This window comes from Andrographis paniculata, unplaced genomic scaffold (assembly GCF_009805555.1).
Source record: "Andrographis paniculata isolate CXL003 unplaced genomic scaffold, ASM980555v1 Contig21END, whole genome shotgun sequence".
NCBI classification, from domain to species: domain Eukaryota; kingdom Viridiplantae; phylum Streptophyta; class Magnoliopsida; order Lamiales; family Acanthaceae; genus Andrographis; species Andrographis paniculata.
In genome coordinates, this window is record NW_026137502.1 from 4,411,071 (window position 1) to 4,479,493 (window position 68,423).

The 68,423-nt window shown below is 35.5% G+C and overlaps 12 protein-coding genes, 1 long non-coding RNA gene and 1 pseudogene across 19 annotated transcripts in view; 7 read left to right on the forward strand and 7 right to left on the reverse strand.

The window, feature by feature from the left end:
* The first annotated feature begins 3,563 nt into the window (after positions 1-3,563).
* On the forward strand, positions 3,564-6,759 carry LOC127244880 (transcription factor RF2b-like). Its single transcript, XM_051265459.1, has 4 exons — positions 3,564-4,257; positions 4,823-4,955; positions 5,724-5,808; positions 5,899-6,759. Exons 1-4 carry the CDS (start codon positions 3,815-3,817, stop codon positions 6,264-6,266), a joined length of 1,029 nt encoding a protein of 342 aa, XP_051121416.1. The 5' UTR covers positions 3,564-3,814; the 3' UTR covers positions 6,267-6,759.
* Positions 6,760-7,768: 1,009 nt separating this feature from the next.
* On the reverse strand, positions 7,769-12,171 carry LOC127244881 (reticulon-like protein B16). 3 transcript variants are annotated; one of them, XM_051265460.1, is made up of 6 exons: positions 12,011-12,171; positions 11,738-11,881; positions 10,458-10,638; positions 10,227-10,368; positions 8,765-8,834; positions 7,769-8,315 (listed from the first exon to the last, which is right to left on the reverse strand). In XM_051265460.1, the coding sequence occupies exons 2-6, from the start codon at positions 11,877-11,879 to the stop codon at positions 8,149-8,151; spliced, it is 702 nt and encodes a 233-aa protein (XP_051121417.1). In that variant the 5' UTR covers positions 11,880-11,881; positions 12,011-12,171; the 3' UTR covers positions 7,769-8,148. The 3 variants fall into 3 exon arrangements, with proteins under 3 accessions (XP_051121417.1, XP_051121418.1, XP_051121419.1); XM_051265461.1 differs by having other exon boundaries at positions 11,996-12,171; XM_051265462.1 differs by having other exon boundaries at positions 11,961-12,171.
* A 1,877-nt stretch (positions 12,172-14,048) lies between these two features.
* Positions 14,049-17,176, forward strand: LOC127245064 (UDP-xylose transporter 2-like; annotated as a pseudogene).
* On the reverse strand, positions 17,177-19,286 carry LOC127244879 (protein DETOXIFICATION 53-like). Its single transcript, XM_051265458.1, has 2 exons — positions 18,974-19,286; positions 17,177-18,868 (listed from the first exon to the last, which is right to left on the reverse strand). The coding sequence occupies exons 1-2, from the start codon at positions 18,986-18,988 to the stop codon at positions 17,480-17,482; spliced, it is 1,404 nt and encodes a 467-aa protein (XP_051121415.1). The 5' UTR covers positions 18,989-19,286; the 3' UTR covers positions 17,177-17,479.
* Positions 19,287-23,140: 3,854 nt separating this feature from the next.
* Positions 23,141-25,286, forward strand: LOC127244872 (superoxide dismutase [Mn], mitochondrial-like). Its single transcript, XM_051265434.1, has 6 exons — positions 23,141-23,483; positions 23,946-23,992; positions 24,090-24,215; positions 24,335-24,391; positions 24,789-24,866; positions 24,981-25,286. The coding sequence occupies exons 1-6, from the start codon at positions 23,207-23,209 to the stop codon at positions 25,071-25,073; spliced, it is 678 nt and encodes a 225-aa protein (XP_051121391.1). The 5' UTR covers positions 23,141-23,206; the 3' UTR covers positions 25,074-25,286.
* Positions 25,287-25,675: 389 nt separating this feature from the next.
* LOC127244873 (60S ribosomal protein L21-1-like) lies at positions 25,676-27,437 on the reverse strand. Its single transcript, XM_051265435.1, has 2 exons — positions 27,145-27,437; positions 25,676-26,122 (listed from the first exon to the last, which is right to left on the reverse strand). The coding sequence occupies exons 1-2, from the start codon at positions 27,379-27,381 to the stop codon at positions 25,865-25,867; spliced, it is 495 nt and encodes a 164-aa protein (XP_051121392.1). The 5' UTR covers positions 27,382-27,437; the 3' UTR covers positions 25,676-25,864.
* Positions 27,438-29,258: 1,821 nt separating this feature from the next.
* Positions 29,259-31,415, forward strand: LOC127244803 (uncharacterized). Of its 3 annotated transcripts, none has more exons than XR_007837332.1 (3): positions 29,287-29,408; positions 29,486-30,001; positions 30,991-31,415. It is a non-coding gene; the product is annotated as an uncharacterized LOC127244803 (long non-coding RNA). The 3 variants fall into 3 exon arrangements; XR_007837333.1 differs by having other exon boundaries at positions 29,297-29,723; positions 29,950-30,001; XR_007837331.1 differs by having other exon boundaries at positions 29,259-30,001.
* An 83-nt stretch (positions 31,416-31,498) lies between these two features.
* LOC127244802 (WEB family protein At2g40480-like) lies at positions 31,499-36,898 on the reverse strand. 2 transcript variants are annotated; one of them, XM_051265306.1, is made up of 11 exons: positions 36,106-36,898; positions 35,567-35,799; positions 34,123-35,438; positions 33,604-33,633; positions 33,429-33,509; positions 33,163-33,321; positions 32,815-32,902; positions 32,632-32,718; positions 32,180-32,224; positions 31,971-32,079; positions 31,499-31,876 (listed from the first exon to the last, which is right to left on the reverse strand). In XM_051265306.1, the coding sequence occupies exons 2-10, from the start codon at positions 35,732-35,734 to the stop codon at positions 31,981-31,983; spliced, it is 2,073 nt and encodes a 690-aa protein (XP_051121263.1). In that variant the 5' UTR covers positions 35,735-35,799; positions 36,106-36,898; the 3' UTR covers positions 31,499-31,876; positions 31,971-31,980. The 2 variants fall into 2 exon arrangements, with proteins under 2 accessions (XP_051121263.1, XP_051121264.1); XM_051265307.1 differs by lacking the exons at positions 33,429-33,509; positions 33,604-33,633 and having other exon boundaries at positions 31,500-31,876.
* Positions 36,899-37,025: 127 nt separating this feature from the next.
* Positions 37,026-41,213, reverse strand: LOC127244801 (uncharacterized). Its single transcript, XM_051265305.1, has 4 exons — positions 40,684-41,213; positions 38,646-40,236; positions 37,932-37,995; positions 37,026-37,472 (listed from the first exon to the last, which is right to left on the reverse strand). The coding sequence occupies exons 1-4, from the start codon at positions 40,994-40,996 to the stop codon at positions 37,341-37,343; spliced, it is 2,100 nt and encodes a 699-aa protein (XP_051121262.1). The 5' UTR covers positions 40,997-41,213; the 3' UTR covers positions 37,026-37,340.
* A 6,079-nt stretch (positions 41,214-47,292) lies between these two features.
* LOC127245176 (alpha-soluble NSF attachment protein 2) lies at positions 47,293-51,728 on the forward strand. Its single transcript, XM_051265923.1, has 10 exons — positions 47,293-47,405; positions 47,482-47,648; positions 48,381-48,430; positions 48,535-48,607; positions 48,928-49,007; positions 49,437-49,588; positions 50,905-51,064; positions 51,160-51,207; positions 51,340-51,420; positions 51,508-51,728. Exons 2-10 carry the CDS (start codon positions 47,504-47,506, stop codon positions 51,586-51,588), a joined length of 870 nt encoding a protein of 289 aa, XP_051121880.1. The 5' UTR covers positions 47,293-47,405; positions 47,482-47,503; the 3' UTR covers positions 51,589-51,728.
* A 2,086-nt stretch (positions 51,729-53,814) lies between these two features.
* LOC127245109 (senescence associated gene 20-like) lies at positions 53,815-54,785 on the forward strand. The gene has a single exon (XM_051265763.1). The coding sequence runs from the start codon at positions 53,830-53,832 to the stop codon at positions 54,475-54,477; it is 648 nt and encodes a 215-aa protein (XP_051121720.1). The 5' UTR covers positions 53,815-53,829; the 3' UTR covers positions 54,478-54,785.
* A 4,125-nt stretch (positions 54,786-58,910) lies between these two features.
* Positions 58,911-61,685, forward strand: LOC127245066 (cation/H(+) antiporter 15-like). Its single transcript, XM_051265707.1, has 3 exons — positions 58,911-59,135; positions 59,247-60,242; positions 60,397-61,685. The coding sequence occupies exons 1-3, from the start codon at positions 58,911-58,913 to the stop codon at positions 61,582-61,584; spliced, it is 2,409 nt and encodes an 802-aa protein (XP_051121664.1). The 3' UTR covers positions 61,585-61,685.
* A 548-nt stretch (positions 61,686-62,233) lies between these two features.
* Positions 62,234-63,886, reverse strand: LOC127244727 (uncharacterized). The gene is made up of 2 exons (XM_051265206.1): positions 63,558-63,886; positions 62,234-63,446 (listed from the first exon to the last, which is right to left on the reverse strand). Exons 1-2 carry the CDS (start codon positions 63,580-63,582, stop codon positions 62,590-62,592), a joined length of 882 nt encoding a protein of 293 aa, XP_051121163.1. The 5' UTR covers positions 63,583-63,886; the 3' UTR covers positions 62,234-62,589.
* Positions 63,887-65,753: 1,867 nt separating this feature from the next.
* Positions 65,754-68,423, reverse strand: part of LOC127245179 (uncharacterized) — a 4,303-nt gene continuing 1,633 nt past the window's right edge. The window contains exons 4-10 of one of the 2 annotated variants that reach the window (XM_051265928.1): positions 68,311-68,364; positions 67,351-67,611; positions 67,202-67,264; positions 66,504-66,572; positions 66,356-66,401; positions 66,027-66,110; positions 65,754-65,911 (exon numbers count right to left, since the gene is read on the reverse strand). In XM_051265928.1, the coding sequence (XP_051121885.1) occupies positions 66,046-66,110; positions 66,356-66,401; positions 66,504-66,572; positions 67,202-67,264; positions 67,351-67,611; positions 68,311-68,364 (558 nt within the window). In that variant the 3' untranslated portion in view covers positions 65,754-65,911; positions 66,027-66,045. Of the gene's footprint in view, positions 66,111-66,355; positions 66,402-66,503; positions 66,573-67,201; positions 67,265-67,350; positions 67,612-68,310; positions 68,365-68,423 lie in introns of both variants that reach the window. The other variant, XM_051265927.1, reaches the window with a different exon arrangement.

The window sequence follows — 68,423 nt, forward strand, 5'->3', positions numbered from 1 at the left end:
AAAAATATTTAAAATTGATATTAGTACATATGCATAGGAAACAAAAAAATAATATTAAAATCACTTACCTTGGTTTGAAATCGAGTTCGAAAGATCTTTGCGGATCCTCTCGTCTCCCAAAAACTTTACCTACAAAATAAATACAATTAAAAAACAAGTTAGTATAAAATCTACACATAATTAATGCATGCATGTCCCGGAACGTAAACATTATTCTATTACTATATGCAATATGCTTAAATAAATGAAAAGCGTAAATGTAAAAGAAAAAGGACGAGATACTCCATATTATGAGTTCAATCGTCCGATCTTCCGGCTACTCTCTCTCGTATGCATCTAAAAATATTTAAAATTGATATTAGTATATATGCATAGAAAATAACAAAATAATATTAAAAAGCTTGATATTGCATAATTTGTTTATAAATTGTTAAATATACAATATTTCAATATTAAAATATCAGTGATCAAATATGGTAGTAGGCTAATTCTTGTGCCATGAAAGAGTACATCTAAATTAACTATGAATTGTTATCCAAGTAAAAACAAACGATGAAGTAGTATAAATTCAATTAACAAGAAAAGAAAATGACCCCGTGAAGGAAAGAACACATCCAACAATCGAAATTAATCACATTCATTGTTTATGTAGTATTTTCTAGTTCCAATTATTGATCGTGGACCTCAGCATGCATCATTTTAAATAAACTATCTAATACGTTATATTGTCCGAAAAGTTAGATAGCCAACACCAACCATATCAAAACAATCGACTGTTCTGTACACCATATTACAAAACGGCTAAAATTCAATTTCTGATATATTATTATACACGCATATACAAAGTCAAATAAAAAAAAGATATTCTTCAAGACGCAATTAACCAATTTCATAACCAAACCAGTCAATCAAATTCATTAGCCAACGACAAGTATGTATTATAATAATAATAATAATAATAGAGCTTCAATATCAAGTTGTCCACTTTTACTTAATTCAGAAATTTGTTGTCGGCTAATGAATTTGATTGACTGGTTTAGTTATGAAATTGGTTAATTGTCGTCTTGGGGAATATCTTTTCTTAATTTGACTTTGTATATGCGTGTGTAATAATATGTTAGAAATTGGATTTTAGTCGTTTTGTAATATAGTGTACAGAACAGTCAATTGTTTTGATATGGTTGGTGTTGGTTATCTAACTTTTCGGGCAATATAACGTATTAGATAGTTTATTTAAAATGATGCATGCTGAGGTCCACGATCAATAATTGGAACTAGAAAATACTACGGGTGTGTTTGTTTGAAGGATTTTGGTGGATTTCCATTATTCATCCAATTTTTTCCCCCCAAAAACATCAAATCAAACATCTATTTTTCATTTTTTATATTACACTAAAAATCAATTTTACATTCAAAACATCACATCAAACCCTATTTATATCACATCATACAACTATTCAAATTCAAAATTTTTACTATTCAAATCCCAACTCAAAATCCAAACCCCCAAACAAACACACCCTACATAGATTTTGTGTCAAATTCATTCTGAACAATGAATGTGATTAATTTCGATTGTTGAATGTATTCTTTCCTTTATGGGGTCATTTTCTCTGTTCGTTAATTAAATTTCTACTACTTCATCGTTTGTTTTTTACTTGGATAACAATTCATAGTCAATTTAGATATGCTCTTTCATGGCACAAGAATTCGCTTGCTACCATATTTGATCATTGATTTTTTAATATTGAAATATAATATATTTAACAATTTACAAATAAATTATGCAAGATCCAGCTTTCAATCTTATCTTTTTATTTTCTATGTATATATACTAATATCAATTTTAAATCTTTTTAGATGCATACGAGAGAGATCAGAAGATCGTATCTGATTCTTTTTCTTTTACATTTATGCTTTCCATTTATTTAAACATATTGCATAAAGTAATAAAATCATGTTTACGTCCCTATCAACTGGTTGTTATATTTGATAGGAAAGGACATTCACATAAGATACTTTTAAAACCAAAAATCTTATTTACAAAAAATACATATGAATATGTAACAAGTGTGGATAAGCTCCAAAGGAGGAGAGTGTGAATATAATATATATATGTAGAAACAAGAAATTGGCACAGAGAGGTACTGAAATAGAAGCAGAGCAAGAAACATGGAGATACTCTTCGATGTGTACTGAAATAGAATCATATTTTACCTGTATTAGTGCGGTCTTTGAATAAATATGCTCTCAATGCTCAATTATTTCATTTTGAAATTATTGTGATGATTAAATTTATTTTTTTCTTTTAAATATAGCATTGAATATATATATATATATATAATATATATATATATATATTCTCATTCACTAAATATTAACTCAAATATTTAATTTTTTATTATTTATTCTAAAACTCCAAAATGAAGGTTTGGATCAATAAGAGGGAATATTGAAACATCCAGGCCTATCCAAACACTGCCCTACCCTACAAACATCACATAACCAAATTATGTTCATTTGCAGCATTTAATGTATGTGTCGTGTCTCATTGATAATAATAATAATAATACTCCATACGTTCCAATACAATAGTCTCGTTTTGATAAATAACTATATCATCATAAAATTATTTTTATTTTTTTATTATTATTACACAATTGCCACTATTTTTTATACTAATATACTCACAAGAGCAAAAAAGTTATTTATTCGTACTTTTTACCAACTACCAATATAATATTAATATTCCTTAAATCTCGTGTTCAATATAATAAAACTATACTTTTGAGACGAAAGGAGTAATAGGTTCGGCAAAAGATTCATCCAAAAACATATTTGTCGAGTAACACTGCGAATTCTCATATTATATAAAATAATAATAATAATAATAATAATAATAATAATAATAATAATGTGACTAATTTTATATTCCTAAGTTGATAATACTATATAATCATATTTCCATTAAAATACAAAATCAAATTCAATGTATTTAACTCCGAAAAGATTCCTAAAATAATACTTCTCCAGTAGTAACTTATTTGTCCACTATTATTAGTTTGGTTTGTTCCACTTTATTTATTATTTTATCACTTAAAATTTAGTGTCCAATGCAACAAGACTATATTTTTTTAGACGGAGGAAATATATTTATTACAATTAATTTCAACACATGAAATATATTCATTAAATATACTTTATAATATGAAAAAACAATATATATTTTCAAATAATACAACATATTGTCTCCCGAAATAAATAATCAGATAGTGTAGAGTCGAATGTGACAATAAGGTTACTACTTCAAACTTTCACAAAATTTCATTTCCACCCTTTTTAAAAAAAAAAAAAATTATAAATAAAAGTTACAACCAACAGGAAAACATTATAATAATAGTCAAAGATTTATCAAGGGTCAGTAGTTTTATACTTCCATCCATCCAAATTCCCCTCACAAAACTCCCGGGATCTCGACTCCAGAACAAATCCAGACCGTCCATCAACAACCAAAAGCCGGGAGTCAATACAAAACCCTCACCTCCCGACATAATTACGCCCCCAAAAAGTAAAAAAGCAAAAAAAAAAGGCATCCGCCATAACCGCAGGACCTCGAAATCTTCAACCCTCACCACCGCTCCCTTCTCACTCACTGTAAGAAAAATCCACAATTCCTCGTCAACCCCGAAAGCCTAAAAGGAAGAAAAAACAGTTAGCAGCCAGCCCCCATTTCCAAATTCCAATCCCATTCTGCAATAACAGTAACCGCCGTAGCCAAAACTCCATTAAAATTAAAAATTAAAAATAAATAAATATGCAGCAGCAGCAAGATCCGAACGCGAAGCAGCAGCAGGCGTTCAATTCGGCAATGCGGCCGGCTCACCACCGGCGGGCGCATTCGGAGGTGAACTTCCGGCTGCCGGAGGATCTAGATCTGGTCGGAGACCCGTTCGATGCGCCGGCGGGGAGCTTCGAGGAGATGGGATCGGAGGACGATCTGTTCTCCACTTACATGGACATCGAGAAGCTCAGCGGCGCCGCTGCCGGATCTGGAATCGCCGACGCCGCCGCCGCCGCCGCCGTTTTTGACAACGGCTCAGCCGACGTCGAGGCCACGCCGCGGCCGAGGCACAGGCACAGCAATTCCGTCGACGGCTCCAGCCTCGCCATGAATGAGCGGAGCATTGAAGCTAAGAAAGCCATGGCGCCGGATAAGTTAGCCGAGCTCTGGACCATTGATCCCAAGCGCGCCAAAAGGTTTTTACTACTCTATTATTTTTATTTTATTAATTAATTAATTTACTACTATAATTCTATCCATTCATTACATTTTTGCTTTTTTGGGGTTGTGATTTAACGTTGTCGATTTGCTAATTTTAGCTGATTTTAATTTTTTTGTTTGGATGGATCTTGAGATGGATCTTTGTGCAATTTAGAGTGGGTTGACTTGTGGTTTTTACCTTATTTGTGTGTTTGTTTGTTGACGGCATGAAAATTTGGGATGAACAATGGATTGAATTTTGACATGAATTTGTACAATTTTGTGGAATTCGGACAATGTGGTATGTTTTCTGGATCTTGGTTTTGATTTTCAGATCGGGACTGTAATTTACGGCTGGATTCGATTGTTAGTTATGGCAACTAGAATAGAATGATCGTCGTTTCAAGCTACTGCATCCGTTGTTGTTCGATTTTGTGGTTGTGCGAAGATTATTACACTAATGTTGTCGGTAGTTGGAGTGTGTTTCCATGTCTGAATATCGTTGTTTTGGGGTGTTTGAGCGATGCATTTATGGTATTTTTGTCGTATGTTGTCGTGCAGAATTTTGGCGAACCGACAATCAGCTGCTCGATCAAAGGAGAGAAAGGCTCGGTATATATCCGAGTTAGAAAGAAAAGTTCAGACCCTTCAAACTGAGGCGACGACTCTCTCCGCACAACTCACACTCTTTCAGGTATTCGGCCTTGGAAATTTGCTCGTTTTCATTGACATAGTTTTGCTTGTCTCGACTAGGATTTTCAATCAGTTGTTTTAAGTCCGTTGTTTTGAAATATTCTGACTTGAGATCAATTTATGATGATTCGCTCGGTGAAGTTCCCCGGCAATTTCAAATTATGTAATTAGCCAACGCCGAGGGATATAAAAATGTGGAATTAGACTTGTTATAAGTTTGCCTTCGATGCTTGTATATATCTTTGAAAAATGAAAACTTCGATTACCGTGGATGCTCGTTTGCATTTACGGAGAAATAATAATTGATTTTGGATGGATGCTTGTTTGTATCTTCGGAAAAAGTTTGATTTTGACGAATGCTCGTTTATAGCCTCAGAGAAAATTTCAATCATGGCTACTATATGTGATTATAGCGTACTAGAGTTTTGACCTATACTTCTATATATGTTTTTGATGTATTCTTTATGTAATTCACACCTGAAATTACTAGTGAAAATACATGGGTTAGCTGCTCCAGGACGTAGATCATCATGATCGAATTGTATCAACAAATCTTTGTATTCTTGTTTGTTTTCCTCGATTTCCTAATTTCCAGTCTAATTGAGTTTGAAAGTACGTGATTTTTATTTAAATAATATTTAATGTGATGTTCTGAGAGAAAAAATCATATATTTTCCGGTGAAGGTAAAGTCTAAATAGTAAAAAATTGTGCGAAAATTGATATAAACTCAGCAGATGAAATTTTGACGGAATCCGTTTTTTGTTGCAGAGAGATACGACGGGACTGAGCAACGAGAACACAGAGCTCAAGCTTCGGTTACAAGCCATGGAGCAGCAAGCCCAGCTTCGCGACGGTAAGCTGAACCCCTCGATCCAATTTACATAAATTTCATATCCATCGAAAAATCCATCGAGCCTTACAAGTTCACCGTAAAAATGTGCAGCGCTGAACGAAGCCCTAAAGCAAGAAGTTGAGCGGCTGAGGCTCGCCACCGGAGAAATGTCGACGAACTCCGATACGTTCAACTTGGCCATGCAGCACATTCCCTACAGCCAGTCCGCCGCCTTCTTCGCCCCTCCCCAACCGACTCAAAACGATAACATGCAGATGCCGCAATTCCACCCAATTTCAAGCCACCAGATGCTCTCGCCTGCCGCCGCCGCTGGTAGCGGCGGTGGTGGCCATGTCCGGGTTCCTTCCGACCAGCTTCAGCATGGATTCCAAGGGCTTGACATCGGAAGCCGGAACTCGCATCCGGTGAAATCTGAGGGCCCGTCGATCTCGGCGAGTGAAAGCAGCAGCACCTTCTGATTTCAGGTTCTTTTTTTTTTTTAGTTTTTTCTTTTCTTTGTAATTTTTTGTCGATTCCTTCGATTCGATTTGTTTTTAACTGTCTATAGACTGACACCGTGCGCGCGTCGTCGTGTTGATTAACATCCGGGGATTCGTTACAGTTCGTCATTTTTTCATTTTTTTTCTGTTTTTGTTGTCGTTGTCGTCGTGCTGCTAAGGTCCTTAGGTCACTGTCGCCGGCCTTGTTCGTGTTCTTGATTGAATTATTTAATTATTCCATTTCTATGTGACTATCTTTCATTCGTGCCGCCGGTGTTCTTGGTATGGTATTGACTGGTGCTTCACTGGTTCCTCTGTGAAGCTCTTTGACATATTTTCTTGTTTGTTAAACTTCAAATCTTCATTTTTATTTTCATGGCTGCTGATTAACTTTTGGTCTGGTTTGGTCTTCTGTTGTGTGTATTCATTGTAGTATGATGTTATGTAATTGTAATTGTAATTTTAATTTTAACTGTAACTGTAATTGTAATGTATTGCGCATCTATCTTGTCTTAACTTTTATTATTTTTAGTCTGCAGGTAAAAAAAGAAACTTTTATTTCTGAACTTTAACTCTCCTACATCGTTGAGTTTGTTTGTTTGTTTTTTTTTTAACAGTAAAAAAATTAATATATAATGCAAAAAATAAAAATTGGAAATACAAATTAGAGACATGTAGGTAGTTGTCCAAATCTTAACAGCAATATGTCTGATTATGATTTGTATGTTCTTTTGGTGATCCAAATTCTTATTACTTTGAGGAATGATATACACGCGATTTATATATATATATATATATATTATTTAAAAAAAATTAAGATAATTGCATAATAAATAACAAATTGAAGACATGAGAGCTACTTTTGTCCCAAGCTATATTAACACAACATTTGTTGGATTTGGGCATCAAAGAATGGACCATTCGATAGACAAAACATTAGGCTATATTATTATTATTATTATTATTATTCAATAGATTTGAAAAGATAAGCATATTATTAAGAGGGAGTGGGAGTTGCATTGCATGTGGCCCTAACATGGGTAGGCCCTTTATTCAACATTCTTCTTTTCATACTAAATTATTTCTCTAATTCATATCATCACCATTGCTTGCTTACTAATAACAACTGAAAAACATACTCCAGGGAAATTGATTAATTAAATTTTATAAAATTAACTTAATGTTAAATTGGAATAAATGCATCTTTAGATATCTATATATAACTTAACTAAATGCTACTCATCACCCATCAAATAAAGTATAATCCATGAAATGCAACACAAAGTATATGTTACAACAAAAATTCTTGCTTTTAGAAGTTTAAACACTATTCATTATATCGAATAATAATTTTGTCCTACTTTCAATTTTTTCTTTAAACTTCAAAAACCTCTATATCTATACTGAGTTTTGTAGGTCAATCAACAAACCTAACACAATAAAAATGAAAAACTTTGCACTTCTCATTTAGAATTGCATGGCTCACTAAATGTTTGGGTATTTATCGAACTTCGACTTGTTTAATATAATTACTTGCCTAAGCTTAAGCCTCAACAAATCAAACCTTATCGAGCTCACGAATATCTAGAATCGATTAACAGTATTAGCATATACAAACAGGGTTAAGAAGAGGCTTTAAATTTTGCATCATCAACATCCATGTGCTTTATTTGTCCTAAAACAAATTGGAAATGATTAAGTTGTTTCGACACTCTTCTTCAGCTGCCTATGACTATATAATAGAATCAAGAGACAATTGGTCAGTCAAATTGCAGAGAAAGGGAAAGGAACCTGGCATTGGCATTTGTGATTTCTACACAGTCGGAAGAAGGATGTTGTAGTGCTTGAAAGCTAATTCCGATTAAGAATCTTTGTCTCTTGATAATGTCCTAGGTAGTCTGCTTTGCAAAGTTTCATCCACAATCTTGTAGTGCTTGGAAAACTTGCGATGAATCATCCCAGCACAGCTATCCACTTGGTCTTTGAATTTGTCGTAGAGAACTGGGATTGTTATTGAAATGATGATGCCTGCAGTCAATTGATTTTAGATCCAGAAAATGTAAACTAATGAAGATCATAATCAATTGACACAATTAGAATATATATATATATAATTTGGAAAATACACACATGTTTACACATACATACATAATTTGTTTGATATATCCATAATAGTTTGATAGCAGTACTAACAATCAAGATTTGTTGGTGATTCTTAAACTAATTTTACAATAATTTATTTTGAAAAATAATAACTAAATATTTATCATATGCTAATAACACAAGCATTCTAAGAGATGCTCCTACATCTACATATTACTAATTCAGTATGTTCAAGTAAGTCCACTCTTCGTGTCGGGAAGATAATGTAAATATTGATTTCTATGCATTTAAATCCAAGGGAACAAACTCGAAGGATTTAATGAATAGAATAGTAGTGGTTAGCACAGATAAAGGCCAAAGAGTAATCACCGTACCTGTATATGCAAGAGTGAAGAAAGATATAAGGCCACCAATCACAGACAAAATCCACAAAGATATCACAACCTGCAAATTTTACAGCTGCAAAGCTAATTCCTTTCTATGGAATAATTAAACAATAATGCAACAATATAAAATGATGCATGTGCATTTACTTGTTCGTTAACGTTAGATGCAGTTTAAACTAAAGCCTGTCTCCATAAGAAACTTATACTTTCATTCCTACACATTACATAATAAACAAGTTTGAAGAAAAAGTATATTGACTTAGATGTGCAGCAAAAATCCGTCATGAATGATAACAGGAGTTACATAAAATTTCAGAGAACTTAATAAAGAAGGAAAACGTATAAACGGATAGCAGAAGAAAGGCAATGCAAAATGTTTTCCATAAATGGAGTGTCGCTTGTTAAGGAAGCTTCAGCCTACTGAAAATAGAAACAATAACAACAATGTAATGGATGTTTACTAAAAGCTGTCGGAAAGACGATCCTAAAACTGAATGTACATTGACCGACCATAGGGACTCTCTCTCTCAAGCTCTAGAGCTTGCAACGAATTATCTCTCCAATAACCACATTTCTTCGCCAGTAACTTTGAGCTGCAGAATATAATCAAGTTCTGCCGACTATACTTGCATTTAGTGTGCCATTGAGCATTTTCTCTATACCACCCTTTTGAAAATGTTGGTAATGAAAGGGATCGGCAGAGACAGGACCACCCAGAGGGTACAACTCTATGTGATGATTAATGGGGTGGCAACACGGCTAAAATGTCCTCCAACACAGAATGCAGCCATGACTTTTGTCATTCAGAGCAGTATTGCTGTTTCTAAAAGGGCACGAAACCACAATGGGGGCGCAGGGTTGGGTCTCCCGAATATGCTACCTATTGTTTGGTAACCTCAGATTTTATTATATGGTCTACCAATACCATGTTTCCTCCAACGTGTCTAACCATGCAACCCCAAATATTACATCCACACCACCAAGAAGAAAAATATAATGGTCAAAATAAACTTCATGTCAGCCCAAATGGAACTTAAAACTGCTAGATAAAACTTGGCACTCTTTGCATCTCCCATCCTCCAATGTCACCCCAAAAAGGACAATTCCCTGAACTCATTTATTTATATATGTGTGTGTTTTATGGTAAGAACTCTAACTTGTGCTGAAAACGAAGAAAGATTAATCTACATCAGCACTATTCTCTTGACCAATGTTAAACCTTTCTTTCCTGGCATATCAAAGAAATATACTTTGGCACTTTTAGCAAAGTAGAACACTGTTGTGAATTGATAATAAACTAGAAGTCTTTATCTTAGGTAATTCTTTTTCGATGTTTTTGTTACATTTCTTATGGTGGCAAAGATGAACTTAAGGGGAATGTGCAGGAGCACAGAGGCATATTGATGGAGTAAACACTGATTAAAATGCTGAATATTAATAAAACACTAACCTTGAAAAAGAGTTTGAAATCTTTTCCAAGAGTAATATCATGAGCCATAAGCAGCATGTAATTGATTTTGACACGAAATGATGCAGCAGCATTGTTTACCATTTCTTCGGATAGAACAAGTTCGGGTAGGGTCTTAAGTTGTCTGTGAAAGCCAAAAAAAGGATCATAGATGAGAATCCAAAATGAAAAAATACAAGAGCATATAGCTAATTTAAGGTACAGCCATCATACTTTTTTCTTAAGACAGCATAGTTTGCCCGAAGAAACTGCAGAACAATTAAAATTAGCAAGATATCTGACCAAAGCGATAAGAATGATATCCCTGAACGCTCAATTAACAACCAGGAAAATGTGGCAACAATAATTATGCCGCATGACATATGACGACGCCTCCAAAGTATGACATCAGCAGCTACAAAAGGGAGATAGGAAACATAGGTGAGACCAGTTCAATAATTTAAGAAGCATAAACAAAAGTAAAATGAACACAGCTATGGAACAGTGCTTAGCAGAACCAAAAACCAACCCATTTATGAACTATATGAATAATCCATAGGTTAATTAGTATGTTGGTTTTTAGTTATCACTTCAGTGAAATGTTTGTTAGTAGCCATTGTTCTCCTCCTTCAAACACTGCATATGTCCATTTTATGAATGGCATAAAAAATCATTATTGCAAGAAAATTTATTTATCAAGGAAATTCCAAAAAGTTAAGATGACTAGCTATGAAACATAGCTTCCTCTTTTCAATATTACTCTATTGAACACTAAGAAGATAGTTTTTTAGTTCTTAACTTAATGCATCAAAAATGATAGCATGATCTGTCACACACGATTCATCACTTTTAATATAAAGATTTATAAGAATTTTCGTAAGCAGGCAAAAGTTGCAAAACCTATAAAAATCATGCTCATCAATTCAGCCTAATATGATCACTTATAGCTAGTACTTAAACTCACACTTGAACACCATGATCCAAAAGAATCATCTTTCCACGTAGCATCCCCAACATCTGTTCATAGATCTATAAAAACCAAAGTAACTATCAAACTTAATTTAGGGTATGATCTCAGTTCTCAAATGTCTCCTGTACCTAACAGTGTACTTGGTTAGGAAAATGGAATGAACAATTAAGTCTACACACTATTCTTAAAAAAAAAAATCAGTCTTGTGTGTGAGAGGGCATTGAAGTCTATATAACTAAGCCTCTGGAATGTTTGTTCCTCAAATAACAAGATACATGCTTAACATAACTACCATAATATTAATCAGATTCCAGGATATTAACAAAACAATCTAAGTTAAACAATAGCTGCCACACATTTGACTAGTTACAATAAACAGGAACTTCCGAAAACCCTTCCTAGATCACAGAAACCGAATTAGCTCAAGCTAAGGTAACAAAATTCATATGGAAAAAAGAAGTGCAGAACCATGTAGCATTTTTCAAATGGCTGCAATTTTCATGTAAATCAAATTAGAAAACAGAATAACTTTCTTAGTGTATACCTCTGCCCCCACCCATCATCTGATGAACAGTAGCCTGACGCCCGAACAATCTATAAGATGAACTCGTCGACGCCGGATCGCCGATTCTTTCATCACCAATCGGCTCGACGCTGCATATATCTTCAGAATTTGAATTCTCCATTTCTGCATTATCTTCAGGAGTTAATCTTTCTGATCATACAAAACTACCAAAATGTAAAAACTGGAAATTTACATAACCAACCAAACTGAATTCGCAGAGCTCTTAAAAATTTGAACCTTTTCTCTGCTGACCTGAATCGAACCGCGAACACAACTTGAATGGAATCGATCGAGGGGGTGGTTCAATTATTATTCCTCCGTTGGTGTCTCAGGAGCTGAAAGTTGTCGTTTGAGGCGAGTTCGCCTTGACTGCAAACGAAAATTAGGAAGACGACACGACGTCGTTCTGGAAAAGCCTGTGACGCATGTTTTCGAATTTGTCTATATTTTAATATAAAATTCAATCCGAAAATGTTCAAACCCTCCATAAACACATCTTAATTTTAGTGGGTAATTTCGTATTTGTTCCCTTTATTTCTTTTTATGAATTTACATTTTTATGTTAGAATGTAAATAAAATATATATTATATTAATATAAATATATATTATATATTTTATATAATATTTATTAAGATTCTATCTTTAAAAGATATTGAAACAAAGTTATTATTTTTTTTTTTTCTGTAAATTTATATTTAAAGGATTTTGTATTAAAGTATAATGTTCCAAAATATAAAATAAAAAAAATTATTTAAACACCGAAGTAACATAAACAAAAAAAATATATACTCCATCCGTCCTGCAACAAGGGTGACGTTTGACTTTTACACGTAAATTTTTAAATATTAGTATTATATTATATTGTAGTAAAAAAGACAAAAATATCCATATTAGTATGGTGTAATATATACTGTAATATATAATTTATACTCTAAAAAATACGACAATTTAATTACTACCTCCGTCCCACATACCGTGTCTGCTACAACCGTAGACACGGTATTTTAGGAGGATAATTAAGAATGTATTGGTAAAAATAATTATCTTATAATATAAATAATTATAAATTAAGATTAAGATAACTAATTAGTTTAATTAAAATTTTTAAAAAAATAAAATTAAAAAGTTTAAAATGAGATTAAAGTGTGTAATCATTTTAAAAAAAATGAAAGTAATATGGTATGTGGGACAGAACAACAACGTGGACATAGTACGTGGGACGGAGGGAGTATATCTTATACTATCGACATTCTTTCTCATATTTATTTTTTTTAAAAAAAAAACTAAAAAAAAATTAATACATCATTAAAATAAATTTAAATTATTAATTAATATTTTAAATTATTAATTTATTTAAATTATCATTAGTAAAAGAATTAAATATATATAACATTTTTATAAATAAATATATGATTTGTAGTAGTATGCTTAAATATAATATTATATTTTATAAAACTAATAAAATATAATGTAAAAGTCTATATATATTTATATACATTTAATATTAAAAAGGAAAATAAATATAATTTTTTTATGGAATGATATAATAGTAAAATGAAAAATACAATTACCTGAGATTTTAAAGTAATAGTGGGTACACTGTTGCTGAAAAATCCTGCATTTGCAGGATTTTAAAATTTTATGTACTTAAAATTTCATTATCAATTTTATAACTAAACATGTATTCCTTAGGATTTTAAAATCTAAATCTAGTAGAATCTCACCAAATACACCAACCAAACAATCCCTGTATGTGAATTCTCACGATCATAATAAAAAATAAAATCATATATATTTTTTTCTACTAAAATATTTCATTAAACTAATCAAAAGAAACCAGCCCGTTCTTTACTATTCGAATACATGACGTGAGAGATGTGTTTGTTTGGAGGATTGGTTAGAATTTTTATTATTCATTAAAAAAGTTTTATTTAAAAATATTAAATTAAATATTTATTTTTTATTTTTTATATTATATTAAAAATTAATTTTATATTCAAAATATTATATCAATATTTATTTATATAATATCGTATAATTATTCCGATTAAAACTATTCGAATCACAATTTTGAATTGACTCTCCCAAACAAAACGCAGCCCCGGGAACCAAGAAGGTAGAGCCCAAATGCCACGGACCAATCCCAGCCCGACGTACCAGACAGATCGGAACCGTTCATCTAAAATCTAACGGTGTTGATCAATCTGGAGCTGGAAGTTACTGGATCTCGAAAAACCACTCTCTCTACAGCCCGTAGGATCGACTGAAGACGTTCTACACTTAGCAATCATGGCGGTACGCACGCTTGCACGGCGCCACGGGAGTTGGACAAGTCGATGGCCACGGCGCAGCTCATTGCCCTAACTGAAAGCAGCGAATTTCACACACTGTCCTGCAGATTGCGCGCGCGTTACCATGGTCGTATCAGGTTCGAGTAAGCCGTGAGTTTTCCGTTGCAAATTGCTCGCCATTTCGAAATTTGCGGGAGCGAATAAGGTTGCAGATGGCAGTGAAGATGAGTGAGGCCTATGAATTACGGTTTGGAAAAGTAGGATCAGTTTGCATTTAACTTTTGATGAGCCACTTGTTATTGATGGGAATGAATGATGACTTTAGTTCCGGTGAATTTTTGAATGAACAGAGACGTCACTTGAGTTTGGTTTCAATTTATTGAGGCATTTTGTGGGATATATGTAGTGTTTGTATCACTGATTACACTTTGTTTAAATAAATGGAGTGAAGAAATTTGTTTTCATCATTGGTTATAGAGTTAATGATTTTTCTACTACAAATTTTCGTGGAAAATTGATCTATATGTTGATGCACTACTACTTTGAGAAGCTGGCACTTGTTGATTACTTTATGTTCTCTTTGTTGATGTTATGTATGAAATCTTTTGAGCACAAACCAATTGAACTCCAAACTGTTATTGGGTTTGGGATCTTAAAGAGGATATCGATTGGATATTAAACGTCGGCTTAGGTTTCAATTCAGTTTGTTTCTATCAGGTAATGGTGCTGTGTAACTTCCCATGTCTCACATCAGAAGTAGATAAAAAGGTAGGAGATAAAAAGGTAGGGGCATTAACTCCTATAAATTGTCCCCTTTGGGTCCTATTTTAAGATATATGACAACAAACTTTTTTCTTTAGTAACTAGAGAGAGTGAAATTGAGATTGGTGAGTTGTTGTGAGGAGGGTTTTGCAATTTTATCCGTGCAAAATTGTAATAAATATTTTAGTGGATTATCCCGTTTTAGGATCGTGGATGTAGGTCTGTTGTGTGAGACCGAACCACGGGAAATTCTCGTGTCTTGTTATTTGTTTCTCTCTCTTCTCTTGTGTGTGTTCCCAACAAATTGTACTTCATTAGTGTTGTTTTCACTTCCTACGTTGATGTGTTTATTTGATTTCTTAACTGTCTTGCCGGATGACAAAGTTAGCAATCATAAACCCCTTTGTTAAACAAAATATCCATGTATGCTATCTATTACAAAGAAGGGTACGCTATGCTTCCTTGATATACATTTGGTCTATTATACTCCTAATTTAAGATTTTTTGTCTATTGTGTTTTACTACCAAGCCCAGGACAAATTTCTATTTTCGTTGTGGGGATTTTTTATGATAATTTATATAATTCCTAATTGCAAATGATATTGGTTAAATGTTCTTCAATGCCAAAACCACCGCAAGTCGTAGACTGTGGCCTGATGCAACAAGAACGATTGTTGATGCTTTGATAACTTTGTTGATGGCAGTGAACTGAATCTCGATTCCCACGGCTCTAACTTAATACTCTATGCATGCTAATATTTGAATAAGTCGATTCAGATAGCTTTAATATACAGAATTGCTTTAATTTTACTGATATTTACATCTCTTGTATTTATTTAGTTGTTCTTGCGGTAACAACATTAAGATATCCTTGGTGGTATTGCTTATAGGTGCTGACAGTGCAGCTGTTACTGATCTGCGGCTCAATACCTTGTGCACTTATCTCTCTCTCCTTGCACTTGTTATCACACTCATATTGTATTCAGGCTTAAGCTCACTAGCTTTCTTTTGAATTTGATCAATGAATATTTTTATTGCAGTATCAACGCTTGGTGGCAGATTGACTTGTTTGTTCAATTATATTTGTCATAATGATCTACTCGCAACTTTATATGGTTTTGGTTCTCATTTTTGTGCTAAGATAATTTGCTTTCTTTTGACACCCTCAACTCCCAATACAGCACTATCACTTTTTCTTTTTCTTTTTTTTTTTCTAATATATATATATATATATTTTTTTTCTGTTAGAAATCTTATTAACCATTTTCATTCAGATGGCCAACAATACCATGCAGAAGAAATATAAGGAACATCTTCAATCTTGTCTTCATCAAAGAACTTGCTTATCTCAGGGCCATTCTGGATAGATGTTTGACCAATCAAAATGTATTTGCCTTTGAATACAAACCACGGGTAGTGGTAAGCAATACAAAGGTATTATATTTGTTCCTATGTTTTGTTATGCTCTGTCTCTGAACCTGACTTGATAATTGATGTTGCTGGGCTTTGTTACTTTAGCTTGCCCGATCTCAATTTCTGTTAATTATAGCACATTCCTTGTGATATGAAAGATGTCTACTGTCACTTATCGAGTTATTGGCAACTCAATGTACCTTGTGGTAGAATTTGGATATGTTTAATTCTTGATTCATTTGGTTGGAGGAACATATTTAGAATAATGGTTGCATTAGTTGGGATGATTTTATATATATATATATATATATATTATTGCAGTCATGAGAATCAGGCTAAATCAGAAGCCCCTTCAACACATCAGGTACTTATTACTGCCTTTTGTCCAACTTTAGAATTTTATTCCTAAAATAAATCAAGTTATAAAAAATGTAGTTTGTATGCTATCCTATGTTCTTTGATATGCCATCTATCCAGACAGAGGAAGCTAACTTGATCCCCTTTTACATGTGGAGACTGGCAGAGTGAAATGGTTTTTATGTCCCAAAGGCCATAGTTAGGGAACCAACAAGCATTTTAAGTGCATGAAGGATTATTGTGGTAGAGTTTTACAATGAGTAATTTTCAAACTTCTTTTGTGGCATCCAAGGGCCAGCTTAAGGTCAGTATGAAAGCCTCTGTTCTATAAGTGTTTGCGCGACTTAAAGAAATGCTCACAAACTTCATATATAACATACGAACAATCTTCAGTGTCATTCTTTTTAGCTGACAACACCTCGTACTTTGATGAAGATAAGGAAAAGCTTTTGCTCGGGCATATTCCATATTAGATATTTTAATCACAAACAAGCTTTTGAATGAGGTTTTTTGATTGTGTTTGCATCCCATGTTTTCACTATGCATTTACAGTAATTTAATTCCTTTCCCACCCCCCACCGAAAAAATTCACATCATATACCTATTTTAATTTAATATATTACATATAAAATGTGTTCTCAAAACATCACATCAAATATTAGTAGATGCTTGATCAGTTAACAGGTAAGCAAAATATTATAATTATCATGGCCTATAGAGATTGTCTGAGACTGAATAGACACATTGCTAGATAAACAAGGAACTTGGGCCCATGCCCAATTTATTGCATCACACACACATATTTGTTGACTAACACACAATATAGACTTCTACGACAGGCTCTCCTCCTAACTCTTTTTATTCAGGCTTATAGATATGATTTGCCAGCTAATATGCTTACTGTAACAGAGGGCCTTCTAAGTCATTAGTGCCGTCTTCCCTCTCCCGAGTTAGCTCCTTTGCTCTGCTAGCTTGCTGCATCCAGTCTGTACGGATGAGGGTGCAAATCATCATGCATATGCATGAAGCTTGTGCTGCTGCAAGTCCATACCATAGTCCAACAAAACCCATTTTGAACTGGAAGGTTAGCAAAGCTGCAGTTGGTAAGCCAATGAGATAGAAAGACACAAAGTTTATCCAGCAACCCATCTTGGGTCGAGCACTGCCCACTAAAATCCCACATGCAGCAGTCTGAGGGCTATTACCCAATTCACAAAAACCTAATATAGGAAGGACAGTTGATGTTAGACCAAGAATCATTGCATCACTTGTAAAAAGTTTACCCCATACATCCTTGATGGCAATGGTGAAAAGGAAAGCCAGAATTCCCCATAGAGCCGCAACCATGAAACCAACAATAGCTGTCTGTTTTGCCTTTTCTGGCTGATCAGCTCCTAACTCATGGCCTACCTGTATTGACAAACCTGAGCTCAAGGAAAATGGGAATGCATAAAGGAAGCTTGTTGTCTGAATTAAGATGCCCATCGCTGCAACATTGGCTTGTGGGTTTTTTACTAGACTGGAAAGCAGTATCAATATTTCGTAACACCACCACTCTAGGCAAACAGACAAAACACTTGGACATACAAGGGCAAGCAGTGACTTCCATCCATCAGAGAATCCGCCATCTGTGCCTCCACTCCAAGGTTTGATCACAGATTTTGATAGAAGAAGGTATATCAGCACGCCAAGATTTATATTGACCGAGTTCCAGGCTGAGGCTAGTGCAACCCCCTTCACACCTAAACTTAGATATACAACTAGAAAGTAGTTGATTGGATAGTGAAGAAGCATGGCCACTGTCATTGATATGGTCAGAGGCCTGTTGATATTCTGAGTCCTCAAGAATGTCTTAAGGGGGTGGTAACTTGCAAGAGCTATCAAATCAGGAATTGAGAACTTTATATAGATCTTGGCCACTGAAATAATGGTCTGATCTTGACCCATCCATACAAGTATAGGCTCCATGTTTAACCACAACATGGAGATTAAAATGGATGCAAATAAGAGAAGAGTGAGAGTTTTCCTGTAGGCACTGATCATTAGAGGCCACCTTTTTGCCCCATATGCTTGATGACATATTGGTTCCATTCCCATAGCCAAGCCCTTGAGAACAGAGTACCCTGTTATGTTGGCAAAGCCAAGAGACAACGAGCCTCCAGACAATGCAGCATCTCCAAGATACCCCAAGAAGAGTGTAGAGATGAAAGACTTTGAATACATGAGCAGGCTTGTGAAAATTATAGGCCACACAATTTTGGCCAAGGTTGCTAGCTTTTCCGAAACCTGCATCAAATTTCTATATCTGATTAGACAAATAAAGATAGATGCTGCAATTGCTGACCGAAAATTAATGGGAAAAATCGTAGATGAATTTAGCTTGCGATTTACCAAGAAGTTGAACATGGTGGCGATGAAGAGAGTTTGATGAGAAAACCTTCAATCTTGAGCGCTTGTTCTTCCTCTTCCTCGTGATATTCGCTTCTGATAACTGGTAGCGTCTATTTACAATGTGCCTAATACTAGGTGCCAAGTTGACGGTTTCGATGTACACGTATGTCATCAAACGCCTTGCATGTATGGAACGTGTTAAATTTCTACATTTTTGAAATAGATTTTCTGAATTGTGATAGGATACGATGAATTCTATGTGCTTACACACGGGTAGGTAGTTCAGCTTTTACTGAGATATTGATTGTGGTTGGTGTCTTGTTATGCTGTAAATCCTGTCGTTACTATATATTTTCAAACTCATTAAATATGGTTAGCGCTCCTAATGTAGTCATTCATATGTATAATATGATGCTAAATTTATTTCTTTTCATAGAAAAACTTTTCTCCTAGTCAAAAATTTGGCACAATTTACTAAAGCACGGTTTAGGCATTTTGAGTGTCGATAGGAAAGGGCTGTTCTGTCCATTCACATTGTAAAATGCAGGTGTAGACTTTTGTTTTTAAGATAAATTGCATGCGTTACTCTGTATTATCTCTCTTTTTTCTGAAAAGCTCTTCCAAGTTTATATAGATATTTTCTTATCCTAATTGTGGCATGCGCTACTCTCTATTATCGCTCTTTTTTCGGAAAAGCTCTTCGAAGTTCATGTATTTTTTATCCTAATTGTGTGAATGAGTTCTGTAATATAATAAAGAAAATTTACCTGTTGATTTTCTGTCTTGGGCTTTTTATCTTTCTTATTTACTTTTAGAAAATCTTAATGAGATGTGGTCCTAATTCATTAACTAACACCCTTTCTATGTTTGGAAAGGAAATTTTTTTCTACCAAGCTATTTTCTTATGCTATTTTGATTGAAAGTGTAATTATAACCAAGACGTGGAACAAATTCTCCAACTTCTAGTAACTAGTAATGTGATTATTGTAAAGGAAAACCACAACTATGATTAAGCTAAATGTGTAAAAAGGATAGGATGTTCCTGTCCTTTTTCTTTTTCTTCTTTTACATCTAGGAGATCTTCTTAAAAGTGAAATCCTGTGTTTGCTGCTTTGCTATTGTCTGTTGTCATATGAAGAATGGTTCATTACTCCATAGTAGCCAAAACTTTGACAATACCTTTATATTCTGATTTTCGCGCAGCTGGTTACATGAATTAATAAGGTTCACTAAAAGATTGTTGAGCACATGGTATAGTTGCTTGAGACTTTTGATGACATTGGAAAAGGAGCAGTCAATTTCATAATTTTTTGAGTAAACCACTTGCTCTCGTGTATGTGTATAAATGTACACAGTTGCACACACAGTTACATATTTGCAATCTTTCTCTCACCTTATTTCAAGTATGTGGGATAACTTTGGTTGTTGATGACTTTAAGTGGAAACAGACCCGTGTTTCCATGAGAAAATCAAAATATGTGTCATAGCAACATATATTTAGAGCATTCATGAGCATGGAGCAAGTCTTTTTATACTTAAGCTGAAATAGATTTGAAGCAAGGAAAAGAGATCAATCTTTATTTACATTATGCCTACCTGTTTCGACCAATAAATTCTGTAGAAGATGCTGCTTCCTCCACTCGTTCTCTTATCCTCCTTCCCTTCTTCTTTGATCTTGAATTTTTCTGCCATGGAATTTTTGGGCAATGGTTGTGGTCCTCGGAATCGTTCTCCATTTCAACAAGTGTAGAATGCAAATTTTGTACAGGAGAATAGATATTGACAAATTAGCTTGTAGAGATATAAATTCTGGATTCTTACATATGCTATTTAATCATTTAAAAGCTTCTGTGGGAGATTTTGTTAAGGTTTCATCCTAGTATTTTCAAATTGGTTTTTGGTCATAGACAGGCTTCCAAGTTTGTTTGGATGTATTATGCACATGTGGAACGATAATGGATCTAAGTGTAGGCGAAAGTAGAGGAAAAAATATATGCTATAGGAAAGTTAACTATATAATAGTCAGTAGTGATCATAATTAATAATCTGTTTGTGATCACTACACAGGAAAAGACTTTAGATCACTTTAACAGGAGGCCGAAGTTTTGTTAGGAACCTCCCTTGCAGTTTATCTAGAGAAAACAACAATAGTTGCTTGTGAAATGCCTGTGTTCCGATCTATGCACTTTTGTGTTAGATCCAAGAAAGTTATGTTGATATTCTCCAGATGCTTTGTTGATGCTGCTGTTTCGAAACTTCATCATTTTTGTTGTTTCTGTACGACTTCAGAATGAGGCTACACCATCTACATTTCCAAGGTTTCAAAAAACCAGAGGAGAAAACAACGATCCTATTTGGATTACATAAGGTTTGCCCTTTGGCTTCCTGTGGTGTTGGCCATCTCTCTTCTTAACTGATTTCCTGTAATAGACATTTTTTTTTTTGCTCTGCTGTGATGATCACTTTGGCTGTTTGTGCTGTGTGATCGATTTGGCTGACAATTTCTTTCTGGTGTGAGAGGTGCTCTGTTTCACAGAATACTTCATTACAAGTATCATGGGAATCTTCATCTTGTTCTTTGGTACTTGGGTAAAAATATTGATTTCTTATCATTCATGCTTGATGTGCGCTAGCACGCTTGTCTTTTTGATTTCCCAATGCTCGATGGTCGGGGATTGAAGTGCCATCACCTGTGTTGTATGTCTATCAGGTATGTTCATTTCGATCTTAATAGTTTTCCTTCATTTCAATCTTATATAGATATTGGCACTTTTATGTTTGAGTTTAGCTCTTTTATGTGAATACTTAGCTTGAGTTTGTTCTTTCGAGTTGAAAAACTTGGATAGAAATTTGGACTTGTTTAGCATAAGCAAGTTACTATAAAGTTAAAACAGACACAGACTAATTCAACAGCCCAAGTTTTGCCAACAAAGCTCTAAGTTTGTCAAAATCTTCGTTTAAAATAAGGTTTTCTATGAAATAGGAATTGTAAGATGAATAGCCTTTTGTCTTGCAACTCTGTTTGAAGATTTTTCAATGTGCTTTGATTGATGATTTTTCTGTGCTTTGACAAGACATAGCTTTGCATTTCTTTATTTACATGTACTTTCACTTCTTTCTTTCTTTTTTTTTCTATTTCTTTTTGTATATGATTTTTATTGATTTATTTAAATCAAAATAAATAATATTATTTAAATGAAATAGGTTTTTACATATTTTTTGTTATTAAATCAAATTTTATTTTTTAAAATTGTTTTATATTATATTAAAAATGTTATTAATTGTGACGCTTAGGATGAAATTAGAAAAAAACAATTGTCTTTATTAAAAAAAGTGTTATTAAAGTTTATGTTTAGTATTTTTTAAATATATTTATAAAAAAATAATACTATAATTTATTAAAAACTGATTTAATACTATTGAAAAACATTTTAATCGAAAGCAAATGCACCTAACTCAAGATTTTAAAATACATCTAACATCTAATATAATATTTATAAAGTAATGTAGTAAGATTCAAATATGATTTTAAAATATTTAGTTAATAATATTATATTACATAAACATAATATTAATTAATTACTATGAAAATAATATTTACTTACTAATTACTTTAGTATTCATTACTATATATACATGTTATTTCTATAATTCTATAATTCATAACCTAATTATAATAATTCAAAATATTAGGGAACTTGATCCGTTCAAAATGGATCAGATTAACACAAAATCAATCTATTTATCTGTTTAAAAATTTTACAAATTAAGTAATAATCAAATAACTAATTATTTAGGATTTGTATATTTAGTATTTTGATTTGAATTTTTTTTTTTTTTTTTTTTTTTTTTTTTTTTTGGTAAAATATAGAGGTTTGGGTTCCTATCATGTACTTGTCTTGTGTCCATTTTTTGTAGGTTCTACTATTAATCAATTTCAAAATTTTAATTTTTTTTTATATATATAAAATTGTGAATCAATTAATTTATCCAATTAATAAATATAATAATATATAAAACATTTTTTTAAAAAAAATTAAGTCAAAAGATTTTATTCAAAGATCCAATGTATTCGGGATGGTTTATTGTGATGTTTGATGATGATTATTATTGTTATTATTATTATTATGTTAAAATTCCTGCCCAGAAATAGAAATAAAAAGACATCCAATCCAACTGCTGGTAACAGCATTTCTCTTCCGCCTCAATTCAGAAGCTCCAATACACTCAGCTATGGCGCTGCGAACCCTAGTTGCTTCTAAAACCCTAAGGGCACTCCCAATTGGGATCCGCGGCCTGCAGACCTTCTCGCTCCCCGATCTCCCCTACGATTATGGCGCTCTTGAGCCAGCAATTAGCGCCGAGATCATGCAGCTCCACCACCAGAAGCATCACCAGACTTACATAACCAACTACAATAAAGCGCTCGAGCAGCTCGATGGCGCCATTTCCAAAGGAGACGCCTCTACCGTTGTCAAGCTGCAAAGCGCCATCAAATTCAATGGGGGAGGTCAGATTTCATTTACTTCTGTTTTGGTGGTGTTAATTTTAGATTTTTGGATCGGGTTTGAAAATGTCGTTTCGGTCCTTTCATTGCAAGGGAATTGGAATGATGAATACATGTATGGAATGATGAAATATGCTAGATTCTGAAAACGATAAGGATACATCAGAAAAACGAAAATGGCCTACAAATTCTATGGCCTTGGATTGTATTATCCTTGTTCATTGGATGGATTTTTACGCCAATGGTTTTGATTTGCAGAGAGAATGATACTGCCTCTTTCATGAGCTAGGATTTAGCCTTAGGCATTCACCTGGTGAATTTTTTATATGTAGATTTTATGACATTTGTATGCAGCAGTTTTTCTTCTTGCTGGAATTCTTGTACTGTGTTTTCTTATGGGGGCATTCTTGTGGATAGTAGAGACTGTATCTTTTGTAATTTCAGTGTGGTATTGCTTGCCTGCAGGCCATGTTAACCACTCAATTTTCTGGAAGAATCTTGCATCCGTGCGAGTAAGTTTATCTTTGTTTTTGGGATTTCGAATCTTAGCAGTCCTGCAATTTGTGGAATTATGCCAAATATCTTTGTAATTATGAAACCTCTCTGCAGGAAGGTGGTGGCGAGCCGCCCAAGGGGTCTTTGGGTTCGGCTATTGATAATCATTTTGGCTCCTTGGATGTTCTTGTACAGAAGATGAGTGCTGAAGGTGCTGCCCTACAAGGTTCTGGATGGGTGGTGAGGCTTCTGTATTTTTTATCTTGTCAGCTTCTGTATATGGTGAATGTCTGCAAACATGGCTTCTTAGAGACTAATCGTCTGTTATTGGCTTGCCATATAATTTGATAATCTTGCAGTGGCTTGGTGTGGACAAAGAATCGAAGCGCCTCGTGGTTGAAACAACTCCTAATCAAGTAAGAAATGTGACATAATGTCAATGAAAAATTTTACTCTCTTTGGTTGCATCATTGCTTATATCATTCTTGGTGGAAGGGGAAAGATTGTTATGATTCAAAGTTCCACTTATCTTTGTTCTTTATTCTGTAACATTTTTTTATACTTCATCAGCCGTCAGCTCATGATTACCAATTAAATACTGAAGTTTGAGATGTAAGAATCCATAAGATTGAATTCATATTCACCAAAAAATGATCGGCATCCTTGCACAAGCCCTTTATTTTAAAATAACAAATCGGAACACTTGTCTGAGGGTTTTGGAGCAAGATTAAGTTAGAATTAAGATGGCTTTTCTTTGTTAAAAGTATATGAAAGATAATGATGAATTATGTACTCATCCATTACATGGTACAGGATCCCTTGGTTTCTAAAGTACCTACTTTGGTTCCATTACTTGGTATTGATGTCTGGGAGCACGCTTACTATTTGCAGGTGAAGATTCCTGAACCCATGCTCGCTTTGTTTCATTTGTTAATGTCTTGCTATGCTCACTGGCATTATGCATTTCCCAGTTATTCATTTGGCTATTTAATTCTTACCATGCAGTACAAAAATGTGAGACCAGACTACCTCAAGAATGTATGGAAAGTCATGAACTGGAAATACGCGAGTGACGTATATGAGAAGGAGTGCCCTTGATTGGATGAATCATATAAGTTTTTTTGATTGGTATTGAATCTCATCTTGTACTGGTGATGAGAAGAAATAAGTTGCAGTCGGCTTAGATGAACACAGCCCTGTTTATTTACCCTTTACTGCTTGCATTTCCCATGGATTCTATTACTGTCTGTTTGTGTTGGAAATGCTACGGATTCTATTCTTATCGAAGTTGAAGTTTCCTTGTTGCTGTTATCACATGGGATTCGTACCTGATTGAGCCAAACTCAATTGTTTTCCAAATCTTATTTGTTACGAAAAAATCAGAGTACAAGAAGATAAAAGAATCTGCTGCTGTTCTCACTGTGATAGAGTTATTCCTTATATATAGCTTATTTTGCATGAGCAATTATTCATATTCCTCCTGTATGATTCTTTTCTTTCCTTCATATGTTTGGAAAGATGTGTGCTTATTTGTCCTACAATTCACATATTTTGAATAAGATAATCATCAGGATTCGGAGCTGCGATGTTACTACTATTGCTCTGCTCAGCTCAGCTCAGCTCAAATATGAAATCTTGGGTTTCTATCTATTCCAGTCATGCCAAATCAAATTGCCTAAAAAAAAAACAAAAACTCAAACTAGGAAAAACAAAACAAAAAGAAATGGAATTAGATTCACTCACAATTCTTGCTGCAAAAATAGACAGACCATTATAAATATAATAGCACCCATAACCGATGTCTTGACCATACCCGAAACGACAACATTGAAATTCAAAAGGTTATAACATAAGCAAAGCAAAGTAGGCAAGATCTATTGTCATCTACCTTAGTAACCACCTTTGAGATCGTTGACCACATCATATGGGATAGGAGTGACAGTCTCGATTGTTGCTCCTTCAACCATAAAACCGGGCTTAGGTCCCTCTGGCTTCCTCTTGGTGCTGATGATTTTCCCTTGCGCTTTGGCCTCTGCCTTAAGTTGATCGTTCTTCTTCACTCTCTGGAGGAACTCTTCGTGACACTTTGATGGCTGAACATGTTCAATGCGCACATGTATTCTTTTCTTTATGATCCTGTTGCCCACCTGCATTCGTAATCATATAACATTTCATCTCTCTAAAACAAAAACTCTTAAGTGTATCTTGTGATGCGAAGCAATCACAAAGTACAGATCAATTTGCTTTACAGAAAATAAATCACCAATGTCTAGATACACAATTAAGTATAAATGTGCAGAATAAGTAGTAATTTTAGTACCCAGATTTAAATCTTCAATACAAATTGATAGGAAATTCAGGCTGCAAATTAGTCATGTGTTTGTATTATTCCATTTTGTTAGCAAATTTGTACTCAATAAACATCTCCAGCTATTTTTCATTCAAAATATTGTATTGAAAGCTTGTCTTATTACAAAATTTTTACAATCCACTTTCATTGTTCCTCTGAAAGCATCACTTCCAACGCTTCTTTTTTTATCAAAAACATAAAATTTGACCTATTTATCCTACAAATATCAAAAGCAAAAGTATAAATACAAAACCGAAAACAATGAGTGAACAAGATATACCCAAAATCATCCAAACCACAAGCAAACACAGCCTTAGATACTCTTGATATTCTTCAAATTTTAGTACTTTGGTAAGGCAAATGCGGAAAATTACAGCTCAATGAGTAATGACTTTGATATAAAAAAAATAAATAAACAATCTTTTCAATAAACTAACAAAAAACAGTTTTAAAACTGAAGTGTTCATGAGCAATTCCCAAGGAACTATACACATGAGTATCAAAGCAAAACAAATTATCAAAGGTGGAACAGAAGAACGTTCTTCTTCAAATCTAAAACAAGACACAGATCATTTGGGCAAAAACACACACATTAAAATGGTTATACACACTGCCTTTTAATTGTATTCAGCACAACCGCCAAAACATACACCGTGAAAACAAATCAATCATATTCTCCAAAAAAAAAAAAAAAAAAAAACCGACAGGAAAAAACGAAGGCATATTAGATCTAACTAAGGCTCATACAATCATAATCATAACAAAATAAAATTGCAAAAAACGAAGGAATATTACTACGCAGAAAAGACGACGGAATACCTGCTTGTTCATCTCAACGCCAATAGCACGCTTGGTGACGTTCCACACGCGACCAGTGCGGCCATGGTAGAACTTAAAGGGCATACCCTTGTGGATCGAGCCGTTAACTTTGATGTCAACATACTCGCCGATCTTGTAGACACGGAGATAGGTGGAGAGATGCGTCGGACCCTTCTTCCTGAAGGGACGAGCAAACAGATCCCTGGTGCGAGCCCTCTGCCCGTGTCCTGCCGGCATTTTTCTGTCTCTGCGGCTGCTGGGGGAGCTTTGCAGAAGGCGATGAACGGAGCGCAGCCATCATACATACATATATACATATATATATACAAGGACGATTAGGGTTTAAGATAATGGGCCTTAATGAGTTCTAATTATATTGGGCCGATAGGATTTTTGTTGTATGGGTTTAGCTGTTTCTAGAATGGGTCGGCCCGGATATAAGTGCAGTCAATTAAAATCGGATGTGGATCTAATTCAAATTCTAATTATTTGTTTCTTTTTATTGTGGTTTTCTTTTTTTTTTTTTAATGTTTATTGAATTTTATTTAAATTTGAATAGTTATATAATTTAATATAAATATATATTGATTTGATATTTTTAATGTAAAATTAATTTTTAATATAATATAAAAATAAAAATAAATATATAATTGAATGTTTTTAAAGAAAATAAATTTAATGAATAGTAAGTTGTATAAACGAACACACACATCCTTTGTGTATTCATTTCTTGCCTTGATAATATTTTTATTTCGAGCATATTATTACAATTTTTACCTGTTCATTTTCATTTTCGAATCCTTTATTTTTATTATTTTATCATATATTTTAGTACACAAACTCATTACACATGAGACAAAGTAGAGATTTCTCAAAGTGGAGTGAAAAGCCATACAATATCAACAAGACATGATATGTACTTGGGTAAATCTCTTTGAAGTGGAGTTTGTATGCATGACAAATCACCAACAAGACATGCACTTGTATTGAATTAAAGCTCCCAGAAAACAATCCAAATTTCAAATTTGTGCCATGTATCACTACCAACTGTTTGATCACATTTGAAATTTGGATTGTTTTCTGGGAGCTTTAATTCAATACAAGTGCATGTCTTGTTGGTGATTTGTCATGCATACAAACTTCACTCCAAAGAGATTTACCCAAGTACATATCATGTCTTGTTGATATTGTATGGCTTTTCACTCCACTTTGAGAAATCTCTACTTTGTCTCATGTGTAATGAGTTTGTGTACTAAAATATATGATAAAATAATAAAAATAAAGGATTCGAAAATAAAAATGAACAGGTAAAAGTTGTAATAATATGCTCGAAATAAAAATATTATCAAGGCAAGAAATGAATACACAAAGGATGTGTGTGTTCGTTTATACAACTTACTATTCATTAAATTTATTTTCTTTAAAAACATTCAATTATATATTTATTTTTATTTGTATTTCAAATGTACGATTTCAATACAAATATATAATTCTATTCTACAAAATACTATTTATATTAAAATTCTAATTAAAATCAACGACACCCAAAAGAGCATCTTCATAATTTTTTATTAGAATAATTGATTTTGATCTTTGCAAATGGCACAAATAAGATATACAAAAATAAGATTTTTAAATTCAATCCCTTTATTAAATTAAATCAAATAATAAAAATACTAAACTCAATCCCCTTAGAGATATTTTTTTTTTTATATAAATACTTTAATTTAATATCATATTATTACTTTTATAAAAAAAAAAAAAAAAAAAAACAAAATCAATAATGTGATTACAATTATATAAATATATATATTTTTTAATGCCAATCCCAATCCCAATCCCAAACCGACTGTAGAGTACGGTTCTCCTCCCTCCTTAGAGCATACATTGTGGCTCACATTTAGAGTGTGTTTGTTCGAGGAATTGGAGTAGATTTATATTATTCATTTATTTTTTTTTCCAAAAAAATATAAAATCAAACACTTATTTTTTATTTTTTATATTATACTAAAAATTAATTTTACATTCAAAACATAACATCAACATTTATTTATATCATATTATACAACTATTCAAATTCAAAATTTTTACGGTTCAAATCCCACCTCAAAATCCAAACCCCAATCAAACACACCCTTAGCCTTTACTGTGACTGTCGACCGCGTCGCATCGCGTGCTCGAAAAAATTCGTCCCCAACGGCTGTAATTTCTACGGAAAAATCTCGATTCTCAGTCGCTTGTGCTCGGCGAAGCCACTTCGACGGGTTGTTCTCTCAATTTCTTCTCTCTCTTCCCCTCTTCTCCATTTTCTTATTCCTCTTCACTTCATCATCCGAGACAGAAAACTCCGACGCCGAGGTTGTCCACGGATAGTTTCCCCAGTGTCGAGGAAGGTATTTCATCGAAGGGTCTCAACAAAGGTATGGATTTGAAGACAAATTGCAAAAGGTCTGTCGTCATCGAGTCTCGCCAATTGGAGGGAGTGCGGATGTGGAGATTGACGAGATTTTGGGGGAATCAAAGCACACGAATCGGACACACTGCAGCTGTAGCCACCGACGGCTAGCTCTTCACATGGGGTACGATTGCGTTGTTCTTCCAATTTTTTGCAATTTATTTCTCCAATTATTACCCAGATTTTTGGCGGATTGAATAATTAGGGTTAAGGTGACCTGATTTTTAGTATTAATTGAATGGTTTGGGGGTAATTAAGTACTTGAATTTGAGATAGATTAATGTATGGATTTTACTGTTGGAAGTATTTGTTAATTGGTTAAAGTGATTAATTTCATGCATGAGAGAAAGCTAACGTGATGGAGGTTGAAGAGAGGGCCTATATAAAGGATCATCATCTTAGGTAAGGTCCTTTGTGTTCATTCAATGCTTCTTAATTTGATCATTTTGAGGAAATTGTATGCATCACATGAAAATGTTGTATTTTCTGTTTGTATATTTTGATCATTGCTCCAATTAAGGCACAATGTGTCTTTGACCTTGTGTAGCGTTGGACTATTCAATTAACCGGTTGATTAGATATGAATTTGATCAATGAATCGGTTGTATTGTCTTCTTCTTTTTTATATTCAGAACAATGAAGGAGCATGGATGATGGCCTGGTTCAATTTTGTAGCATAGACATTCCATAGTTGACAATTTAGGAAACAATGTCTGAATTTAATTTGAAAAACAGTTGATAGTAGATTTGGTAGCTTATACGATGATACACTGGAATGGATCTTAGCTTGCAGAGCTTATGGAGGTGCAAAATGATCTTCTACTTGGTAACAGTGTCGTTGTAATCTCATCATAATAATGCACACAAATACTGTTATGTTTTCATTTTGGATTTGGTAGTGGATGGTTGTTCGTTGTTTTGATCGGTCTGCATTATGGAATTGTATTTGAATTCTGCATTGGGTGATCGATATTGTGTTACTGTGTTTTGGCACACTGCTTGTTTGCCTGCCTTGCCTTTTTATTTCCTCCATTGTTTTGAATTCCATGTTGTTGATTTTCAGAATAGTTGCAACTTGAAGAAGAAAATGAATACGAGAATACGATATCTATATAATATTAATAGTAAAATGAAGCATTGAAATTATACCATGATTCATTATATTTGCTTGCATGATTGTCTTTCCTATGAATTGCCATTGCATTCGTGTTGTTTTGTTAAATTTATTTTGCTTTTATAATAAACCATAAGATGGAGTGTGTTAATCTTGATAAACTTTATGCAATGCTGATATGGAACTTTATACTTGGTTATGTATGTTCTTTTGGTAACTATAAACAAGTGCATGTATTCTCACTGATGTAGTTAAATTATCTAATTTTACATGGCAGATTCTCCCCTGGCTTTGAAATGGAACGAGAGCTTTAGAATGCACGGGTTTGGATATGATAGTTGTAGTGATGATTATAAGATGGTTTACTACAACACGGACAATGAATATGAGCCTGATTGTGCCGATACATGTGTATTCTGTTAAAAGAAATCTTTGGAAAAGGGTTGATGTTTGCCGTTCCGGAGCTTTTGTTAATGGCGCCATCCATTGGTTAGCCAGCAGTAGGGAAGCAGGTTATCGCTCTGTTATTGCTGCTTTTGATTTGGCTGGACGAAATTCCTCCTCCAAATGGTATGGATGTGGACAAGTTTGTGTTTTCTATGGGTATGGTCGATATTCACAGCTGTAATCCAGCGGATATTTGGATTATGAAGGTGTATGGCTCGGCTGATTCTGGATGAAAATTAACATTGCTGCTGATTACGAATGGAATGTCATCAAACCTCTGTGTTTTGTTGGTGGTGTTGATTACTCAAGGCTAAACTTTGGTTGTGTATAATCAGGCAGGCAGACGGAACATTGAGGGATGTAGTTGTCCATGGAGAGATCTTTAATCAATAAATTTTTTTATTCACCTTACCCCTTACAATAAACATGCTCTAATCCCAAGTTGAAAGGCAGGCTCCAAAAACACCAAGAAAGTTTTCAAGTTTTCAGCAAAGGCATGATATGATCAAAAACAGGAATCACTCCTCCCACACACACACACAGCTTAATAATTCTCTAATGGAGGAACCTCCTAAATCAATAAACTCACAAACTATAAACTAAGATCCCATCTAAATATTGATTACTTACAAAAGTCCATGGAGAGAATTACCTGTTTGTTGTTCATAAGAACGCCGTCCAGCTTCAACTTTCCCCGAATTTTTCAAAGTGCCTGCCTGCGGTAGTTCACAGTTATATAAGGTTCATCTTCAGATCGTGTTGTGTTTAAATAACAAATGGAAACTTTTAATGAAGGGATCAGAGGTATACGTGCAATAAGTTAAAGGTCATCCGATTCCTTGTATGTTTCAGACAGGAAAAGTGCCGATCCACCAGAGCTTTCAGAGTCATACCAGCATATATCAAAGTCCTCGTAGTTCTGATGAAAATTAATGCCAAATGAATAAGTGAGGTTGAGGAACGCGAATGTAGGTGCAAGTAGGTAATTAGCAGCTCGACATAAGAACAGATGATCAGACCTTATCATACTTCCCTACTTCAGATGAATCCGCTTCTTCATCCACCTATAGTGTAGAAAATCAAAATGGCTATCTTACTAGTCTACATAAGGCAATGTTTTTAAAGTTACAAAATTGTCGACTTCATAAGCCAATTAGGAAAAAATGGATTCACATTGAGAACCACTAGGAACTCTAATCAGGGTTGTAACATATCATCATCTTGTTGCTTTCTTTCGAACCCAAAATGGACAAATGAGACGAAGATTTGATTTACAACATCCACATTGACATTCTAGACCTAATCTTGATCTTTTACCCCCCATCATAAAGCATCCATAATATTCGTTATTTGACACCTCAAGGTAACACGGGGATTAGCTCAAATGGTAAACAAACTACTTCGGCACTCCTGAAAAACATCTAAACTTCATCAACAAGCACAGAGTAAGGTTGGATAATTATTTAGTTACCGGTTGCATTGCATCTTCCTCTTCCTTTAACAGCTTCATGTATTCCCAATGCAATTCATCAGCCTGGCGAACAAAGGGCAACCTCTCCTAAAATACCAGGAAATCCAACAACATACTGATAATCCTGTATGCAGATAAAGGAGGGAAAAATCTATGCATAAATGGAAGTTCATTTGATTTTACTTCTTTTGGCATGTTCATCCATGCTTCCCATCCCTTCTTTATTATCTGCATCTCACTTCCATCTACACATGTCTTTTTGAACTCTTCCCTAAAATCCATCAAATATAAATAAAATTAAGCAAACTAATACTGTTAATTTCAGTTGATAACTCTGAGATCCAATGGTTTAGACTACAACATCATTTTATTAGTCATTCAAACCCTAGCACTTGAAGCAACGCTAAATTGAATCGCTCATTGAATGAATGGCTCAAGTTAGCGAAGAATCTTCCCAGAAACTTGCAATTACTCGCTAGAGAAGTAGATAAATCAGCAATATATTCAGCGACAAGAATAAAGGATTCGCACATAAAAAAGTGAAACGATGATCTAGGCTGATTCTCTATCCTCTCACGCTCAACTTCTCCACTTCCGCATTCTATTCTCTGCTTCTTTCGAGTATTTTTCACGTCTCCGCAATCATGCATATCGGCCAAAACAATCGCCACCATAGTCCCGCAGCTTTCACTGCACAAACAGTTCGAATCATTCACACCGAACAACAATACCAACAACATTAACAATATATATATATATATATATAATAAAATCAAAAATCACAAGAAAGGATGAACCATTTCTGGAAAGCACTGCCGTCTGGACCACGGCGGACTGCGTGGATCCTTTTCCTGGCTCTCGACTGGTAAACCATCGAACTTGAAAGCAACGGACTTATTTAGATTACGCTTATACTGCGAATAAATTGCAGAATCCCTATTTATGACAGCGAGCCGCTTGGGTAGTATATACCATGCTAACTTGCGCCGCGCGTAGGGTAGCCTGGCATTAAATGTTTTATTTATGCACCATGGCATGTTTGAGGTGTATTTAGCCGCCGTTAATCTTATTATATCATAGTAATTGTAAAGAAACAATCCGAATATTCGCGACACAGGCAATCAGATGAAATTCAATTGAAACCAAATGTTGGTTTCTTCTTTCATCTTTGAGCAAAACGCGGCCTTACTTGGCGCATCTTAGCAGGGAGCGATTTCTTTGGCTAAACTGAACTCGCGGGAACCTTAAAATTCTTTCTAATTGAAAAGCATTCCCGCGCTAACAGAGAAGTTTAAAAAAGCGCACTTTTAGCAGTAATACGCTTTTAAGCAGCAACCGTACGGACAATCTGAATTTCATACTAAAACAATCAACACCGTATGATGCAACAAATCCATAAACAAGCAAGCAAACGTTATGAATCAAGCAGCCAAAAAACAGAGCAAATCGAATACTGGCCAATGTACAATACAGAATCCAATCAAATATCACCTCAGATTCATACCGTCCGCCTTCTTCTTGCTATGCTTGCAGCGAATCGGGACGTGGATAAACCCGAACTTCTTCCTCTGGACAATGTATTGCTTCTCGACTTTCACACGATCATCGCTCGCCGGATTAGGGGAGTGAACGATCAGCCGGCTTTGTTCCCGCAGCATTTCGCTCAGAGAGATGTGTTGCCTCTCGGCATGGCCCTTGATTTGCCGCCCTGCAATAACGTCGTCTTGTACGATCAACTTCCTGCTCAGAATGTCTCCGATCGAAGTCGCTGATGTAAAACCGGGTGTCGAGTGTTCTTTCGTAGATCTGTTTTCGTTCAGAACTTGTGGACTCCGATGAGCAGGATGAGAGTTCCTGAACCTGAATTTGTTCGAGTTATTCTCCGGCCCATCCGCCTTTCGGGATCGCGTGTTTTCTACCGCAACCTCCTCGAATTTCTCCAGAATAGGCACATCCAGTTGTCGGGATTCGTTGGTTCGCTGAACGGCGTTCGTATCTATGAATTTCGTCTTGCAGAGGTCTTCCGCCTGCTGTGCCTTCCGAGTAAGAGCTCGGTACTCGTCAAACGAGAGAGTTATTCCATCGGGCTTGCGCAAGAAACCGTCGGACAAATTCTCATGATCATTTGCGAGAATCTTCCCATCGGCAAGGGCGATAGCCTCGACTGCTTTCGCAGCTTCCTCCATCTTCTTAGCGGCATTTATCCTCATTTCTGCCAATTTGATACTGTTCTTGGTCCGTTCGATCTCTGTCATCGCCTTTATTACCTCATACCTCGACGCCTCTGTCATCTTCTTGTACTGCTCGGCTTCAAAATTCATACCAACGCCGGGCTTGTCTGCTGAACTGAATTTCTGGTCCACAACGGGTATGTTCCTCGGTGGAGGATGATCGGGTTGTCGAGAGAGCATCATCTCTTCACAATCGGGTAGCTGCAGGTTGCATCGCCTTTCGAGCAAGAGCTTCTCTGCTCTCATTTTCTGATTTAACGACTGCACGGACGCTTGAATCAGCGCAAGATCGACGGATGTTCTACTGAGATTCACCTTTGCCTGATTCAATTCCACGAACATCAAGCCCGGCGACAGCATCAGATTTTCGTGGGGAAGAGGTATATGGTTAGCAGCGAGCGAGAATGTCTCCGGCGTCAATGTGGATTTCAAGCATCCGACGAATTTCTTCGCCATTTCGAGTTCTTTCAAGATGTTGAGTGTTTCTTGCTCCTTCATCAGCAGGTCCCTCTCTAGCTGCACTGTCTGTTCCTCTATTTTCTCCATGTCGAAAACTCCATCGTCATGCTGCAGTGCCTGACAATTACAAGACGTCGAACATTAGAAGAAACAAAAAAAATCATGATCATATCATGATGACATTCGTTCATCCACAAAGGAAATTTCAGAAACTGGAAACAATGAAGAAATTTGTTAAGTCTTACATGGCTAGAAGAAGCCAAGCGTAGCAGGTGAAGTGGAATCCATGGGCCGCCGCCACCGCCAAACCGGTCGACTGCCTCCTTCACAGACTCGAACGGCGGTGAAGTGTCGATCTCCACTCTAGGGTTAACGACATTCTTCTTCTCCGGCGATCCAGCCGTTTCGGCCATAGAAGTTCGACCACACCAAAAGAAGGCCTAGACTTCAGTGCACTGGAGCAAATTGGAGTCGAAACCTGGAATTCAGAACTTAGAATGTTCGTCAATGGGGGCAACTTCCTCGTGCATTTATACAAAAAGTGAAATAAGCCTCCGGTTGAAAATTCCAGGTCACAATCCACAAACAGGATAGAGAGTGTGATGGTAATGATGATGTGATTTGGGAAAAAGCCATGGGACCAGACGATTATTGAATAGGATAATCTATTCCATTCCTCAGAGGAAAGATCACAGTAACATACAACTGCCATGGCTGAGTGAAAAAAGCTAAAAGAAGCGTGGAAGATAGATAAAGCTACAAAGTGAAAAAATAGAGAACGTACCATATTCAAAGCCCTAAATGGTACGCCATGGAATCTCTGGAACAGTTGCAGAGGCAATAAAAGCATCCGCCAATCTACACTGAGATTTTTGGGACCAATCCATCCATCCACTTTCCCTTTCGAGCAGGTTGCTTGGAGATCATGCTCGAAAAAGCACAGTGGCCCTCACAAACCCACCAAGAACGATTTGACTAAAAGTCAGCCAGAAGACTACAGGGGGAGAAAAGGGAGCAAGATAACATGCACCACTTTGCTAATCCATCATTAATCACACAACCGCTTTCCGAAACCTTTTGCGTGATTGCAGGAACCTTCTACAGAGGGAAAAAAAAAAACAAAAAACAAAACACAGAGATGCTACAAGTGTGTTAAGTGTTAGTGCATCCATGGCTGTTAGCTAACATATGCAATAGTAAAGCAGTAGAAGATCATAAAGCTTATGCCATGTTTTCCTTACCTCATTGGAGACACATTTACATAAGATCAAATGCATATATGTACAGTAATCCATGTTTGGATAAATCTCCTTATAAAGCTCTACAATGACAAGGAATTCAGTGATGATGGGTGTTGTTGCAGGGTCAGATCAATCACAAATTTGACATGATCATATATGATTAAGTGTTGTCCACTTGCTCAAGACATGTTAAAAAGAAGTATGCCCTAAATGAATAACAATTAATAATAACTATATGTGTTTCACAGCAGTCTTCATAATTAGTCACCAGTAAAAACATCATGGTTACAATTGTGGCATTCATGGCTCAACCATTAGGGAATGATTATACCTATGAGTAAGACTATGTTGGTAAAGTCAATCAAGAAGTTTTAGAGTGAGAGGCCTGTAGCACAATGAAAGAAAGAAAGAATCAATTGGACACAAATGATACTTTCATTTAGTAGCATGATAGAGTTGCCCAAGAAAACAAGAATAACCATTGTTATAAAGGCAGCAAGTAACAGCAGGTAAGAATATACATACAGCTTCAAACTAATATATACGCGATAATTTGGCCTAAGATGCTTTCCCATCTCCACAAAAACTCTATACATTCGATATAAGTTGTATGTATTCAGTTTATTCTCATCTAAACGGATATCTAGAATAAAGGTAGTAAAAACACCAACTGAAGCAAAAACCCGTCATCTTATCACTTGATGCATCATGTTTTGACTGTACAAGAACCCTATCCATGTTGCAGCCAAAGTCATACCTGATAGGGCCTTTTCATCTACTAATCTAGCTCGTCGTTGGATACTTCCTCTTCTGGGAGTTCAAACTCATCAACCTCTTTAAAATATGCTTTCTGCTGCTCAATGAAATCTTGGGGCAGTTCACTGATAGGTTCAGTCTTACGGAGCCTTCTCTGCATAAACAAAAAAAGTAGGCACTGAATTTCAAAACTCGGCAAATTAATGAGAACAAAGTCATCAAAAAACATGTTGCATAGAGAGGACTATTGTGTATAGTGTATTCCCTGACAGTTCAGTTTAGTTTCAGGCAAGGGAAAAAGCCAGACTGACTCAAAGAGAACATTCTCATGCCGTATAGACGTATATTAGCTTTAACAACAACAAAAAAACAATCATTAATAGTATAACAGCCATTTGTCATGCATCAGCTTTTCAAAGCTACTCTAGTACTCCAGATACAAAGTATGGAAAGGTATCTATAACTTCCCCCCAGGTACCTGAATAGACATAAACATGTAATATGCTTGCATGACAAATTTAGAGAAATGTGAAGCTATAATATCAACAAGAAAATTAAGGTAAGAGCCATAGTCACATTTTCCTTGATTTTCCAGACAGAAAATTGCACAAACCTTTCTGGATTTCGGGCGTGGATCGGTGTACGAATTTGAAGATTTAACTTCATCAATGTCATTCCTGAAAGGGTCATGAAAAAAGATATAAGCAACACAGTAAGCCATTCATTGAAAAAATTAAACACATGCTATAGCTCTTTTAAGGGTGTGTTTGTTTGGGGGTTTGGATTTTGAGTTGGGATTTGAATAGTAAAAATTTTGAATTTGAATAGTTGTATGATGTGATATAAATAGGGTTTGATGTGATGTTTTGAATGTAAAATTGATTTTTAGTATAATATAAAAAATGAAAAATAGGTGTTTGATTTGATGTTTTTGGGGGGAAAAAATTGGATGAATAGTGGAAATCCACCAAAATCCTTTAAACAAACACACCCTAAATGGATAGTCCTAAAAGGATAGAGAATTCAAACACAATTGGTTACCGATACAAAAACATTTCATTATGGACCGAATGGAATAGTAGCTTGAACATTTCACCTCAACATGAGAGGAAGATACACAATGCAGGATGTGGACACATACAACAATTTCTTATAAGAAACCTAATGGATTTTGATTCTTCCAAAACTACTTGTTCATAAAAACAAAACTTTAGTTGGTACAAATCATTTAACCCTTCACAACATTCTGCAAGTATGCAGGCATCGATGCATGAGAGAGTGCAAGCAGCGTGTCCAGTGAACGTGTGTGAAAGGAAGAGAGAGTTACCTAAGATTTTTGGTCCTTGTTATGGGCGGACAACTAGAAGCCACAACATCATTCTTCCCCTTTCCACTTCTTCTCCTTAGAAGTCGGCGACCAACCGTCAGACTACCAGATGATTCATTGCGTTTTGCTATCCCAACTGTATCAGAAGGTTGGTGAATCACCTCACCTTTGTGCCTAGTTTCCTTAAGCAAGGAGCTGAATATGTCCAGATTGTTCCTATTCTCTTTGGCCTTCTCACCAGAGAGAAGGATAGACTCCTTCCCTCTTTCTTGCATGTTTGTGTTGAATGAGACTGAAGGCCTAGCATTCCCCTCGTATTTACCATTTTCACCCTCATTTGAGCAGCTAGAATGATTAGTTGTGGCCTTTTCTGTCACTTCTAGTGCTCCCATTGAAGAAATAGATGAATTGAGAACTGCCTTCCCTTTCTCTGCTTTTCTATATAAACGACGAGAAGTTCTAAGACTTCGGTTACATGAGTCCTCCATTTTGTCCTTCCTCTTCTCAACAGGACTCGGAATAGAAACTAATACATCAGCCTCACTCTCACATGTCGATGAACTGAATGGTGCAGTAACATCTTTGTCCTTTCTCATCTCAGGGGGAGTGAGACTAGAAGTCTGAACATCCGCCTCGCTGTCATATGGCGACGAACTGAATGTTACATCAATTATAGCCTTGCCTTTGTCTTTCCTTTTCTCGGTAGGAGTTGGAATCAATGGTACATAAATGGCCTTCCCCTTATCCTCCCTCTTCTCAACAGGGGCGAGACTAGGAGTCTGAACATCAGCCTCACTACCATATGGTGATGAACTGAATGTTACATCAATGGCCTTGCCTTTGTCTCTCCTTCTCTCAGTAGGGGTTGGACTGGATTCTACATAAATGGCCTTCCCTTTATCCTTCCTCCTCTCAACAGGGCTTGGACTGGAAACCAGGAGATCAGCCTCACTCTCCCATATTGGTGAACTATATGGCGTAGCAATGTCCTCCGTTCCTTTTCTCTTTTTGAAGAGAGATGGACTAGAAGTCTGAACAGCAGCCTCGCTTTCATATGGTGACAAACTGAATGACACATCAATGGCCTTCCCTTTGTCTTTCATTTTCTCCCAAGGAGTTGGACCAACAATCTGAATATCAGTCTCACTTTCAGGTGCGAATGAACCGAATGGTTGAGAAATAGCCTTCCTCTTGGCTGCCCTATCAACAGACAACAGGGCATCAACCTTGCTCTCATGGTGTGACAAACTGGATGGGACATCAACACCCTTCCCTCTGTCCTTTCTCTTCTCAACAGGAATTGAACTTGATATCAGGACATCAGCCTCACTCTCACAGGGAGACAAACTTAATGGTCCATCAATGGCATTCTCTTTATCCTTTCTTTTCTCAACAGGAGTTCGACTAGAAGTCCGAACATCCACCTCACTCCTGTGCACTGATGAATTGAATTGTACATCAATGGCCTTCCCTTTGTCTTTTCTCTTCTCAACAGGAGTTGGACTAATAACCAGAACATCAACCTCTCCTTCCGAATCTTTTTCAGTGATTTGTTTTTTATTATATGCTGCACCCTTATTTCTCCGACCCCCTGAATTAGGAACCAAAATATGAATCAACCATTTGCACAAACCCATATGCCCAACTTTCGAAACAATATGCCAGCATAGAGACCAGAAATTTAGTTTAGGGTTTCTAAAGTACAAAACAAAAATTCAGCAGAACACTATAAACAAACACTGCAACTGAAGGAAGCATCGTAAAAACTAAATAATACACCAATCTGGAAAACAATCAAAATTCAACTTAGCAGATTAAACTATGATTTATACAACAGCTCCCATTGGCCAAGCAACAATTCAAATGATATCTGAGTACACATTGCAGACATGCACACAAACAACTCAACGAGCTTAAGGAACTACAAAACTCTAGGTTCCACTTTCCAATGAACTCACCACATTAGCAACAAATTAATTCCATACACGAACTAAAATCGCACAAACAAACACACGAATACTGAAAAACAGAAAGTTACCCAAATTGATAGAGGAGGGGGCCGCACGCGGGGGGTTTTGAAATTGAACTGTTCTGGAATTGTGCGCAGAATTACGTTTTAACGATCCGACACTCGCGTCGGATTTATTCGACAGTTGGGAGAATTTCTTCTGGCTGGTGGTGGAAGTGGAAACGGACTTCAAAATCGAGGTTGGGGGTTTCGGACGCAAATTGGGATTGGAGGAAGCAGCCACAAGCTCGCGCAGAGCGGAGATGGGTATGAGATTGCAGTCATTTGTGATATCCGCCAAGGGTTTCCTCTTCTTTCTCTCCGTTTTCGATTCTGTTGCCATGGTTAGTGCGTGATGTGAATGCAAACACGCATGTATGTATCTCTCCTGTGTTGGGGTTCTGGCTGGGCAGGAAGATGGTAGAGAATTCCAGAGGAAGAATCTTTGTGAGAGGCTATGGCGGGAAAATCAGGTAGACGATCGAGGCCTATCAAAAGGGAAACGAATCTGAATCCCCGTCCAGTGTATTTTTGGGAAGCTATATATATTGCTATGGCGCATAAAGATGGTGTGTTTCTTTCAAAAAGGTCTGGGAATTTAGGCGTAATTTAGATTGGATTTGAATTTTACATAGATTTGATTTGAATTCTATGAATTAATTTTTGATATGTATTCATTTAATTTGATGTATTTTTTTAACTAAAATCCGAAAATAGGAAAATATCTCTGAGATTGGAAAATAAAGCGGTGATCCCAAAAAACAATTCTATTGAATTTCATGTCGATTGAAGATGGTTTCTTAGGTCAGGAAGAGACCTGTTTAAAACCCTTTAAGAAACGGTTTGAACCATCGTTTGACCGGTTACAGCAACCGCTGTCAACCGCCCAGAAAGTCCTCTTATGTCGACACGTGTGTTAACCGACTCACTAACCGCTCGTGCCAGTTACAGCACTCAACTGTCTCGGCCAACCGCTTCTGAAAACCTCACCGTCTTAAATGGGCGGCTGGTCCCGACCGACTACTCAACCGCCCAGCAATAACCTCTAGCTTATTAGACTGGTCACTAGACCAAACGATTCATCAGCCGTCCCATCAAGCGACCACCATCTGGTCTCTTGTCCGACCTCGTATCGCCCGTCTCATTCTTCCTCGCCCGACCTCACTTGGTCCGACCTGCGTAATAACCGTCCTTTTTCGCCCTACTTCTTCTTTCGACCGACCGCCATATCAGCCGTCCTTCTTCGCCCGATTTCCTCTTTCGACCGACCTCAGTATCAGCCGTCCTTCTTCGCCCTACTTCCTCTTTCGACCGACCGCCATATCAACCGTCCTTCTTCGCCCGACTTCCTCTTTCGACCGACCGCCGTATCAGCCGTCCTCCGTCCGACCTCATTTGGTCCGACCGCGAGACAACCGACTACGAACCATCCGACAGCGAACCAACCGACCGGTTCTGCTTGTCTTATCTTCTTAGATGAACAACTGGTTCAACAGACTATCTTCTCGACACTTCTTTGCCCGACCTTTGTCTTGACAGACCTCCGCGTTTGCCGATACTTCTTCTCTGCCCGACCTTCGTCTTGACAGACCTCCGCGTCTGCCGATACTTCTTCTCTGCCCGACCTTCGTCTTGACAGACCTCCGCATCTGCCAATACTACTTCTTTGCCCGACCTTATCACGTCCGATCTCCGTGCCCGACCTTGTCTTGTCCGACCTCCGTATCGGCCGATCATCCTTCCTTGTCCGACTTCTTTTTGCCCGACTTCTGGGCCGTTTGGCTTATATCCAGACCCATCAAGAATTCTACTGCCATTATTTATTATTATTATTTTTTGTGCTCAACAATATGCCTCCTCCGCAAGACTCATAAACGTCACTTCTCGTGATGTTTAGGAGTTCGCGAGCCAACATCCGAGGCTACGTCAGCCTCGGATCCGACCTCCATCGTCCAACGCTACGTTAGACCCGACCTCCATTTATCGCGGACTGGTGGTGGCCTGCACATTGGTTGATCTTGCACTTTAGTACCTCCCATTTGACGTAAGTCGTGATCATTTTCTCTAAAAAATGATTATAACCTCCCTGCCTTTAATGTGAGACTTGTCAGATCTTCCACATCGTGAGCAGTTAGTGTCTCTCTCAACCGAACATGCATATTGCAAACCACTAAATTGGTCATCTCTTTTTCGTTGATTACCGTAGGACATCGTCCTTTCATCAATCGTACTATTTCGATGAACTGTGAGGCTGACTCTTCTGGACATTGTTTCATTTCCAACAAATCGGAAAGAGAAACGGATGGTAAAGGGTTGAAGAATCTAGCATGGAACGTCATCTCTAAACCTTCACAAGTTTGTATTTGCCCAGGTGGCAGATTTACAAACCATGAAAAAGCTATCCTGGTAAGAGACAAACCAAATAATTGCAGTTTATAAAAAGAGTTATTACCGACTTCTCCTAACTGTGTTGTGAACCGACCCACATGCTCTATAGTGGATGATCCGTCTTCTCCTGAGAAAGTATGAAAGTCCGGCGGTCGATAATTCCTTGGGAGAGGAAAGTCGTTAACGATCCTTTCTGAAAAAGGTCTTTGATATGCCGGCCTATTTATCGTTTGCGGATTTATTCCAAAATGCACCCGCAAAACTTGAGCAATGTCTTCCGGATCCACTCTAGGTGGAATAGGATCGAACACCGAAATTGGATTATGGGTCTGTCCCCCCAACCTCTCTTCTCTGGGGACGGTTGGCTCAGCTGGGATGGGATTATGAACCTGTTCCTCCAACCTTTCTTCTCTAGAGAAGGCTGGTTCAACTCTGACATCCAATAGAACATTATTTGGGTATGTTATAGGAGTTTTTTCCCTGTCAACCCTAGTAGTGGCACTTGGCAGAGTGCTGTCTACATATGAAGGCCCTGTAAATTTTGCTTGAAATCTGGATGGTGATAATTCTAGCGGTGTTTGGGTGGGTTGCAGAGTAACCTTTGATAATGCCTGATATAGCATATTTTGTATAAGGTTTTGTTGCTCACGCAACATGTTTTGCATAGCCAGATTATACTGATTGTTCAATTGTTGAACATAAGACACCCAATCGGTAGGTGGTTGGGGAGTCTCCCCTGGATTTGGCATGACAGGTGGTGAAATATTTTCTCCCACCGGTGCTGATGATGATTGAGGTTGTGAGCCTGCCATACTGATTTTTCTGATGATTCGGCCGGACCTCAGTCGTATGAAATTCTCTGTTGATGTAGGATCAGCAATCTTGTCTTGCTTCCACTGTGGTCGCCAATTGTTGATGCGATTTTTTCAACAACAAAAAGTAAAATCCGAAAATAGGAAAATATCTCTGAATTTGATATAATTAGTGCCTGAGATTAGAAATCTCTAAACACTGTAGGATACATAAATAAAATAGGAAAACATAAAATAAAGATTGGAAAATAAAGTGGTGATCCCCAAAAGCAATTCTCTTGAATTTGATGTCGATTGAAGATGGTTTCTTAGGTCAGGAACATACCTATTTAAAACTCTTTAAAGAAACGGTTTAAACCGCCGTCTGGCCGGTTACAGCAACCGCTGTCAACCGCCCAGAAAGTCCTCTTATGTCGACACGTATGTTAACCGACTCACCAACCGCTCGTGTCAGTTACAACACTCAACTGTCTCGGCTGACCGTTTCTGAAAACCTCACCGCCTTAAATGGGCGGCTGGTCCCGACCGACTAGTCAACCGCCCAACAATAACCTCTAGCTTCTTAGACTGGTCGCTAGACCAAACGATTCATCGGCCGCCCCATCAAGCGACCACCATCTGGTCTCTTGTCCGACCTCGTATCGTCCGTCTCATTCTTTCTCGCCCGACCTCACTTGGTCCGACCTGCGTAATAACCATCCTTCTTCGCCCGACTTCCTCTTTCGACCGACCGCCGTATCAGCTGTCCTTCTTCGCCCGACTTCCTTTTTCGACCAACCGCCGTATCAGCCGTCCTTCTTCGCCCGACTTCCTCTTTCGACCAACCTCAGTATCAGCCGTCTTTCTTCGCCCTACTTCCTCTTTCGACCGACCGCCATATCAGCCGTCCTTCTTCGCCCGACTTCCTCTTTCGACCGACCGCCGTATCAGCTGTCCTCCGTCCGACCTCATTTGGTCCGACCGCGAGACAACCGACTACGAACCATCCGACAGCGAACCAACCGACCGGTTCTGTTTGTCTTATATCCTTAGATGGACAACTGGCTCAACAGACTATCTTCTTGACACTTCTTTGCCCGACCTTTGTCTTGACAGACCTCCGCCTCTGCCGATACTTCTTCTCTGCCTGACCTTCGTCTTGACAGACCTACGCGTCTGCCGATACTTCTTCTCTGCCCGACCTTCGTCTTGACAGACCTCTGCGTCTGCTGATACTACTTCTTTGCCCGACCTTATCACGTCCGATCTCCGTGCCTGACCTTGTCCTGTCCGACCTCCGTATCGGCCGATCATCCTTCCTTGTCCAACTTCTTTTTGCCCGACTTCTGGGCCGTTTGGCTTATATCCAGACCCATGAAGAATCCTACTGCCATTATTTATTATTATTATTATTATTATTATTATTATTATTTTTTGTGCTCAACAATAACTATATAAGTTTACATTAAATTAACTTTATAAAATTAATAATAATGTCATTTAAATATTAAATTGTATTAATTTTGAAAAGTATTTATAATTTTATATTTATTTATAGTATATAAAATTCGCTGCTACCCGAAGTGCGTACCGAGTAAACCGCGACCAAACTTAATATCCTCCAAATCAGGCCCGACGGTTAGAGAAAGTCACACCCGGCGTCGAGGATTATGATTACAAGTCCAATCTCTATACCATCAGACCATCCTTACGGGACATATAAAATTCTATTTTAAATAATATTAATATGGTATATATTTTATTAAATAATAGTTATTAAAATAATAAAATAATTTATTTTCTATAGTTATGAAATGTTATGCTTTCATATATACAGTATTTTTTATTTTAAAAAGAAAAAATTGTAAAATTAATTTACGATTGTCTTAGCCGTAAATATGCAGAAGTTGTCTTTCGAAATCCAGTCTTGCATGTAAATTGCTTTCCTACAATTATTGTATAGTGAAAAACTCCCAAATTATGCAACAGAAACATACTCGGATTGTAATTGTAACTTTAAGATTTTGGATGAATTTCAACTGCAGTGGAAGTGGAAGAGACAAACTGAACAGCCTAAACTCTAGCAATAGCCAGTGAGATATCCCTCGTTTGAGGGTTGAACTGGGGTGTGAGTGTGTATGCGTGTGTAAAAACAAAAGAAGAATTCGTACCAACAGCCGACCACAACAATTTATAAAATATAATTTTGGTTTGAATCCTCATTTTATTTTTATTTAAATATTAAAATATATTCAATATATTTTACACAAAAGGATATTATGTCTAAAATATTCGTGCGAGACAGCGACGGGTTCTCTGCCCCTGCGGGGATGGAGCTACAGAAGTCTTGAGAATTCAAGAGAAGGTCACGGCGAGACGAGTCGTTTATCATAACATAGTTGATTCGAGCGAAGCAATCAATCTCGGCAACAATGTTCCCAAAGAGTTTCGGCAAAGGATCGTCGTATGTTTAAAAATATTATTATATCTGTATAATTTTTTTTTAACAAATATCATTATACATGATATTAGTATAAACATTTTTTTTTATTATTACTGTGAAATAATAATTAATATTCAAATATTAATTTTTTTAAAAATACTCCCTCCATCCCAGAAGAAATGTCTTGTTGGGAGTTGGCACAGGAATTAAGGAATAATAGTATTTAATTAAAAGTGGATATAAATAATTAATGGTAGTTTGGAAAAATATGAATAATTTTGTTATAAAGTGAAAGATCATATTTACTAAATAAGAAACAAAATAATTGTTTTGAAAAAGACGAAAATGAAAAAACAAAACAACTCTTTTGGGACGCTGGGAGTATATTATATATATTTAATCATTTATTTAAACTTATTCATATTTTCTTTTTAATTTGTTTATTAAATTTACTTTATTATTGATTTTTGCAAGTCAACAAATATATTATCTTCAATCTAATATTTATTTATAATTTATATCACTGTTTTTATTTTATTTTATTTATTTTTTAAATGTTTTTTTAAAATAATTTAAATTATCCTTTTACTTTTATTACTTTTTAATAAAAATATTTATTTTTATTAAATTCTCATGCCTAATTTAAAATATTAATTTTACCGGACGAACGAAAATAGTATTTTCTCCATCCACCACTAATATATCTATTTAGTTTTTTATATTAATATTTGAAATTAATTATTATATAAAATAATAATAAAAACTATTTTTATTGGTATTTTATAATATTAATTAATGATATTTATTAAAAAATTATACAAAATGATATTTTGAATGTTAAAAGTAATGACCGCAAATAGATAGATTATCAGGAAACGAAAATGATGTTATATACTATATTAAAAATAATATGAGTAAAAGTTTACTTGAACAAACAAATTCAACAGATTTTAAATTAATGATGACCCAAATTAGCTAAAATTTTCCAAGAGCATTAAGTTTGGGATTGGCTTTGGGCCCAAATATGTATGTGTCATCCAGCAGTTTGCAATTCAAAGAAGGTTGTTCAGTGTTGACGATGACAATGGCAAAGCGGAATGTACTTTTCTGATATCGCCACGACATTTCTGGTAAATCTATTTCCCTTTTTCCTTTCCCTTCCTTCAATCCTCAGCAACACATTACACACCACCGTTTTACGTGAAGAATTCGAAACGAGGGTCGAACAATGGGCGATCACTTAGCCAGAGGGCAGGATTTCGAGAGCAAAGCCGAGAAGACGCTCAGCGGCTGGGGCATCTTCGGTTCCAAATACGAAGAAGCAGCCGATTTATTCGATAAAGCTGCCAATTCATATAAGCTCGCTAAATCATGTAAGTCCTTCAAATATGCGATCAATGCTTTGCTTGATCAATCCTTTCAATTCATATCGGTTTGGTTGTTGATTGCGGTTTCTGTTTTGTTCATTGCAATCGTAGTTTCTACGGTTTTTGATTGAATGGTTATTAGTGAAGGATGAGAACGGCTTTATTTATCATAGGTTTATTAGAGTGAATTGCATTTTCCAAGAATTCTGGTTTTAGATCTGTATTTTAGTTGGGGGAAGAAGAACAGATGGAGAAGACATGATTACTATTGTGCAGATGAGCTCCAATGTTACATAAAGTTGGTATGCAAGAGAATAATTGTAGAAAGAACAGTTAAAATTGATGTGCCTGTGATTAAGTTCCTCTGGGATCATATAGTTCCTACCGAGTTCCTATCTAAAATAGAATTTTAAAAGATTGTCTCATTTTTAAGATCCTCCATGTTTAATTAGTGTGCATTCATTCTGGATGGTATTTGAAAATACCCCCAAATCGAAAGCTAATGCCGACTCCAATTGTTTGATAAAGTATGAAACCCCATGGGCGAGAGTAGCTACTGAGGTTGAATTTGAAGCTCGTGCCTTCTTTTGTATGAAGAACTTTTATTAATGTAATATAAAAACTATAATATATATATATATATATATTGCACACATGAAATTTATCCTCTTGGTGATCGCAACCGTTGATGTATGAACAATTGTTGATCATATGTAATATAAACATTGATTTAATCAGGGGATCAGGCTGGAGCAGTGTATGTGAAGTTGGCTAACTGTCACTTGAAAGTAAGCTTTCCGTAGGCTTGCAGCTAGATATGCAGCAAATTTATCCTTTCTCCATTCACCTGTCGTTGTTACCTAGTTTTGCTTATCTAAATTTCAATGTGCAGTTGGACAGCAAACATGAAGCTGCTGGTGCATATGCTGATGCTGCTCACTGCTACAAAAAGTGCAACATCAAAGGTATCCTTGTGTTCAGTATGACTTTTTTTTTTTTTTTTTTTTTTTTTTTTTAACACATAATGGGTGTAAATTGCTTGGTTATATAGTACGTGTTGATGGAACTTTCCATATGGAGAACTATTCTTGGATCTGGGTAAAACGGGAGCACGATTTTGTTGTCCTTCGGTGCAAGGAGTGTTCACGGTTTAAAATTTATGACCTATATAAACCCACGTTGGAGTAGAATTGCTAATGCTTGTAGTTTATGTTCATCTTGTTGCTTTGCTTCATCACACAAGGTCATTTCAGAAACTGTTATTAATTTGCATTGTATTTTGCAGAGTCCGCATCATGCCTAGAGCAATCTGTAAATTTATTTCTGGATATTGGAAGGTTTAATATGGCTGCCAGATATTACAAAGTAAGTAATTTTGTCACTTTTAATGTCATTGCCGACATTTTTGTCCTTGTTAATCAAATTCCACCCCTCATTCACTTGGGAGTTGGGAACACTTTTGAGGGTTTGGATTTTTAGATGAGATTTGAATTTGAATAGTTGTATGATGTGATATAAATAGGTATTGATGTGATGTTTTGAATGTAAAATTGATTTTTAGTATAATATAAAAAATGAAAAATAGGTGTTTGATTTGATATTTTTTGGGGGAAAAAATAGGATTAATAGTGGAAATCCAAACAAATCCCTCAAACAAACACACCCTTAATAAAATTTTCTAACCTTGATCATACTTGTGAAAAAATAATGAAACTAGCATCTTAGGTTGTTGATAGCGCGCATATGTGTAATCTGTAAGTTGAAAGGCAATAAACAAATATTTGTACTTGGCAGGAAATAGCTGAGTTGTATGAACAAGAGCAGAATTTGGAGAAGGCTACCGTTTACTATGAAAAAGCTGCCGATCTCTTTCAAAGTGAAGAAGTAACAACATCTGCAAATCAATGTAAACAGAAAGTTGCTCAATTTGCTGCACAGTTAGAACAGTTAAGTTTGCCTGCTCTCTCTCTCTCTCTTCAGAGTGATATCGTGCTGATTGTCTTTTATTCCATGCTTCTTACTAGAATTGCAAGCTGTTGTTTATCTTTCTTTTTGTTCTTTAAGGGTGTGTTTGTTTGGGGGTTTGAATTTTGAGTTGGGATTTGAATAGTAAAAAATTTGAATTTGAATAGTTGTATAATATGACATAAATAGGTATTGATGTGATGTTTTGAATATAAAATTGATTTTTAGTATAATATGAAAAATGAAAATTAGGTGTTTGATTTGATGTTTTTGGGGGAAAAAATTGGATGAATAGTGTATTTGGAGACAAATCCCCCAAACAAGTTGCCTAGTTATATTTTTTCCTATATTACTCCCTCCGTCCCACATACCATGTCCACGTTGTCGTTTATGTCCGTCCCACGTACCATGTCACTTTCCTTTTTTGGAAAATGATTATACACTTTAATCTCATTTTAAACTTTTTAATTTTATTTTTTTTAAATTTTAATTAAACTAATTAGTTATCTTAATCTTATTTTATAATTATTTATATTATAGGATAATTATTTTCACTAATACATTTTTAATTATCTACTAATTACACCCCTCCTAAAATACCATGTCTACAGTATAGCAGATACGGTATGTTGGACGGAGGTAGTATAATTTAGAGCATTGCTTATTTCATCTCTATCTCATTTCTAATTGTTGCTTATAAACCTTGCGATATACTCCCTCCGTTCGCGAAATTTATTCACTTTTCTTTTTAGTCCGTTCATTAAATTTATCCAATTATTAATTTTGGCAAAGTAGACAAATCAACATTTAATCATTACCCTCCATTCAACACTTATTTATAATACATACCACTAACTTTATTACATTCTCTCTTTTCATTTACTTTATTTTTTAATTAAACTTTCAAAAATAACCTCAATTACCTATCATTTTTTCAATAAAATATTCATTTTTTATAATTCCCGTGCCGAGCCCAAATGGGCTAATTTTAATGGACGGAGGGAGAATTTAACCATGGATTGTATGTATGAGGTTTTATCATTATCCTTACACGAACTCTAACTTATTTTGCTTCCAGCATACATCAAACTTAAATGCACATTATCAATTGACATTTCTGGCTGCCACTTTAGCTGGCCGATCCCATTTGCACATTGCTTCTTATCTAAACTTTTCTTCTTTACTCTTGTCTTCATAATTAATCGCACTTTGATTTTTATAACTGTTCTTATTTTCTAACTTCCATGATCCTGTATCATGTCGTGAAATACGTCATGGGCCCTTATTTTTTCCTCAGGTATCAGAAGGCCGTTGAGATATTTGAAGAGATAGCTAGGTATTCTCTTACTAACAACTTGTTGAAGTATGGAGTCAAAGGGCACCTTCTTAATGCCGGAATTTGTCAGCTGTGCAAAGGTGACGTTGTTGCTATAACAAATGCATTAGAGAAATACCAGGTATTATTTACATTTCTACACATTGACAAGTCCGTGCTTTTTTAAGTTGTATGAACTGAACGCAATGCCCCCCCAACCCCAACTCCCGTTTGTAGGATCTGGATCCTACATTTTCTGGGACACGTGAATGCAAATTGCTAGCCGTAAGTTGCACTACTACACACAACTCCTCCCCCCCCTATTTTGTCCTTTGGTTACAATTCTTCCATATTGCTATGATTGATCAAATATTGCAAGTCATAGCGGCATATATACACACGTATCTGTGATTACAGGATTTAGCTTCTGCTGTGGATGAAGAAGACATTACAAAGTTCACAAGTGCACTGAAGGAATTCGATAGCATGACCCAGCTGGTAAATGAATTCGGGCTCACCTACTTTAGACCTTCGCCCTCCATTTGCATTTCCCTAACTACTCAACTCCCAACCTCATTTTCACAGGATGCTTGGAAGACAACACTTCTATTGAGAGTAAAGGACCACTTGAAAGCCAAAGAGCTGGAGGAGGATGATCTTACCTAAGCCTACTCTTCTTGACCGGTTATTACAATGGTTGGTTTGTGTCTCGAGCGTGCGCTCATCTCTTCTAGTTTGGTTTTTGTGTGTGCATTAATTATGATTACATGCTTTAAATTTCAAGTTTCCCAGTGCTGATTTGATCATTAACTGACTTACCTTATGCAATATTTCTTACCAGATTCAATAGAAATTCGAAAGTAGAGTGGCATATAGATAGATAGATGGTATAGTTAAATAGATATGTTGTGGTTAGTTGTGGATCATAGGAGCTTTCGAGGACCGCCAGTTAACATATGAAGATGGGTCCAAAAATGAATTAATAATATCGCCCCCACCAGATTAAACCTCCCTGTCTTATTCATGTGGCTGTCTTTCTGTATTTGAGTCGTTTTCCTTGATATGCATGCACGCACATATTGCATTTTTGTGCATTTAAGTGGAGCTTATTAATTTCCAGCTAATCACGACAAAACTGTAGGGATCCATCCCTGAATACCCTTAATTGTCTGCTTCTCAGATGGGGAGGGCTTATTGCTGTTAAAGGGTCTTTCTTTTCATAATATATATATATTTTATAAATTGATTGTGACATTAAAACAGAGGTATTGTGGGAAAGTGGAGGAGCAAGTTAATGAGGTAAATTTTTTTTGGATAAACTGTAAGTGGATTATGTATGAAAATGAGTATATTGTATCTCAATTATTGTTGCTGTAATGTACATTTGTGTGACACTCAGTTTTGGAAAATGGCATCTGTAGAGTTTATAATGTATAAATGAGTGAGAGTGAGATATATAACCTTTTACATATAGCCCTAGGTAGACTAGCTGCGGGACCATAATTATATACTATTTTGTGACTATTTATTGGGGAGAGAGAGAGATAATAATAGTAATAATAATAATAATAATAAGAAGGATCAAATGAAGATAAGTATGTTGATAATCCAGAGTGAGAGAGAGGGATGCATGCCTTGGTTTTGATGAATGGTGTTTGGACCATTTTTGGACGTTTATGCACTTGAAGACAAGTCACTGGTCTTTTAAGCTTCTTTCTCAATAAGCGGCATGTACGTGTGTGTGTGTATATACGTATTCATACATACATACATTTTTAAAAGGGAACGATGAATGGACGTGTTTTTTGGACGTATATGTATATGTTCAAGGACCAAGGTTGTGGTTGTTTATCAATTATCATCTTAACTCTGATTCGTATCATGCTTTCTAGTTTTTATATAGTTTTTTAAAGTTTTCAAAATGAACATATCTACAATATTGTTTTATTTTTATATCTTTATTAAGTAAACAAATATATTTATATCGCTTTCTAAAAAAATTCATTGATTTATATTAATCATATATTTATATATATATATTTATTTATTTATATTATATCTAATTTCATTTTTTACAAATAATATTTTAATTAAATATGTACTATACCAATATTTATTTTAATCAAATTTCAACCACAATTCAACTACCAAACAAACACATAGAACATTATTATTATTATTATTATTATTATTATTATTATTATTATTATTATTATTCTGGAAAAACTCTGGGTGTGTTTTTTCACCTATTTTAAAAAATATATTTTTTTAAAAAAATTAATATATTTTATATATTCATTATTTTTATATTATTTATACATAGACAATAAAAATACTAATGAAAATAGTCATATATAAAAATAAATAAATACTATCTTACATTTGCATAATATATTTAAAAATGGTATAGATATTAATTGTGTTAGATATAATACAATTACTAAATTAGAAAAAATATATATTTTTTTTTGACAAAAATAAAAAATAGTATTGTTCTTCAGGGAGTACTTATTTATAATTAATATAATTATTTATATAAAATTTAAAAATTTAAAAATAAATAAAAATATTTATTTATAAAATAAAATAAAAATAAATAGGTTTGGAATGTCCTTGCATAATATATAAGGTTATATTATAAAATTAATTAAACTATTTTATATTTTTTAATATGTTTTAAAATAATATAATTTATTAAATATATACATATGTCCATTAAAATAGATAAAGTTTAAAACATAAAAATAAAAATTGTATCAAATGATCTTGGACGAAAAATTGGAAGTATACTAGTTATATTTTGGAGCGCGTGTAAAACCATACAGCACAGTCATAGCTGTTGGTCAAAATTAGTTGGCTTGAAATGAAATCATGTTTCTGCCACGTCACACTAATCACAATTCCCGCATGACTCTAATTTACCAAAATGCCCTCCCACGTCCTTCCTATATAATCCATTTCCCATTTTCTTCATTTCCTCATTCCCCTTTTCAGTTTCTCTGCAAAGCAACTCTCATCTCTCTCACCCCCTCTTCCCAGACCCCCAACTCGCAGTCTCAGGAACTGGCGATACCTCAGTTTCCGGAAGCTCCGGCGGAGACGACCACTAAAGCGGTGGTAACAGCCTTATATGACGCCTTAAACGCGCGCGACGCCGAGACGATCCAGAAGATCCTCGCCGCCGACCTCGAGTGGTGGTTCCACGGCCCGCCGTCGCACCAGTTTTTGATGCGCCTGCTCACCGGCGAGCTTCAGGAGTCGAGCTTCCGCTTCGTGCCGCACAGCATCTCGGCGTTCGGCTCGACCGTGCTTGCGGAAGGATTCGACGAATCGCGATCCGTCGCTTGGGTGCACGCCTGGACCGTGACGGATGGGATAATCACTCAGGTGAAGGAATACTCCAACACGTCCCTCACCGTGACTCGTATTGGCAACACTACAGACCAGTCTGGCTGCGTCACCACCGTCGCCGCTGCCCGCGCCGGCGAGGTTTGGCAGAGCAGTCTTCCGGATCTGGTCGGTAAATCAGTCCCCGGACTCGTGCTTGCTATTTAAAATTTAATAATACTAATAATAGTAGTAAAATAAATAAGAGAGTGCGGCGTGAGTCATTGAGACTGACTTCATTGCTCCTTCTTAGGGTTTGGTGTGGTGTGCTTTATTTAATTTGTGATATTTTTAGTTTTTCGTACTGTGTGTTGGATGCGAGATTTGGTAAGAGTGTGAGCGAGGTGTGCTGTGTGTGACCGACCAATAGGAAGATGACGATTGGGAGGCAATTCCTGTACCAATATCATGATGATTGTTGTCGTTGTATGTTTCTTCTGCAGAATATTACTCTACTAGTATTATGTTTGGTGATACATACTACCGTGCATATTTTTTAGGATTATTCCGTCAATCAGCAATGGTACCGTATAAATGCTTCTTGTTTTATCCCAAAATTGGAATGTTCAATATTTCAGATTCAACTTTTCAGACGATTTGAAAAAATATGTTGAAAATGAAGGGTTTTTTAAGATATTCCAAACAATTATTAGGATATTATGACTATTTTTCAAAAATAATAACATACTATTAGATAAAAATACTTTTTTATAAAAATAAAAAAATATATATTTAATTTAAAATAATATTTTATACGTTTTACATAATTTTCCATATATTGAAATAACAAAGTATTGCGTGTATTTATCCTATATTTCCTCTTAATGTCATCATATACTTTCTCCCTCTTATGAAAATAGATTTATTTTGTTTTTAACATGAATTTTAATTTGGTATGTATTTTTTGTTATTTATAGAAAAAGAAAAAGAAAAACTTAGATTTTATGATTAATAAATTTTTAAAATTATAATTAAAATAATTAGTTAATTTAATTTTAATATTAACTATAATTATTTTTATAATATATTTTTTAATTATTTAATAATTATATTTTACATCAATTTTCTTCAACGAAAAAATGGATAAAAAGATGGGAGGATGGCCATCCTTTTGTTTAGTTGGGAAATCTGCCGACGTGTACGTACGTCTATGTTTATCCACTACACCATTATTTATTTAAAACATTTTGGCTATGTTTAGAGATATTATGCTTATGTTACGTTTAAAAATTACTTTTACTTCTATTTATATATAATTATCATTTTTATTTTTTTTTTAGTCCAGGCCGCCGCTATATTTATTCTATTATCAATTTTGTGAAAGTAAACAAATTAACATTTTATTATTGCTTTTTATTATTTGTTGAATTCCAAACACCTACTCTATTTTTTATTTATTTCTCTCTCTCTTTCTCTTTTGTAAAATAGGTAATATTTGTTTTTTTTACGTATATTTTTTAATATTAGTATTATATTAATTTATAGTGAAAATAACAAAAATATCCTTATTAAATTGGGTGATATAAAAATAATAATATTTGTAATAATATATTAAAAATTATAAGAATATTAATTATATTAGTAAAAAATATAATTACTAAATTAAAAATCATATCATTGTTTTGGAACAAAAAAAAAATAGTATCATTTTTATGTGACTAAGGGAATATTATACTATACAAATTTGTAATATTACATTAATATTTATTTATATCACATCAAATAATTATTTTACTTGAAAATTTTATTATCCAAAATTCAAACTCAATACCAAAACCTCTCAAACAAACACACAAACACCGTTGTAATGACATAAATGCATCCTCGTTTGGTGGATGAACAAGTGGTTAAATGAATGTGTCAGAGCAAATGAGTGGGGTTGTTTGATTGAGGATTTTATTATACCTGAGACACATAAATTTAGGACACATATAATAAAAATAATTTTAAATTAAAATTAAAATATATATACATTAAATTTTTTTAAATAAAATTAAAATGTATAATTTATATTCATAAAAAAAAAAATGACAAAAAAAAAAAAAAAATGGACACAGAAAGTGAAACGAAATGAGTAAATAACTATTTAAACACCATATGAAAATATACCTATAAAATGTTTATGTGGTGTTAGTTCTATTATATATAATGAAAATTTATATTTAATAGTGTTTGACATACTACATTATTTGACTACTGTTGTCGTAAAAAAATCGCCACCGACGGTTTAATTGAAAAAACCTGTTGGAATTGATTTGTTCGAAGGGTTCCCCGGCCTCCTCAAGAAAGGATCCGGGCTATCTCGCGATATCCGAGTAATTAACGAAAAAAGAAGGTAAATTGAACAAGAACGAAGCTGAAAATTAAATTGAAATTAATCGAAGAAAGCTGTAAAAATTCTGAAAAAATACCGCGGAAATTAAATTGCAAAGGAAAAATTAATGTTGAAGAGGATGATATTCTTTTCACGGCGTCTTCTTTCCCTTTTATTCTTGAAATCTTGTTCGGATAAGGTTTACTCCCTTATTTTTCTCCAACCTCCCCGAATTCTTCTCACTTTCAAATTATGCTTTATCCGTCTCTTCTTTGACCAAGTATTTTACTGATTTGGGCCTTCTTGTGGGCCGTGTTTATCCCTAGATCGGGCTTCCAATATGGATTGGGCATTATGGTTGAGTTTTGGAGTGTACAACTACCGATACAAATTTAATCAGCACCGTAATCGTCCCCAAATGTGTGGTTATACTACAATGAAATGAAATTAATCATTCCACTCCTCATTCAATGTCTACTCTTATCTTGTCTACTCTATCCATCTACCATCTTCGCGATATGAAACGATGTTCTAGTGGTGTGTGATGATTTTATGATCATAAGATCATGTGTTCAACCATTCCATACCTTTAAGTTTTATCCAACACATGATTTGTTGGTGTAACTTATCTACCAGGTTAATTTGTAGACTATTAAGTTTTAACGATTGCGAATTCCTACGTAACATACACAATTATTTTCTTTCCGTCCTTCAAAATAATGCATGTAAATTTTGCTCAATACGAAAACTAAAAACCTAATAGTAGTATAATATTAAAATAGGATAGTTAAAAAATAAAATAAAAACATTATAAGAAATATATTATGGAATTAATAAAAAAATAATAGAAATAATTAAAAAAAATGACAAAAAATACTAACATAATTTAGATTGATAAAAGAGATACTATCTCCGTTCCACATACCGTATCTGCTACACTGTAGACACGGTATTTTACGAGAAGTGTAATTAGTTGATAATTAAAAATGTATTAATAAAAATAATTATTTATATTTATAAATAATTATAAATTAAGATTAAGATAACTAATTAATTTAATTAAAATTTTAAAAAATTAAAATTAAAAAAATTAAAGCGTATAGTCATTTTTCAAATTACGTGACATGGCATGTGTAGGGAGGGAGTATTATTTAATATGTATGAATCCTAATAACAATATATTTTCTCAAGTATAATTTCTTATTAAAATATTATTTAAATTAAAATTCATATAAAATTATCAAATTCGGATGCAGAACAAACAAAATCAATCTAATAGGGAACAAGCACACACCACACGAGGTACATCTATAAATAAATGTGAGCCTTCATCAGTCCAAATCAAAAAAAATAGAATTTATTTTTGATTTGGACAATTCCATTTAGTTCAAAATCAAATTTATTAAATTAAAAAATTCATTTATGATTTTTAATTATAATTTTCTATCAATTGAAATAACCAAACTTTAAAAAAAACAAACAATAAAAATTATCTACTATAATTTTAAGTATATGTATTTTTAATATTAATATTAATAAGTCAAACCAAACAAAGCAATTAGAGTTTAATTTGTTCGGTTTTAACCCTAACGAAACAAGTTCGCATTTGAAAAAATTTGGATTTCGATTTTACAAACTAAAAGGCAATTAAAATTGAAGAAGTTTGACACCGAATCCATAAGCACCCCATTTGAACAAATATTAATTTTATGGGATGATGGGACCATTTCAAACACTAGAAAAATCTACCAAATTTTGATTTTTTTAATCTAATCAATAATAACCATCCGTGGCAATGAATTTTAATAACAAAATTATTATCATACAATAAAATATGAAGAATATTTAAATATATAGAAAATATACTTCTGTTTATAATATAATATACTTATGAAAAAATAAACATAAACTTGACGAGTGAAGGAATATTTATTACTAGAATAGGGATAGAAAATATCAAGCAAGAAACGAGCTAGCTCGCTCATAATTTCTCTTTAAACACTTGTACATAGTACATATAATAAATACCAAAAAAATATATCAATATAAACACACTATAAATATGGTTTTAGCAAAGTAATCTAATCCATCTACCATTAACAACCTGTCAGACAAATTAGAGGTAATGAAATTTTCTATCTTTTAGCCAAAAATCACTCCCTAGTTTTTCCCTCTTCGATATCAAAAACCATATCCTAAAAACTGGAAATTTTTTCTTAGGACAACACAAAAGAATGACACAACATAGTTGAAAAAAAACAAAACAGAAAGTTGTAAAGATCTTACCATGGGCAGTATATCCGTCGATGCAGTGTCTGCCGGAAACAAGCACATTGTGTGTCAATACGAAGAGAAGACTGCCTCCTTCGGAAACTTCCTCACCGGCCGGGATCCGTTGAGCTATTCTCTCCCGATTTTCCTCCTCCAGATTTCCTTGATCTCCATAACATCTCAGGCGATCGAGTTTTGCCTCCGGCCTCTAGGACAATCCTCGATTGTCGCACATATCCTCGTAAGTTAGCATTAATCTCATGTCACGTCACGTCATGTACGTACGTGTGTGTATATATATATATATACTTAATGTTGATGTAATAACGAATGAATTCATACATACCGACAGGGCGGAGTGCTGTTCGGGCCTTCGCTGTTGGGGACACAAGACCTGTTTTCGAAAATCATATTTCCCGCCCGGAGCATAATGAATCTCGAAATATGCGCGTCGCTCGGGATTATGTTTTTCCTGTTTGCTCTCGGGGTGCGGCAGGATTGCACGATGATGATCCGGCCGGGGAGGCAGGCGGCGGCGATTGGGTTGTCGGCAATGTTCGGGACGTTGGCAAGCACCATGACACTCGTTGCCGTGTTGATCAAATATGTCAGTATGGACGAAACACTTAAATTCGCGCTCCCTTTTATAGCTCTGTCTCAGTCTCTCACCGCCTTCGCGAACACTGCTTGTCTCCTCACAGAGCTCAACATGTCGAGCACCAATTTAGGGCGCATCGCCATCGCAGCGACGATGCTATGCGATTTTATCGGTCTCACCTTAATCGCCGTCACATTCGGAATAATACAATCCCAACACCAACCCGAAACCGCGATGAAGATGATTTTATCAGCAATCTTGCTTGTACTTACCATGGTGTTCGGGGTCGGTCCGATCATCCGCAAGATCGCCAGGACAGTGCCTCCAAATAGAACCCTGCCCGGAAGTTATGTCCATTTCTGCGTTATCGGGACTCTCCTGGTGGGATTAACATCAGAGGTGATCGGCCAGCATTTTATAGGGCCATTAGTGTTCGGCTTGCTGGTGCCCGACGGACAGCCTTTAGGCGATCCAATCGTCGCCAAACTCGACTATCCTGTCGGCAGGTTTCTGTACCCGACGTTTCTCACGACCAGCGGGCTCAAGACCAATTTTTTCACGATTCATCCTAAGTCTTTATGGATTATCGCTGTCATCATCTTCTGCTCCTGCACATTCAAGGTGGCATCAGTTGTAATTATATCCCGATTCCTCGGCATAAAAGTTCACGACTCGGTTATTATTGGACTCGTGATGAATGCGAAAGGCATCAGTGAGCTCGTAATGTTCAATATACTGCGGAACAATCGGGTAAGTTCCATGCCATCTTGTTTCTAATATAGGTATCGACAGCACATGATAATAGTTCATATAACACATATCATAATTAAATTTTAGCACATATCATATGTTAACTAGTAATGAATCTGACTCTAACTTGAATTTGAAACTCACCTGAAGACAGGTTCTAAGAGACCAGGAGTTTGCGCTGAGCGTCGGTTCGGTTGTTGTAGTCACAGCTATCATAACTCCATTGATCAAAATTCTATACGATCCTACGAAGAATTCTGCTCCATTGAAGAGGAGGACAATTCAGCACATGAAGAAGAATTCCGAACTTCGAATATTAGTCTGCATCAAGAACCAAGAAAATGTACCGACAATGATAAACATACTTGAGGCTTCCAATGCAACCGAAAAGAGCCCCATTCTTGTCATAGCTGTGACACTGCACGACACAGAAGGCCAAACTACGCCGATGCTAGTTGCACACCGACCGGCGCAAATGCTGCAGCCGACGAACTCAAGGTCAGACAACATAATCAAAGCCCTGCACCAATACGAGAAGTGCCACGAAAACTGCGTCACCCTGCAGGCATTCAGTGCGATCTCACAGACTAACACAGCAAACGATGATATCTGCCGACTGGCACTAGACCAAAGTGCTACCATAATCATCCTCCCATTTCACAGGAGCTGGGAAATAGATGGATCTGTGAGATCCGAAAACAGGAGCATTCAGAATCTGAACCTTCAAGTCATGAACAAGGCACCTTGTTCGGTTGGAATCCTCATAGACAAAGGAATCCTCATATCGGGCACGCTCTCCATTATGAACAACAACCAATCGAATTACAGGATTGGTGTTCTATACATAGGCGGATCAGATGATGCAGAGTCATTAAGCTATGGCGCGCGTATGGGAAGACACCTCAATGTTAATCTAACAGTCACCCGGTTCTTATTCTTGGGGTGCGACACCAGCAGAGAAAGAAGACAAGACAACCTCATGATCGAGGAAGTACGCCAAGCTAACATGGAAAACCAGAATTTTATCTACCAAGAGAAAGTCGTTAAAGACGGGGTTGGCCTAGCAGCAGCACTTAGAGACCTCGGAAAGCAATTCAACTTGCTTATAGTAGGGAAGAACCATCAAGAATCTGAGATACTGACCAGCCTTGGCGCCTGGAGTGAGTGTCCCGAACTCGGTGTTGTAGGGGACCTTTTAGCAGCATCGGATTTCGACGGCACCGCCTCTGTCCTGGTGGTCCAACAGCAAAAGATTCAGGGCCCTAAGCTTAAGAAAAGAATGAGGAAACCTGTGGTGGTTAGTGATGCAATAGATAATGATCCGCTGGTAAATCCTAATTGATGAAGAAGAAGACATGTTTGTTCGCAGATAGAAATGTTAAAAACAAAATATGCAAAAACATGGTAGCAATCTCAAATTATATTTGCAGATATCACATTATGAATGAGAACTTACTTAAAGAGTATTCACATCTTCGTTGGTTGTAAGGTGTTAAAAAGCATGAATGATTCTACAAAACTAGTATAAAATAGTAAAACGAAGATAATCAAAACTCCCATCAGATAGATATGCCTTAGAGTAATGGAGAAATGCTAATGCTTCGATCATCATGAAATTACTGTAAAAAGAGAAACAAGAGCTTACACAACAAGCTTTCGCGGTCTTTATTTCCTCGCCAATACACAGATGAGGCCTAATTAACAACATAGCAATAAGCGAGTTTTTTTACTTTAAAATGAATATATTGTCTAATAGTGGGTAGCTCTCACCTTCAAAAAGCTAAATGCTTACACAAAAGGGGTATTTAGTATGTGAGATCCACAACATAGATCAACCAAAGGACCACATCTGTAAACTGTGATACTTTTATCCTCAGGTAAAATCCTTAATACCTCAACCTGATAAGCATAGCTACATTATTAAATACATCATAAGGAAGATACTAAATAATCATGTGTACAATGAGCATGTATAGAGACAACAAACATTATAAATCATAAGCTTTCTGACCTTGAACTGATTATCGGAGAAGATACCAAAAGCCTCAATGGGTTACTTTCCATAATGCACAAGGAACAGAATAAAACACAGAGAGCTAGAAAAGTACGATGATGCACAATAACCTTCAGTATTAGGGACAAAATGAGTAGTTTTATATTCAAGCATAATCACAAGCCTTTTAACAGTAACAAAAGCTTAAATCTCAAATGTATCATCATTCACAAAAGGTTAGATAACCGAGTATGCAAAATGAAACTTGGATGAGAAATAAGCGCATAAAAAGTCCTACGTGACTGCTTTTTTGGCAGCTGCTTCGTGTCACTCCAGGTCATCGTCGTCATCACTCTAGGTCGCTCCAATGGCCTTGCTGTCTTTCCTCTTTGCTGTCGGGCACTGAGATCGGATATGCCCAAATCCATTGCAGCCGTAACAGATCACATTGTCAGATATTTGTGGTTTATTGGACTTTATCCCAGACACTTTCCCTTGTTTGGATTGCAAATGAATGAGTTCATAGACTTTCAGAATCCCGATTATCTCATCCAGTGACATTGTCTCAATTTTTTCAAGATCTTGTAGGACAATTACTTTGGGATAAAACTCGCGAGTGACTGTTCCGAGCATCTTGTATACAAGCTTTCTCTTGTCATATACCAATCCCAACATGTGAGCATGATTCACCACACCCTTGAACCTGATGCTGTAGTCGAGTATATTCTCGCCCTCGTGCATCTTCAACCTATTAAATTGGCTCTCGACCAATTCGAACCTTGCTTTCCGCACATATTCAGATCCTTCAAAAGTGGCATGGAGAGCGTCCCAAGCAGCTTTAGCCGTGGTGCAGGTGCAAATAATTCCGAACAAGGAACCATCGACTCCATTGAATATCACATTAAGAGCCTTCGCATTCGCGTTATACATGGCCTTTTCTTCAGCAGTGTACTGACTCCTCGGTTTTGTCACAAAGCGAGTGGGAATTCGATCACTTCCTCCGCTGCTGCCTGGCGGTGCTGCTTCAGGAATGGTTTCAGTGGTGGAGTCCAACCATACTCGACGGAGTCCCACATCTCGTCGCTCATCGACATGATGAAGAATTTCATCTTCACTTTCCAGTACAGGTAGTCTTGTTCTTCCAGCAGCAGGGGTGGCCTCGAGAGGGATCCTCCTTGCTTCGACATCCTTTCCTCTAGAAGAGTTTGGCTCTGAATGAACAAATGTGACACAATAAGCTGTTAATAGAGCAGACCTACGTCTGCCTGGGGGTGCCAAACCAGTAATGATTCACTTGACGATTGATGATGATACAGAATAACCTATTTTACTTTGCAGAGACCTCATTCAAGCAATAACACGAGCATTTTCAAAAACGGCAGTTCCGATTTCAAACCGTAACCGCCATCGAACTTACAAGGTTAGGTTTCGTTACTATATTCTCCGAACTGTAAACCCTCGGTCCAATTGTTTTAACATTTTTTTATTTTTTTGAAAATATATATATATATCTTACTCGTTACCGGCAGCAGCGGTCACGGTCACAGCGGCGGAACAGGAGTGGGGAGGGTGAAGAGAAGGTGGAAAGGAAAGAATGGGGAAGAGGAAGGAAAGAAGGAAAAGGAAGGAAATAAATAACGGGTTGGAGAAGAATGGAGAGAGAATTTAGGTTGTTTTTATATATATATATATATATATTTTGACACTATTTATATATTTTTTTTAAGTAAATATATTATTTTTTTTTTTTAATTTTTAATTTTTTAAAATAAAAAAAACTCTTTTTAAGCAAAGCCTAATTGGTGCTGACGACAATTAAAAGAATAATATTTCATTAATTAATAATAATATATTATTTTATTATTTTTATATAATTATTTATATTGATAATTTAAAATAAATATAATATATATAATTAAAAAACTAAAAAATATATATTTAATATTTTAAAAATTATATAATAATAAATAAAATATATTTTTTATTTATAGTTAATATAAATTAAATTTTAAAAAAATTTAAATATTTTAAATATAAAGAAAAATATTAATTTTTCCTCTTCCATAAAAAGACATTTGCACAACGGAATAAATTCCGAGGCCAAATTTTCCATCAAATATTGCAATTGCCTCATACAGCCGAAGTACAATCACACTGAAAATGATTCTCTTCTTCTCACCATTGCTTCTTTCTCTCTCCCTCTTCTTCTCTGTCCACCGTGTCTGCCTTGTCATCCAGTGCTATCTTTACCATTGAGCCAGGCAAGACCAAGATTTGGAAGAAGGTGGGGGGGGGGGGGGGGGGGGGGGTTTACTCTCTTCGCACAAGATGCAACATTTACTTTTGGTACGGTGGGTAGTATTAAGTAAGATAATTTACAAATTAGGTGATGTGATGAAGAAAGAAATATATATTTTATGATGTGATGGGATAAAACGTGGAGTAGAGATTAAATATAATTAATTATTTTCTATTTTAAAAATATTGCAAGATACTTGGGATTGGGATGTACAAAAATAAAATATTGCAAGGTGTTTGAGATGGATAGAGTATTATATTACTTCCATCTGCCAACTACAGCAACCGGGTTTAGACACGTCATTATTTCAAGGCCACTTTTTGCGAGTGTCATTATCATTGCTCTTAGAAAGGGATCCAACGAGAATCACGTTACATCAATCATGTATGAGATGTGACTTGAGACGTGGATAGAGGTTTAAACTCATAATCTCACTATTTTTTTTTTCTCATTGTTACTCGAAAGTGCGTAATACTTACTCAAATCTAATATCTTGCAAACAAAACAAATCACACTATCACATTGTACTAATTTGCAATCTTGTATTCTTATCCCTTCCGTTTCCATCCATTTTACAGAGATCCAAATTTGACACCAGATCATCTTTTAGGATACTACAAGTTGCTCTTATTTTACAAAATTATGCTCAAAACTTGTAGACATAGAGATTAAAAACATATATATTTAATATTATTTGTAGACTTTTTGTATAGATAAAATTAGAATTTTTTATGATTAGTAATATAAATTTTAAATTAAAATAGAATGAGTATAAAAAAATTATATGAGGTCTATAAATGATAGTTGTGTTAATATTTGAAAACATAATAGGTTGAGATTTAAATCATGATTGTATTTTATTTTTTTAAAAAAAATATAATATTATCACTTTTTTTTCTAAATTAATTTAAAACTAAAAAACATAATTAAAAAAAAAAAAAAAAAAAATACTGGCCAAAACGCACAGCCCAATTTCGAACCAAATTGTGTTTACCTTTCCAAGCCCGATCTGAAATCGGGGCCGTGCCAACCCAGCACTATCCAGACCAGGTCGGGCAAGTCCGACATGAAAAAATCAGACGGGCCCGAATGGCCAGCTCAGCTCTAATATTTATAATAAAGACGATCTTATATTAATATAGATATAAATATTATAAATATTGTGTTATAACATATAATGGTAGTTGCAACGCCAGAATTAAAACATGCAAAAAAGTCGTCGAGGAAGAGCATATCATTACACAATATATCAAAAGAGGATTTCTACTCAAAAATGTGTAGGTAACGTCTTGTATTTGCAGATCAAATGTAAACGATCCGATCCGATCCAATGATTGTTTTGAAAGGAAACCAATTAAGACTGGAAAAACAATCAGCCTACAACAAACAAAAGGGGGCCCTAAAGCAATGTAACAGAAAATTAAAAGTAAAGAAAATTTCAGTGAGAGGGACGAAGCAGCAATGCATCCCCACAACATCTTATCAAACTTACCTCAATCTTTCAAAAGTCTTTACTTGTTGATTCCATGGAATGAGGGCAAGACTGCGACGAGGGGATCACCGTAACCCACAGCTTCTGAAAATTAAACCATGATGATGGATGTAAGAATCGACCAAACTAACTATTATTATTAGGATAAATTGTATCACACATGTTTAAACATAAATGAATAAAATACCACGTGTAAATTTTATTGCATAATTTAAAAGTGCAAAGACAACAATGTTAAATGTGCGTACTTAATGTCTTTGATTCCAGAAATGAGTGTAAATCAATTGATCAAATTTCAGTTTGGTAAGAGAGAGGGCATGTCATTGTACCTCCATCTTTGTAAAGGAGCTTCAAGACTTCTCCAGCAACATCAGACTGCTCCAGATTATCCCGGATGACAAATGGATAAAAGAAAGATGATCATGATTTGCCGTTGCAAAATGGATCATGATGAGAAGTTTTGTAAACAAGGCTTACCTTGACAGGGAGCTCAGTGCCAAACTGATCCAAAAAGCCAATAATTTGGCCTTCCTTGATCGAATCACCCTGAAATGAGAGCGGAGGATGTGTATAATCAATCAGTTATACAAATTTGAAATCACTGCTCTGCGTACTTTTGACTCAAAATGTGCTGAGAAATATCTCAATGGTATGAAACCTTGCCCATGCAGCACGGCCAGCTCTAATATTTTCACATTAATAAAAGAACATTGCAAGACACTCAGAACCACGTTTTCAATGTTGAATCCCAAAAAAATTTATCGTGTCACAAACCATTTTTGAACTATATTAGAGCAAATATCACATGATGGTTCTGATGGAGCTTCTAGAACAGAGCAAATACATTGCAGACAGATATTTGCTGGAAGTAAGAACATTCCACAATTCAATATACGTGACTTACTACTAAATCAAATGGGCACACATCCTTCAGCTAAGTTGGAGTGTTAGAACATAAACATTTCAGGTGTAGAACATAAGGAGGCCAAGGAATATGTGAAGGACAGGTAGATTTCATGGAAGGGTAGACAATACTTAAAAAATGTCCTAATATCATTCGAATTCGAACACCCCTTGGGACAAGCTACCAAAAACTAAAGAAGAAGAAGGAAAGAAAGTAGCATCAAAAGAGAAAACATGTTTGATAGAGTGGAGGATTATTGAATTTTGCGCACCTCTTTACAAGCTGGGGGTTGCTTCTTTCCTTTCAGTGTTCTGGCTCTTCGGAATGAACCAACCTTTAAGAAGTAAAGGATACAAATCACTTACGAACGGTTACTAAGACACATACATACAATTAAACAGAAGACCATGCAACACATACCGTGGGTGATGATACTATAGCATAGCCAGTAGCTCCAGAGGCCTCCAATGCTGCCAATTTGGTTTCCTTTTCAATAAAGACATTTGTAAATGGCTTCACCTTTTCCCCAGATGCTTTAGGTGGTGGTGGTGGCGGAGCAGCAGCTGCTGCATCTTTCGTTGGCGTATTTGGAACAGGTGATGTAATTGTTTGGGGACTAGCAGGTGCAGGGGGAGCTGGGGAATCAATACTCCGCTTCATGAAAATTTCAAATTCTCCAAACTATTCCATAAATAAAAATTACTGTAAGCACTAGTATTCCTAAAATGCAATAATTCATCGACTCTGTAATGGTTAAAGTACATGCTACTGACTATAGCATCAACACAAACCACATTATTGTTAAACAATAGATATTGCAAGGGAGTCCCGTAAGGAATGGCCTCTTGGTGTGGGGGTGGACTCCTGACTGTGAAGTCATGGGTCAAACCCCCTACGCCTTCATCAAAGCCTTAATACTAACAAAAACCTGTGACAAATACCATAATGCTACCGAAAACAGCAAGGAACTAACCATCGAAAGCTCAAATGGGAGGCATATCAAAGAGTATTGAAATTAGTGCATATATAGATACTTTCATCATGTAACCAATTTGGTAAATCACATTAGCCATAAAAATATGATGGCCTTGCCAGGAATAACTTCCCTGACATTTTAAACTGCCTCTTTGCTTATTACCAAACATAGTGAAAGTTTTAACAATTTCTTTTTACTTTTTTTTCACTCTAATATAAAATGACTCCAGGGTTTTTCCTTGTCACTACTGCCGTCTCAATAAACCCTTTTTATTTCACATTGTTGAAGTAAAACAGAAGTTTTAAAGTTCTGTAACTCACAATCACAAAAATAAGGAATTGGACATTTTCAATATTGTTTTCTAATGAAAACTACAGTACCCAAACAGACACTTTTGGCATTACCTTAACTTTGAGCTCAGCAATCTTTGTTTCATCGCAGACTTCTGTGAGCAGGCTCTGATAAAACAAAAGTGTTGATTAAAATTAAAATACAACATGCTTGTGTTTTGATGAAG

Excerpts from the sequence above, each read along its gene's own strand:
- LOC127244880 (XM_051265459.1), top strand. The coding sequence starts at position 3,815 with ATGCAGCAGCAGCAAGATCCGAACGCGAAGCAGCAGCAGGCGTTCAAT. Across the intron at positions 4,258-4,822 it reads GATCCCAAGCGCGCCAAAAG|AATTTTGGCGAACCGACAAT; the intron begins GTTTTTACTACT and ends GTTGTCGTGCAG. Across the intron at positions 4,956-5,723 it reads CACAACTCACACTCTTTCAG|AGAGATACGACGGGACTGAG; the intron begins GTATTCGGCCTT and ends TTTTTGTTGCAG.
- LOC127245176 (XM_051265923.1), top strand. The coding sequence starts at position 47,504 with ATGGGCGATCACTTAGCCAGAGGGCAGGATTTCGAGAGCAAAGCCGAG. Across the intron at positions 47,649-48,380 it reads ATATAAGCTCGCTAAATCAT|GGGATCAGGCTGGAGCAGTG; the intron begins GTAAGTCCTTCA and ends TGATTTAATCAG. Across the intron at positions 51,065-51,159 it reads ATGCATTAGAGAAATACCAG|GATCTGGATCCTACATTTTC; the intron begins GTATTATTTACA and ends TCCCGTTTGTAG.
- LOC127245066 (XM_051265707.1), top strand. The coding sequence starts at position 58,911 with ATGGGCAGTATATCCGTCGATGCAGTGTCTGCCGGAAACAAGCACATT. Across the intron at positions 59,136-59,246 it reads CGATTGTCGCACATATCCTC|GGCGGAGTGCTGTTCGGGCC; the intron begins GTAAGTTAGCAT and ends ACATACCGACAG. Across the intron at positions 60,243-60,396 it reads ATATACTGCGGAACAATCGG|GTTCTAAGAGACCAGGAGTT; the intron begins GTAAGTTCCATG and ends ACCTGAAGACAG.
- LOC127244802 (XM_051265306.1), bottom strand. The coding sequence starts at position 35,734 with ATGGCCGAAACGGCTGGATCGCCGGAGAAGAAGAATGTCGTTAACCCT. Across the intron at positions 33,322-33,428 it reads GGCAGTGCTTTCCAGAAATG|TGAAAGCTGCGGGACTATGG; the intron begins GTTCATCCTTTC and ends CTGTTTGTGCAG. Across the intron at positions 32,903-33,162 it reads TCATCGTTTCACTTTTTTAT|GGAAGAGTTCAAAAAGACAT; the intron begins GTGCGAATCCTT and ends GATGGATTTTAG.
- LOC127245109 (XM_051265763.1), top strand. The coding sequence starts at position 53,830 with ATGACTCTAATTTACCAAAATGCCCTCCCACGTCCTTCCTATATAATC.
- LOC127244727 (XM_051265206.1), bottom strand. The coding sequence starts at position 63,582 with ATGAGGTCTCTGCAAAGTAAAATAG. Across the intron at positions 63,447-63,557 it reads GTCTCTGCAAAGTAAAATAG|AGCCAAACTCTTCTAGAGGA; the intron begins GTTATTCTGTAT and ends TTGTTCATTCAG.
- LOC127244881 (XM_051265460.1), bottom strand. The coding sequence starts at position 11,879 with ATGGAGAATTCAAATTCTGAAGATATATGCAGCGTCGAGCCGATTGGT. Across the intron at positions 10,639-11,737 it reads GATGATGGGTGGGGGCAGAG|CTGCTGATGTCATACTTTGG; the intron begins GTATACACTAAG and ends TCCCTTTTGTAG. Across the intron at positions 10,369-10,457 it reads TATGCTGTCTTAAGAAAAAA|ACAACTTAAGACCCTACCCG; the intron begins GTATGATGGCTG and ends TGGCTTTCACAG.
- LOC127244872 (XM_051265434.1), top strand. The coding sequence starts at position 23,207 with ATGGCGCTGCGAACCCTAGTTGCTTCTAAAACCCTAAGGGCACTCCCA. Across the intron at positions 23,484-23,945 it reads CATCAAATTCAATGGGGGAG|GCCATGTTAACCACTCAATT; the intron begins GTCAGATTTCAT and ends GCTTGCCTGCAG. Across the intron at positions 24,216-24,334 it reads TACAAGGTTCTGGATGGGTG|TGGCTTGGTGTGGACAAAGA; the intron begins GTGAGGCTTCTG and ends ATAATCTTGCAG.
- LOC127244801 (XM_051265305.1), bottom strand. The coding sequence starts at position 40,996 with ATGGCAACAGAATCGAAAACGGAGAGAAAGAAGAGGAAACCCTTGGCG. Across the intron at positions 40,237-40,683 it reads CCCCTCCTCTATCAATTTGG|GGGGTCGGAGAAATAAGGGT; the intron begins GTAACTTTCTGT and ends TTCCTAATTCAG. Across the intron at positions 37,473-37,931 it reads CACGCCCGAAATCCAGAAAG|AGAAGGCTCCGTAAGACTGA; the intron begins GTTTGTGCAATT and ends TTGTTTATGCAG.
- LOC127244873 (XM_051265435.1), bottom strand. The coding sequence starts at position 27,381 with ATGCCGGCAGGACACGGGCAGAGGGCTCGCACCAGGGATCTGTTTGCT. Across the intron at positions 26,123-27,144 it reads GCGTTGAGATGAACAAGCAG|GTGGGCAACAGGATCATAAA; the intron begins GTATTCCGTCGT and ends TTACGAATGCAG.